At 42.9% G+C, this 72,089-nt stretch overlaps 2 protein-coding genes across 2 annotated transcripts; both read right to left on the bottom strand.

Moving 5' to 3' along the window:
• Window positions 1-16,347: 16,347 nt before the first annotated feature.
• Window positions 16,348-27,934, bottom strand: DNTTIP2 (deoxynucleotidyltransferase terminal interacting protein 2). Its single transcript, XM_080915130.1, has 7 exons — window positions 27,834-27,934; window positions 25,310-26,907; window positions 22,533-22,671; window positions 21,047-21,142; window positions 19,024-19,188; window positions 17,088-17,197; window positions 16,348-16,528 (listed from the first exon to the last, which is right to left on the bottom strand). The coding sequence occupies exons 1-7, from the start codon at window positions 27,891-27,893 to the stop codon at window positions 16,435-16,437; spliced, it is 2,262 nt and encodes a 753-aa protein (XP_080771256.1). The 5' UTR covers window positions 27,894-27,934; the 3' UTR covers window positions 16,348-16,434.
• Window positions 27,935-33,096: 5,162 nt separating this feature from the next.
• On the bottom strand, window positions 33,097-50,534 carry GCLM (glutamate-cysteine ligase modifier subunit). The gene is made up of 7 exons (XM_080916336.1): window positions 50,067-50,534; window positions 43,277-43,342; window positions 39,750-39,834; window positions 37,406-37,465; window positions 36,679-36,881; window positions 34,929-35,043; window positions 33,097-33,796 (listed from the first exon to the last, which is right to left on the bottom strand). The coding sequence occupies exons 1-7, from the start codon at window positions 50,190-50,192 to the stop codon at window positions 33,627-33,629; spliced, it is 825 nt and encodes a 274-aa protein (XP_080772462.1). The 5' UTR covers window positions 50,193-50,534; the 3' UTR covers window positions 33,097-33,626.
• Window positions 50,535-72,089: the final 21,555 nt, after the last annotated feature.

Here is a 72,089-nt window from a genome sequence, read left to right as displayed (position 1 = left end):
CCCTCTATACCTGTGCCTATTTTGGGAACCAGCATCAGCCTCCTTTCTGCCCTTGGTGATCCACATGCTAGATCTGATCTGCGTCCCTGGCCACTGCTACAGTGGTGGTGGTGGTTGGAGGGGCAGGATGTACTGACAGACCAATTTTAGCTTAAGGCTCTAGTCATTTTATAAAACTGAGTAAAGAGAAAACACTCTCTACAACTCTTGAGATGTAGAAGAAGCCCAACAAAGAGAATTGAGTTTGGTGAAGGATGAGGGGAAGGAGGGATGGAGGGCAAGAAGAGGAGAGAGTTGGGAATGAAGTTTCCTCTCTATAAAATGTCCTGTCACCTTAAGGAATCTAGAGCCGAAGACTCTGGAAGCGTCTCAAATAAATAAATAAATAAATAAACAAACAAACAAATAAATAATCCGGTGAATGAGTATTGGGAAGGGAAGAGAGGAAAGGAGTAGCCAGAGTCCTAAGGCTGCCGGGTCCTGCTGCTCCTGGGTACCTAACTCGCCTGTGCTAACTGAGCTCCAGGCCTGGATCCCGAGGCCTCTGCCCACTGTCCTTGCTTCAACTGTTTCTTCGTCCTCGGCTGCTCTTGCTTCTCTACACTTTGCTTTTCCCTACTCCTGCCTTGATACCAGCACGATTTCTCCTGAGAGCTCCTGCCATGGTCCCTTCCCCAGCCCCATGGCCAGGTCCCTTCCTTACCTGTGTATTCGGCTACACACTCTGTCCCCACGGTATTTCCATCCGTACCGCCACAAACCCTTCATTTGTCCTCTATCTGCTTGTGCCCAGGACACTAGGTGCTGATCTGAAAGCGACCGAGACGCTTGGATTCTCACAGTGTCCGGTAGTATTCAGTCCTGTGAGGGAGGAAGACACTCACAAAGGACAGACGTCCTTCAGACAGTGGGTATTTAGAGGAATCAAGATGCTACAGAAATGCATAAGAATGGGAGGGCATGTGGGACTGGGAAGAAGTTTGGGACGGTCTCGCTAGGAAAGGAATGTTGAAGCTGAAGAGTAAAACATGAGGCAACATGTGTGTGTGTGTGTGTGTGTGTGTGTGTGTGTGTCCATGTGCATGTGTGTATATACATATTCCTGTATGTGTATGCCCACATGAACATGCTTGATTGTGTGCATTCATACTTATGTGTATGTATGTTATCCACATGAGCGTGTGCATAAATATGTCTGCGTTGGGAGTAAAGGCAGGAGTCCCTGTTTCAGGGTGGACATGTGTGTGCCCAAAACCTCCACAGGGAAAGAGACAGGAGAAATGATGTGTGACTGGGCAGTGTCCCCAGTGAGAGGCAGTGAGCCAGGAGATCTGGGAACGAATTGATGATAGACCCCAGGGAGGTCTTATAGACTTCCAAAGATGAAATCGTCTCTGAGTTGTGGGGGAAAGACTGCGAGAAAGAGGGATTAGAAAAGACGGGGGATGGTGGGTAAGAGGGAAAGACGGAGAGACCGGGGGAGGGAAGGACATGGTCTTAATTATCTCATGTAGATTCTAAACTAAAGAGCCAGCCATAGACAGGCTGTGCGTGGGACCGCACGTCTCACCCCGCAGCTGGAACCTGGAACAAAACAGTCAAAGTTCAGCTGCTTCCTTGTCACTGTGCTGTCTCCTGGTCTCTCTCCTCGCCTCCTCTCTCACGAGAACTCCTGACTTTTAGCTGGGTGAGGGGTTGCCTGGAGTGACGATTACATTCCCAGGCTGTTGTGTCAGTGGTTAAGTTCTAATCTACAGTCTATAGAGGTCATGGGTAGCCTTGGAGAAGTGAGCTACCAGCGCTGACTCTCAGACCTGGGGTGGTCTGTCCCCTAAGTGACATCCATCAGTGTCTGTAGGCACTTTTGCTTGTTACACTAGGGAAAGTGAAGAGTGTACCAGCATTTGGTGGGTAGAGGCCAGGGCTGCTGTTACGTGTCCTGCAATGTATAGGACGGCCCCTCAAATGGGACAGGACACGCATATATCTTGCTCCTCTGTACGATTAAGTATAGACGTAATGTTTGGATTCTGAGCTGCTATCTTAGACCATAAGGTAAAAGTCACATGTCAGTGATAGATAGAAGTCTAGGTTCCTGATGACCCCGAACTTGCCACACTAGTGATGAATGGCTAATTTCCAGATTATGCCTTAGTCTAGAATAAAGGTCTAGTTCACATACAGGTGACTCTGATACATCATCCTTGCTACTTCTTTGAGACTCCTCAGCTCGAGCCAGTCTCCCCCTACTCCACTCTGGCTGCTGGTCTCTCCTTGCAATACTTCCAGGCTTTGTCCCTGTGTCTATTAAGGAGCTATATTCATTTGTTTCTAGTTTGATCTACTTTGAGTTCTTACTCTTGCCCCAAGATCCATTTTACTGCAACTCCTCATATACTGTGGATGGTGGATACAAGTAAGGGGTTGACACCCCCTCCCCCCTCCGTGTGTGTGTGTGTGTGTGTGTGTGTGTGTGTACGTATGTGGGGTGGGGTGTATGCATGTGGTGTGTGTCTGTATTCCTACTTTCCTGTCAGATAAATCTCTCCAGTAGATACATATAGACCCCTATGGAGAGCTCTATATGGCAAGGAACCGATACCTCCTTTCAATAGCAATGTGAGTCATCTCGGAGGCAGATTCCCATCTTTAAGGAAATCTTCAGATAATTACTATCCCAGACAACTTGAAGAGGCACCCTGAGCCAGAACCTCAGCTAAGCTGCTCCTTGACCCACAGCAACAGAGATGATAGATTTTTTTGTTGTTGTTGTTGTTTTGTTTTAAGCTGCTGAAGTCTGGAATAATCTGTGAATCGACAGTAAAGCACTCTTATCAGGTCTTGTGGGCATGTCAGGGTGTCAGTGTCTCGGCTCCTCCTGACAACTCTGAGAAATAGAAATGATTTTCAGAACCCAGGCAGGGTAACAGAAGCCTGTAATCCCAGTATTTGAGAAACTGGGACTGGAGAATAAGAAGTTCAAAACTAGCTTGGGCTATGTGGTGAAATCCAGGCCAACCTTTGCTATCAAGAAATCTTATCTCAAAAACAACCAGGAACAGGCCAGACAGCAGAGGACAAAGGTGTTTGCTGAGCAAACCTAATGAACTTAGTATGATCCCAGTGGGGGAGAGGCAGGAAGGAAGGACGGCATTTCTCTCTCTTAGAGAGGTGAAAAAAATTAATTTCCCACTGCCATATGGCTGCCTCCAAACTCACCCATCCCATCAATCTGCCTCCTGATCCCTGACCTGAGCCAGGGATGTCTGAGACATTCTCTTCCTCCTTTCCCACCCTCTTCAGAGACCAGCCAGGCTGCCTCGACAGAAGTTGGTCTTAAGTTTAATGATAAGATTATATGATCACAGGGTGGGGAGTGGATGAGGTTGTGAAAACTACACTGCCTGCAAGAAATCCAGTTCTTAAATAACTTGCTAGAACTTGGCAGAGACGAGGCAAAGCAAATGCCGCTTTAACGTGATGGCGAACGGGGGCTGAGGATAGAGCTTAGCTGGTGGAATGCTTGCCTCGCATGTGCACAGCAATGGTTTCATCCTCACTGCTGCATACAAATGGGCTGGGTGCTGCAAGTGCAGGCCTGTAATGTTAGCACTTGAAAGGTGGAGGCAGGAGGATCAAGACCGTCTTTGGCTACCTAGCTAGGGTAAGCCAGCACAGGAAACAATTTCCAACACAAACTGAGAAGTGATTCTTACAAAGCAGTAGCAAATGAAGGAATTTAAAAATAGATGGCATTTCTAGGTAGATTATGAAACCTAGCCAGGTGGTGGTGGGTGTGGTGCATTCCTTTAATCCCTGCACTTGGGAGGCAGAGGCAGGTGAATTTCCAGGTTCAGGGTCAGCCTGGTCTACACAGTGAATTCCAGGACAGCTAGGGCTACACAGAGAAACCCTGTTTCAGAGAGAGAGAGAGAGAGAGAGAGAGAGAGAGAGAGAGAGAGAGAGAGAGAGAAAGCAAGGTGATGACAAAAACTGAGAAAAGGGCTTGCTGGGGTCATCTTGGGTCATCTGTGGGGGTCTGCTGGGGTCATCTGTGGGGGTCTATGATAGAAACATGGCAAAGAGAAACAGTTGAAGCCCTAAAAGAACAGATACTTCTGGCTTCAGGATCTTCTATAACCATTATTTCCAGAGCATGGGTCTGGCTCGTTCTGGAGCTTCTCTACATCCTCTGTATCAGTACACTAATGATGTACTCAAAGGTTCAGATGAACATCGTTGGTGATACGACTTCTCCCTCCTCAGCCTGCACCCTCACCCCAGTGCAACGTAGAAGGCCACAGTTACTCTAAAGCAGGGAGGATAATCAGAATAATTCTGAGACTTGGGAGTGGAATCTTGACATCTGCTTAATATGGATTTAGCTCTAAGAAGCCCTGGTAAAATAATGAGTTTTACCACCTAACCAGAAGCTATTTCCCGAGCTTCTCTGCGCTCTTTTGTCTGACGTTACTAGTTTCCAAGGCTCCCCAGGGAGAACAAGGAGAGTACTTGTCTCCATCAGTGGTCCAGAGGCAGTATTTCATCACCAATGAACTTTATTCCCGGAACAATTATTGCTAATTGAAATCTTGTCCCAGGGACCAGTAGGGCACATGTGCTCTTTGGATTATTTGGGTACGATGCTTGTCTAGTCTGGAAGATCTAGGTCAATGAGGGCCTTTGTCCAACCTCTTGGCAGCAAAAAATGGAGTATTGCGTCTCACTGGCCCTCTGACCATGCCGCTCAGCTTCCCACTGCTATTGCATTGTTATCCAACTCCTCTGCCAAGCCTGGCTGCACTCTTATCTGCCCAGATCCTCCTCCTCCCCTCCCCCATCCCTACTTTCACTAGGATCCATTCACCATCACTTTCTGTGCATGAGTGAGCATGCTCTCTCTCTCTCTCTCTCTCTCTCTCTCTCTCTCTCTCTCTCTCTCGTGTGTGTGTGTGTGGTGTGTCGGGATCAGATGATAACTTTCAGAAGTTGGTTTTCTCCCTCCAGCATGTGGGTCTTGGGGATTGCACTGGGATCCTAAGCTTGGTAACAAGTCAACAGATACCTTTACAAGCTAAGATTTCTCTCTAGCCCAATGTCTACATTTCTTTACCTTTGAAATTTTTATTCTCTTTCCTTTATTCATATCTTGATGTTTAGTATAGCTTGGTTATTTGCCTGGCTGGCTAAAACTCAGCACTTACATAGTTTAGGGAGGAAAGCTCCAAGACTTAAATGTTGCTCCAGATTTTACCTGCCAAGACACTCGTCTTCAAAAGTCCTTTGGGAAGGGGGCTGTTAACACCTCTGTTTGTGGAAATCGTGTAGTTGAACAAATGAAAACTATTAGCAGGTCAAACCTTGAATTTGGACTCGATGTTTCCGGGCGGAAGAGATAAGTGGCTACAGGTGCCGTCCAGTGTAGGGGTAGGGCAGGGAGACAGGGAGTCGCATCAAGGTAAGTCATGCTGTGTCTGAACTTTGTTTCTCCAGGACCTGAGAGTTCTTGCTTTAGTGACAGATGACTGCTAATAATAATATCCAAAGCCAGCTGTCACATTTGCACCGTGCCAGGGCTGAGGTAAATCCTTGCAGGCACCAGTCCTCACAGCACTGTTATGGTTTCTCAGACCAGGAAAAGATGGCTCAGAGAAGTTAGGAAGCGATTCCTGAAGACAAGGGGTGGAGCCGAGACGTGAACATCAGACCATGAGGTTTTTCCCAGACACTGCTTGTTTTCTAAGAATTTATCTTTTGCAGATGTGGAGTGTATTTTACCTCACTATAGAACCTGTACTTATTATGTGGGCGTTCAGGCTAAAGGAAACCCAACTGCAACTTGCTACTTTTCCTGTTACTTTACATATGAAATTTACATTTGTATTATATTTATACTGCTTCGTATCTGTGGGCTACATATCTCTCGGGGAATGTGCAGTGTCCTTGATGATAAATTTATACTCTACCTCTCATAGTAGGCCCGTGCTAGACCAGAATACTCACCAACACTACTACTCTCTAGAGGAAAGCAGAGCTAATATAGATTGCTAACACGGCAGATCTTTAGAGATTCAGGAGCTTCCAAGTGCACCTAGAACAATGGAGCAACTTGAAAATAATCCTGTCAGAACAAACAGGAAAATATTACTGCAGACCCCTAAAGCTATGTACTGAGTTTGAACACCCAAACAAGGTATTGTTGAGTTCAGGTTTGTCTTGGGGGAAACTCTAGGGAAGGGCAGAGTTGGGTTCTATGGAAGGTGATTGTAGCCCATGCTCTGGCTCCCTCTGCTGACAGGAAGAGGCTGCTTTCTGTCCTTACAGGAGTTCTTAGTTTATAAAGAAAACCCCACTATTCTCCTCATATAGCAGCCCAGTACACACCTGCCCCCCCCCCCCGAAGAGACTCCACAAACTGCTTGTCAGCCGAGAAGCACCTCACATCTGACCTGCATCTTGGTGTACTTAACTGTCTTAAATGCTTCCCACAAGCATCGTTCCCCCACAGTCTCCGCTAATGCTGTCTCAGTGTTGCTGTTCATAGATAAGAATGTTTTAAGTCTCAACAAGTGGAAGGAGTCAACTATAATTCTTTGTTATGTTGAAATAATTACTTGCATACCTTTCCTGAACCCATGTTTTTCTCTGTTCCCTTCCTCAGAACTTTTGAGTATGCAATCACTAACCACGTCAATGGCATCTCAGAATTTGAGATTTTTGCACCAATGCCTCCAGGCAAAATTTCTGTGCATGGTTTTTCCGAACAGAGCACTGAGCGTCACCTCTTTCCCTGCTTGAGCTGTGAACAGAGCTAAGAGCCGCTGGAGCACTTAAGATGTCACCAGTGCCCGGTACACTGCAGCCTTCAGTAAATATATTATACTATTTTACTTTATGATTCTATTTTAAGGGATAGTGCCCATTTTAAGAGGCATAACAATGTTTGAGATCCTGCTGGTAAGGAAAGTGTCTTCATAGAATGAGCTAGGCCTGGCATCTGTCAGAACTGTCACTGTTTACAGTCAAGTCCCCGTCAGTGACATTTCATGCTCTTCTTGGGTGTGCCAAGAATGCAAGACTGATCACTTTCTTTGGGCCCCTTTTCAGAGTTGTGTTTGCAAGGAGCAATTTTGAGAGATGAGGTAATGTCTCCCTGTAGAACAAAGAACAGGCTTGCTTACCGCTCACCATAAAACATAGTAGTTTCTGAGCTCAGCAATCCTCTCCTATAATGAAGACCATTTTGTGTGCAAGCATGCATCTGGGGCCCATATGCCTTGTTCCTCAGAGAATCCTCAGAGTTCAGGGAACCAACGTAAACACGCAGACCCTGGCGGCTACTGCTTTTGTTGCCAACAGTCAGCACGCGTTCCGTCAATATAGATAAAGCTGTGAAAGACAATGTATTCAGCCTGCAAGGTAAAATAAAATCTGACTCTTCACAGTTTGCCTCACTAACCATGTGCGTGATTTAACTCACTGTGGCTACGGTTTTCCTTTTTATAAGGAGGGACGCTGATACTAATCTCTTAAAATAAAAATGCCCTCCCCCACTGAGAATTCCCTCTTCCCTTTTAGCGCACGATGCTAGGCAAGGACCCTATCCTCTTGATGCCCGATTCCGCCTGGCAGGGACCACCCCGTGGGCATAGACTGGTGCTGGTTTGGTGCAGAGGTGTCAGCGTCAGGTCGCGCCACGCGAGTCCTGTGCAGGCGGGGCCGGGAGAGCCACACGCTGATTGGAGCCCAATCCTGGGCTTTTGTCTGGCAGCGGCCGTTGCATAGCAACCGGGTTTAATTTAGACAGTTCTCTTCGCTCGGCTTAGGGGTCGCTCTGATGGAGATGGAGTGGGAGGGGGGAGGAAACTGAAGACCCACTGCTTCCCACGCCGCCGCTGGGATTCACGGTGACCCCGCCCTTCTGAGAAAAGAGGTGCGGGGTCCAGCGCTGGCGGTGGGGGGAGTAGGGGGGCCCCCGGCATGGCGCTCGCACTCGCGCGCTCCCCACGCGCGCCGTCCGCCTCCGGAGGCCGCCCACTCGGACGCGCGTGGGGAGCGCGCGGGCATCGGCGGCTGCGCGGCGGCCGCTCCTCGGCGGCGTAGCGGATAAGCTCCCGGGAGGATGCATCGGTGCGGGGCGCGTCGCCCCCCTCAGGCCACCAGAGCCCGGATACCTCAGAAATTCGGCTCTGGGTCTGTGGGGAGCGAAATGCAACCCAAACCCCGTTTCCCCGAAGACCCGCGCAGATAAATCACGCACAAGCACGCACACAGACGTCGTCTCGGCCCGATTTCACAACCGCAGGTCCGGGCGAGAGGGAAGAGCCCGGGGCCCGAGACCGGTCGCCGCCTTCGCCTCGCAGCCCCGGGCGCCGCCGCTCGCCCGCGCCGCTTGCTCGCAGGTGCGACGGAAGTGCCCGGCTTCAGGGGCCCGGCAAGACGGCGCAACGGCCGGTCTGGGCCTGCAGCCTCGGCGGCCCGGGCGCGACGGGAGCGGCCGCCGGACGCAGCTGGTAGGCGGGGTTGCGGGAGGGACAGGCGCTGGCGGCGAGGGACGACGGGCTCCCGCCGAGCTCTCCGGACCCGCGGCTCGCAGCCGCCGCCCTTCAGCAGCGCCGGTTCCCGGGCGGTTGGGCGCCCGCCGGCCTCGCCGTTACCGTTGGAGATGTTTTAGGCGCGGCGGCTGGGCTCCGGCGACGGAGGCGACCGAGATTGTGTGGGTCCGGGCGCCGGGCCTTTGCTTCTGGCTTAATACGGCAGATGCGCGGAAACTCCAACAGGTGGCTCCGTGGCGCAATGGATAGCGCATTGGACTTCTAGAGGCTGAAGGCATTCAAAGGTTCCGGGTTCGAGTCCCGGCGGAGTCGAAACGTTTTCCTTTTATCATCAGGAAATTACCTTTGACTTTTTGTTCTTTTTTTTTTTCTTTAAATCTAAACATCTTAACTCCCGGCACAGCCACAGACCACTCCCGCTGAGTTCCACAACCCTTAGCTGAAGCCGCAAGGGCCTTCATACCCCATTAACCCTGGTCGATCCCAGTCTGGAGAAGACGGAGGCAGTAGAGAATCCAGGCGCTGGACGTGGGCCTAAATGAGAGTGTGGGTTAGGCCTGGGTCTCAGTGACATCCCACGTCTGGAGCTTGACAGTGGCCGCCTGCAGGGTCGAGAAAGCAGGATGCGCATTAGAAGTACACCACCCCACCCCACCTCCGCAATCTCGAGTATCCTGTTGGAAAAAAAAAAAAAAAAAGGTAGATTTCTGTGGTCACTTAGGGATGCGGGCAGGCTTTCTTCCTCGATTGTAGTGCAAAGGTCGGCACGCCCTACCTCCAGGCTAGAGGCACGAGATACTGGTCTTGTCCCCTTCGGACAAGACTTTGCACAGGGTTAATGTTCCACTTCACCAAATGCCAATACACGTAGGAATGAGTGGAGTTTTAAAACATTCACTATACCAGCAAAACCCCTAATTCATGTAAGCCGTTAAAAAAAAAAAAAAAAAAAATCAAAATTGTCGGTAAAGTCCCGAAAGGAGTAGACATCCTTGATATTCCTGTATCTGAAACTTGAGATTCTCCCTACAAGCCAATAGTGAATAATGGCTACTTATAAATGTTCTCAGTTTTCTTTAAAAAATGCAGAAGTTAGTACTTTCTGAACACCACCAACTTAATATATATATATATATATATATATATATATATATATATATATATATATATATATATATATATATATAATATTATACATATATATATATATAATCATATATACTGTGAAACAAACCTTTGCAGTATATTCCATCTATTTCAGTTGATTCAGGTAGAGCCGCACTGTACCATTGTATGTGTTGATTTAATGGCTGCTAATACTTAGACACATACTGTCTTCCCATTGTAGCGCCTGGGCGCACAGCCTGTTCTTTGTGCACAAGTGTATCTTTACATTAGATTCCTGGGAAGTTGTACTTCTGGCTCGAGCTTGTTCCAGCTCCTGTGTGCCTACTTTGATAGGTTTGGCAGCTTTCCTCCATGGTCTCTGCTCACTTTCTTCTCCCCAGCAGTGTGGGAGAGTGAGTGTTTGCTCACACCCTACGTCCCCAAACACACAGACTGCAATCTAGTTCTCACCCACTTTTCCGTACACTGGGTAACTTGTTTTCTTTCCTGTGACTTGTCTGCCCTTTCCTTGAGCATTTCCACACTGTCGATCGCACCCAGTTAGGATGACTTTAATAGGATGTTTCTATTAGTTTGTAGTTCTTTACTTAGGAGAGAAAACAGCCTTATGTTTTAATAAATACTATTTATTTTCCAGTCTGCTTGTGTTATTTCTGAAAACTTTTCATCTCAGAAATTTATATTTTGTAATTTATCAGTGTTTGCTGGCTTTTAACTTTGAAGGCCCTGAGTGTTAATTTCCTCTTCATGATTTTGTTTTTAAACCTTGGCCCCATCTGAAATATCTTTTGTAGTAGGAGTTCTGCCTCAGAGTTACTGGTGTTGACCTCTGCGTCTTCTGTACGGACTTGAAATTCACCTTCATTGTTGTCTAAAGTTCTCTACACGCTTGTTTTTCTGGATTTTCTAGTTTGCTACATTGGTCTGAAATTTTTATGTGCTATTTTAGAGTCTAGTAGGGTCAGGTTTAAAAAAAAATCCCCCTGCACATTCACAAATTATTAATATAATAATAAAGTAGCTTGGTCAATGCTGCACATGCTGTGATTTATAAATTATAAACAAGTTCCACTTGTTTGATAACATGGACTGTGGGAAACTAGCATTCTGACACATTGCTAGTGACTAAAGTGAGTCTGGTCTCTAGTTGAGACATTAGAAATTTTTTTGTCTCTGCCAAAACAAGATAAACAAATTTAAGTTAATTTCGACTCCTGGTTTCAGAGGTCTTAAAAAGGAACTACCAACTCTTTAAGTCCATTGCAGACCTACTCTCAACAGCTTCCTCTTAAAACAGTGCATTAGGCAAAAGGTCAGGGTGTTTACAGACCTAGGAGTTCTTTATGACCTCACCAACTGAGAGCTAGTGGAGACTGAGGAAGTTACACAGCAAGGAATCCAAGGAGAAACTGTTACTAAGGGAAAATCGAGTTCCCTAGGACTTACTGTGCAAGTCTCCAGATCACCTTGGCCATCAACCAACTGGTCAGCAATATCACATTTACTCTTAGTTGACTAACTCTGGGACTGACACAGCCAGGCAGTATATATTAGCTTCCTGTTAGCTTATGAGAGTAGCTGACATGTAGGTTCTGGTAACAGTTGCCTGGATTACCTTGCAGAAACTTGAGTGAATTTTTGCTAAGAGTCTCCTCTGGAGCCTACAATACCTGGTAAGTAAATGTAATAATGACTCAGCGGTTAAGAGCACTGACTGCTCTTCCAGAGGTCCTGAGTTCAACTCTCAACAACCACATGGTGGCTCACGACCATCTGTAATGGGATCCAAGACGCCCTCTTCTGGTGTGTCTGAAGACAGCTACTACAGTGTACTCGGATACATAAAATAAATAACTTGTGGGTTTGTGGGTTTTTTTTTTTTTTTTTTTTTTTTTTTAAAGTAAAATAAAAAGGCTCGACATCAGTCTTCCAGTAGTGCCTGTCCCTTTTGCTGTCTTAACTCCTGGGTCAGCTCTTCATGCAGATAAGTGTTTTATCATTAAAAAATGTTTTGTCCAAAACTAGGATAACTTGGCCTGTGGCCTGTTGGAACTGGTGTTTCTTCTCCCCCACCCTTGTGTTTTCTAGGTAGCTTAGGTATCTCTATACCATGAGACCAGTTTCTGAGCAAAGCTGACCACCAAATTAACTCACCAAATAAAAGGACAGTGTGTGTGTGTGTGTGTGTGTGTGTGTGTGTGTGTGTGTGTGTGCATGTGTACATCAGCATATCTTTTGGAAACATTAGGGACTAATGGACAATGACCAAACTCTAGTCCATCCCAGAAAAGTCAAAATCCTACTCTTTCATTTTGTAAACTAGCACTACAGTCACCTTTTTGGTCAGTGTTATCTTGTTTTATGCTGAAGAGACCTTCCCTGTCCACATTCATACCATATGTGCGGAGCCTGGCTTGAGGGTACAGATTTAGAATCTGAACTACTCTGGAGGCTGAGACAAGAGCTTCACAGGTTCAAGGTCTGTTTGTAAAAAGTCTAAAGAGGCCTAAGGAGGTAGCTCAGAGCCCGTACATTACCCAGAAATGCAAAATATTAAATATTGTGACTTGGTCTCATTCCTGTTCCCAATCTATAAATCCTGCTATCTAATCTCAGTTTAGTCTGCAGTTACTTTGCTTGGATGCTTCTGTGTCCTGTTGAGGCAGAACACCATGACAGGAACTGGTATGGAACAAAGCAAGTGACATCAACAGACAAAGTGGGCAGGGTAGCAGAAGCAAGAGACTAGACTTCTCAAAAGCGTGTTTACAAAATCTGCTCTCAGCAAGGTCCTAAGTTTTCACAATCTAATAGCCCATCAAAGGATTAATCCATAAATAGCTCAGAGACCTCATGATCTAATCTTTTCCCCCAAAGCTCTGCATTTACTTAAGACATGTAACCCAGCCTGAGCTCAAACTGTAGGACAAACTTAAACTTTTGATCCTCTTACCTCTGACTGGTTGGGTTACAAGCATGTATATAACCAGTTCATGTGATGTTAGTGATCAAATCCTGGGCTTTGTGCGTGCTAGGCAAACTACCAGCTGAGCTTCATCCCCAGTCTGCGTTTATTGACTTCTGTATTCAAGCTTCAGTGATTAATGGGCTCTCTGGAAGCCCACCTGTTAATTACTAAGCTACAGGAGCCCGTCTGTTAAGCCCCTGCGGGAACCCCTCTTATTTAGAACTGGGGAAGCAGCTGGGTGTGGTAGGGTACTTTGATGACAGAGTCTGGTGGTTCTGTGAGCTTGAGGCTAACTTAGTCTGTCTAGTGAGTTCCAGGACAGCAATAACTGCATAGTGAGACCCTGTCCAAAACAAACAAACAAACAAACAAAGCCCTTGAACTTTAAGAGTCTAGCCAGGACCATATTCTAAATGTTTCATACATCATTGCCAAGTGTGAATTTACTTTAAAGGCCATGGGAAGATGCTGAATCGTCATTAGCTGGGAAGCCTAATAATGCGTTTGTACCATTCCTCTGCTGCAATGCAGACCATGGGTTGGGGCTCTTAAAGATGTTGAGAGCCGGAGTGAGGGAGGTAGTTGTAAAGATGGCTGAGCATGCAAACTTGAGCCCTTTCCCAGAACAGATGAGCCTTGAACTGAGGTGAGGAGGCAGAAGCAGCAGCTAGCTAGCGTGCCAGAGATGTGCTGTTTCTACTTAGGCTAGTGGGTGAGTGCTGACACATTGAGGCAGAAAATAAAAACACTGTAGTGATCGTGTGAGAATAGTGAGTTCAGACAGTGCATGGGTTGAGCCTGAGGTTTCTGGGACATCCTGGAGATGTTCTGTTGGTACTTAGACATGACAGAACATAATGAATGTCCGCAGAATGGAAGAACATGGCAAAGAAAAGTTGAGGGTGTGAAGAGAAGGAACTGAACGCTAATGAGACAGATGCAGGCTTTGGACTACCTTAACTGATCCACTTCTCCACACTTGGCTGTAGCAGTGTCTGACTGTTAGTCATTAATAATCGAGTGAATCAAGTTTTGAGGACATCACTAAACCAAGACAGATTCACCCATTATTCAAATACAGATGGTCCCTTACAGGTGCGACTTCAACTGATTACAGTGGAGAGGAAGCAACTTGGATTGAGCAGAAACTGCTCTTTGAGTAGTTTTCCTAAGCTAGTAGTGATTCTTGTCAAGCTGGGCATGTCAGTCTGTGCAACTCTCACATGTTCTGAACACTTCAGGGAAACTAGGTAAGGCCTTGGTACATACACTAGATCAAATGTATCTTCAGTTCACACTGCTTTCTACTTAAACTCTGCTTATTAGAACAGAACCCCATCTTAAGTTGACATACGCAAATACTGGTAGTCCAGGATGACAGGAATCAACAGCAGAAGTTTCAGACCGGTGAGATGGGTCAATAGTGAACCAATAGGTAAAGAAGCCTGTGGCCAAGGTTGACGGACTGTTCGATTCCTGGGACCCACATAGTGAAAGAGAAGCAACTCTCACAGTTGTCCTCTGAGCACATCCAAGTACACGTACACACCATCACACATATCCACAAACAGAAGTATAATACACAAAAACAGAAGTTCCTACCTTTGTAACAGGACCCCAGACTTAGCACAGCTGACAGACACTGTAACCAAAGTACCATTCAGGCCTTAAAATCCAGCACATTTGAGCAACACCCGCCAAGAAGAGAATAAAGGCAGAATCCACCCAAGCCTATAGTTTTACAGAGTTCTGAACATACTAACTTTGCTTTTTGACTTCTGTAGTACCTTATCTGGCTGTTCTAGCTGAGGTGTGTCAACCCAAGATGTGCTTTTATGCTTAAAAAGACTCTGAGAAAGGCTCGGGGCTGCACTAGGGTCCCACACACCCAGGGTAGTCACCAACCGACTAATGAAGTTTCTATGGCTTGAACCCGTGCTGGAGCAGGGATCTGTGGATACTTCAACACCGTACAATTACGCTACTAAGACATTATTATTTATGGTTTGGAAGCTTTTTTTGTTATTTGGGACACCATTGCATACAAAACAAACTCTGTAGCTGAAGCTTCCAGTGTCTGATTCTCCTGCCTCTAGCCCCTCAGGGTGCTGGGACTCCAGGCTTATATCACTACTCTATTTCGGAAGATTTAAAATAAGTGTTGAATGTTAATAGGTGACTAAAGATTATTTTTAGGTGATTTCAGTTTATGGTATTATTTTATTAAACATTCCCTACTTTACTACAACTTAAATGAAAAAATAAAGGAACTTTCCATTCTGCACCTAAACCGCTATTAAACTTGAGGGAGGGAAGTTTATTTTGGCTGTTCCATAGGTTGTCATCTGGGACTCATGGCAAGTCCATAACCAGGAAGGAAATGTGTAGAACCAAAGCTAGCCACCTCTTGGCTGTAAAGAAAAGGTGAAGAGGCCACTCTCTTGCAAGGACTTGTCCCCAAGACTTGACTCCAGTAGAGCCCACCTCCTAATGGTCTAACCACTTCACAATAGTACAATATGCTTTTGAGGTACATTTAAGACAGACTACAAGTTGCTTATAAAAAAAGTTTTCAAAAAGTTCAAATAAGTCAATGAAGACAAAGTATTAATGGGAATGTGGTGAGTCAGTACTCAGAAATACTTGTTATTCAGCCTTCTAGCTTTCACAGGACAGAATCTCCACACACCAAGTTTGCCCCAAGAAATGTTTACCCAGTCTCACTTCCTCCCCCTCCTGCCTACAGCTGTCACACAGAGGAAACATTACTTAAATACTTCTGGTTTAATAAAGGGAGCGTAGATGCTAGGTTGCTTGTGACCCCAAATAGTGAAAGTAAAATGTTAAGATTTTAAAGTAACTGAAATAAATAAGGGGTATGATAAATACAAAGGAGCTACAAACAAGAAGCATTAATGTCTCATCAGCACGCTTCCAGCACCAGAAAGCAAGTCAGGCCGGTGCCTCCGAGCCATTGGAAGAGGTAAACTGGGTCATTTGAAATGGCCACTGAAAATCCTACTTAATCCTGTTGTTTAGAACAAAATTAAGGTAATCATTCATCCTGTTCCAGTTGCTAAGAAAAGCTCCAGCTCTCTCGAATATTCTTTTACCCTACAATTTCCTGAGAGGCTTCTGTCATTTCAGGCTTGTTTCAATTTCACTTATTGTTTCTGCAGATTTCATGAGTTTGCTCCAGGAATACTTATAGATAGCTTATACACAGAAGTAGGTATGTACAAGCCATGTCTGCATCCTACACACACACACACACACACACACACACCAGCAGTTTTATAACATTTACACATTTTTTTTTGTAATTTAAAAAGTTTTGTACTTGTTATTTAAATGCAGGAGTGCTCTGTCTGCATGTACAGACAAGCCAGAAGGGAGCATCAGATACCTCTACAAATGGTCATGAGCCACCACGTGGCTGCAGGAAACTGAACTCAGGATCTCTGGAAGAGCTGCCAGTGTTCTTAACCACGGAGCCATCTTAGCAGTCCTCAAAAGTTCTTTACACATAACTGATTTTGTACTGCTTATTTATCTGTTAATTGGACAAACATTAAAATAGTTGACATTCATTTTTCCTTTAACAGTCTAAAACCAGACATATCATCTTATACATACACATTTATTCCAAGGGGCACACAATTAATTTTGTCAGTAATCTTTATTTCCAAATAGAAATCACTATTTATACATATTTATATAAATTATGTGATAACCTTCAGCAAATCAAGATCTTATAAAATACTACAGTTTGCTTTGTTAATTTTAGTTGCGAAATTTCTTCTTTTTCCGGAACTTCTTTCCTTCTGCATTTGCTGCTTTTTCAGCCATGATTTCCGAATACTTTCTTCGATTAAATCTGAAAGAAAAAAAACAAACCTTTATGCTCAAATCTAAAGCATGATGTATTGAGTATATCAGGTATTAGCAGTCAATACAGCTTTAGGGAGGAGGCTGAGGGCAGCCATTGGGTTCTGAGACTATGTTTTGCTATGGCTGGCCTTGAATGTCCTTTACTCGGCTTCCTATGCACTGGAGGTGTAGTGGGCAGGCCGGAGGCAGTTATCTCTGAGCTCCAGGACAGCTGCTTATACAGTGAGACTCCCTATCTCAAAACAAAACAAAAGCTAAAACCTTAAAAAGCAAAGAGCAACGATTTTCAAAGTCTGCTCTCCAGATAACAGGTCTGTTAGAGAAGTGTTCTCACAGACAGTAAGGCACAACTTCCCCTCAGCCTCGTTCCCATGAGGGTGCAAGCGCAGTTAAAAGGGTAAATGGCAGAAAGGAGGCTCTGGCTTCCTCATGCCAAAGACCAAATTACTTTTGTTGTGGTATTCTCATAAAAACGTAGTTACCAAATGTAATCTACAAACTTTTATGTACTTAAATAAAAACACACATTATAAAATGTAAATTACCTCCTGAACTCAGAATCAGCCAGCAGTTCTTCCACAATAGTCTTTTTCCTCTGTTTCTTGGGAATTCTTGAATGGTAAAAGTCGGCTGGATTATCAACGATAGTTCCAACCTAAGAAAAATGGAAGGAAATAAATCATGCAGTACCCGGATATTAAGTTGCCCCACATTCCAGTGTAGATCTAAAGGTTTCTTATAGAAAGGAACAGAAAGCACAACCTATTTTACACATGTACTAAAATTATGCCACTTTATAAAAACAAAAACCTGTTATTAACCAGTACACTGGTACTACTGATGTTTCCCTATTAGAGTGTGCAGTACTTCCAAATTTTATATACTTCAGTGCTAAACAGTAAATTTGTGGTAAATAGCACAATCTAATATAAACTGTGCTTTCTAATTAAGTGATGTACATATAAATTCTACATGCCTACTTGATTTTGGAGGTTATAAACACTGCCTGCCTAGAACCTGTTTTAATAAAAGGTCTACATTTGTTCATCCAGCTGACTGAAGTCATAGGATGATTATGTGCCAGGCACTCTGCTTAGGGGATGGAAAAACAAGGACCAAAGCAGCCTAGTCTGTGCCAGTGAGGGGTCACAATCTTAAGGACAGCCAGACAGAAACTAGAAACATTACAGTACAAATGACATCCATGGAAAAGACAGTGACCTGGTTTACTAAAGGAGTTAAGAATGCTAAACATTTTAACTTGGCTCTATATAGTTCAAAGTCCACCAAGCAAACAAGAGAGAATAAAGTCAAAGAACAGCAGAGACTGGGTAATATAAAACCTGTTTGTCTCCATTTTGAGGACCAGGCCTGATTTTTAAAAAGCCCGTAAGGCACCAGCTTTAGGAATAAACCCTAAGTCCCAGAAACTAGATCATAAAATACCAGCTCTAAGAACAGACCATAAAATCCAGAACAAGATCATAAAACCTTCTCCCAAAGAATAGCCTGGGGGAAACCACAAAAACCAGGGAAAGATCTCAGAATGGGCCATCTATGCTGGACAGCCCCATTTCATTACATGACCGAACGTTGTGACATAGGACTGCAGACCACTGATCGCCTCCCTAGCATCCACCAATGAAATTTTGGAGCTCCCCACTTCCCTATAAGGTGCCTGTATGCCTTTGTCTGGGGTGGCCATTTTGGAGAATGGTTGACCCCTCAAATGCTGGATGTTTCTGCAGAATAAACGGTCTTTGTTTATGCACAGTGAGTCAGCGGTTCAGACCCTTACAGTACAAGTTCCAAGACAGCTGAGTACTGAGTGTGTTGAAGGCTACAATTGGCTTGGTAACAAAATTGGCAGGCTAGTTTGGGTACAGATTATGATGGTCTAATGGAAGTAAAATGGAGTGCCCCAAAAGTCACTAAGAATTACTCAAAGTTTCTCAGAAGTACAGCCTGAAAACAAATATATTTTGAATTTATAATTATAAATAATTTTTTTTGAATATAGACTAGCTACAATGAAGACAGAGGGAAAGACACTTGGAAACTAAAAACCCAAGTGAGCAGAAGAGGGTTGAGAAGAGTGGAAACAGCTCACCAGGAAACACTAACAAGCAACATCTGAATGCCTCTCTACCTTCTACAGGAAGAGGAATGCAACAATAATTTCCCGTCTGCATCCTGAATGAACGTTTGCTCTTAGGTTAGCACTACCCATACATTCAAACACAAAGATACTGTGAATTTAAGAGGAACCCTTGATCCCAGATGCCATGTTTAATGTTACCTCTTTGCATGGAAGACCCATTACAACATGGTAGCTATTCAAGCTGTATTCTAAGACAGTATAGAGCCTAAGCAGGCACTGACCACAGGCTTGGTATGTACGTGTAAATCCTTTATATTAATAGTAAACACAACATTGCTAAGCTACTCTCCACAGAACATAACCACTATTAAGTATCATACCTGGAAGTACTTAGGGAAACCATCTCTGTCATTTTTCTTGTAAAATCTTTTTGGGTCCATGCTTGCTCTCATCTTTAATGCTTTGAGATCATTTTTCAGTTCATCTGTCAGTTCTGGAGCTTTCATGCCAAACCAACCATCACCGGCTGTTTTTTGTCGCTCTTTCTGAAATAGAAGTGTTAAAAAATTAAGAAAAAAAAAGCTTTGTTTCACTTTTATGCTTGTGTCCATGCACAGGTGTGCAGGCACCTGTGGAGATAAAGAGTGTTGGATTTTCTGAGCTGCAGTTATAGGAAATTATGAGATACACGATGTGGATGCTGGGAACCAAAATTTGGTCACCTGTAAGAGCAGCAAGTGTTCTCGACCGAGTCATCTCTCCAGCCCTCCAAATAAGCTCTTAACTTCCTAAGAGTATAGGGACTAATTTCCCCTTAGGCACACTTGCCTACTGTGCTAAAAGGTAACCTCCCCTAAAATCATAAAACAGAAAATTGTATGAATTATTTGGGTGTGCTAGTGTATACCTGTACCCTCAATACTTGGGACAGATTGAGGTTGGATGATTGTGAATTCAAGATACCAACCTGAGCTACCATGGGAATCTGAGAAGGAGAGAATTTACAAGGGCTGAGAATGTAACTCAATTAGTAGAGTTCTTGCCCAGCAAACATGAATGAATCCCTGGACTTAATCTTTAGCACTGCATGAAGGGCATGGAAATGTACACCTGTTTACTGGCTGGTTTTGTGTCATCTTGACACAGCTGGAGTTGTCACAGAGAAAGGAGCCTCTGTTGAGGAAATGCCTTCATGAGATCCAGCTGTAAGGCATTTTCTCAACTAGTGATCAAGGAGGGAAGGGCCCAGCCCATTGTGGGTGGTGCCATCCCTGGGCTGGTAGAGCTGGGTTCTATAAGAAAGCAGGCTGAGCTAGCCAGGGGAAGCAAGCCAGTAAGTGACATCCCTCCATGGCCTCTGCATCAGCTCCTGCTTCCTGACCTGCTTGGGTTCCAGTCCTGACTTCCTTTGGTGATGAACAGCAATGTGGAAGTGTAAGCTGAATAAACCCTTCCCTCCCCAACTTGCTTCTTGGTCATAATGTTTGTGCAGCAGTAAAAATAGGATTAAGATAATCTGTAATCCCAACAGCCAATCTAGGATATGTGAGACACTGTCTCAAACAAAACAAAACCCAAACCCTAACTTTACAGTAAGCATTTACCCCCAGGATACTTAAAAAAAAAAAAAAAAAAGAATTAAGTCAAAAACCAAAAAATCTGCAACACATTCTGGCAGAGCACCAAGCTTTCACTGTGTGTCTCACAGTGCACACAGAGGAAATGTGTGAAATCATTTAGAAGTGGTACATAAGCATTATTTTTTAATCAGTTACTTATCTTAAGGGTCTTAGAAACTACTTAACTCAAGTCCAGAACAAAACAAAATTGCTATTCTTTTGAAAACTCTAACATTTAATTCATTCATCCAAAATGTAGTGCCTGCCACATGCCAGTGTGCTCTGTATCTGTGCCTTTTGTACCCGTTTATTAGTTCAAATACTAAAACATGGTTTGCTTTCCTCTCCCCATGTGCCAGACTAAGTGGATCAGAGCTTTAAGTTGGCCGTATTAACTCTGCATAGAGCTTCTAGCCTACAGTAGTGTATTTAAAAGCCACACAATGAGGATGGTGACCCTGTATGCTGGCTGTCACTGCTTAAGGTAATTTTCAAAAGCTGCATTTGTGGGGCTCAAGGAACAGCTCAGTAACACGTCATATGCTTACATGTGCAAGACCCCAGGGTTCACCTCTGAACACAAACAAAAATACTGTGTTTACATGTGCCATTCGGCTGAAAAACCATACTAAATGTTGATAGAACCCAATTCCTCAGTATCTAAGAACTCTGGTCTAATCTATAATAGACCAATCCACAGATAAAGCTTAAGTGTATAATTGCAGTATTATATAACCAAAGATGAAGCACATAGAAGCAATCTGAATATTAAGTCTCAACTTACCCTGCGCTGTTTCTGCAGTCGATGCTTTGACTCACTATATGGTGGGACACAATAGTTCTTTTCAAAATCAGGTGTAATGACAGCTTTCTGCAGAAGCTACAAAAATACAAAATTATTTTCTCTTTCCTCCCCACTTAAACATAGGCTTTTACATTTTGTATAGGCAAATCCACTGATCTGTTCCTGAATGATTTTTGCACTTTAAAGGCACTCCCTGTCAAACCTCATGGCCTTGCTCCTGATCCCTGGAACCTACCGGGCGAGGACACCTGGCTCTTGCTCTCTCAAACGCTCGCATATAAGAATGTTTTAAAAGAATACAAGAAAACAGGACTCCCTGGATTCATTAAGTGGTGGATGAAAAAAAATAATGCTGATATTTCAACTAGCATCTCTTACAGATAAAATTCATAAATAACTGTTCTAATAAGATGGAAAAAGAGCAGAATGTTGGTCTGGCATGGCCTTAGTAAGGACAGAATAACATGACTTTTACCCCAGAACAGGGCCAGCAGGCATGGACCTCCATGAATGCAGATGGACATAAAGCTTGTTATATAATGTACACTTTACATTCTTCCTTCAAGGAATGACCTGTCCTGTTAATGACTCCATGATAATCAGAGTCCAGGAGGTAAAGGTGTGTTTAATGTCTCATCAAAATGGTAAAAGCTGGGACTTCCAAGATGGCCCTTAAGGCTGTGGAAAAGAACTCTAAAAACATGAGTTTGAAAATATATAGTTTCTCAACCATGCAAAATATAAGATGCAATATGAATTATGAAGGGCTTCACAAATGTAAAGGGACAAAGGCAGCTGTACTCTGAGGCAACCTTCAGAAAGGTACAAAAAAGAAAATCAAGTATTTAGGGAGTGGTAATCCCAGGAGCTTTTTGTTTGGCGGTAGAAGCTTACTAAGGCAGGCAGATTCCTGAGTTCAGGAACAGCCTGGGACAGAGCAAGGTTAGAACAGGAGAGGTGGAAATGGTAATTTCAGGATGGGGTCACACCCAGCTAGTTTATCTTCGGTGCTTAACAGAGGTAGGCAGAACTTTGGCAAAGTTAAAAGGAATGTGTATCTGCTGTTTACTAAAAATTAAGGTGCAGGGGTCAGTGGATGCTGACTCATTAGATAATCAAAAGGAGGTCTAGAGTAAAAGACTGGATTGATATGTAAAATAAAAGACTCTGTTAATAACCAGCCAGAGGAGAGCTATCCCGCGAAGATTTTAGAATAGCAAGAGAAAGCTGTTTAAAGAGAGAAGGCTGTAGATCTCCAGAGAGCGGAACTTAGAGAAAGGAGTCTGGAAGTGGAATATAAGCTGCCAGCTTGACCCACCATTTGACTTTGAGTTGTTTGTTTCCATTACTCCAGACACCTCCCAGAACCCCTCTCCAACTTCCTTGGCAAGAAAAGATGTGGTTTTGCCTTAAGAAAAGTAGTCACTTTCCAAGGGCTGAAGATGGGACAGTTCCTGTAGCTTACCTCGTTTTTCGTTTTCTCCTTGATCTGGGTTAGAGTTTTCTTGTGAGACTGCAGTTTGTCTACATTGAAATTAATATACAAACCACCCAACTGCTTGATGTTCAGTCCAGGGTCTATGCTGCTACTTGTTAATTTCAGACTAAAAGAGAAAAGATCACTTAGATGAATTAAGACAAAATGAAAACAAGATTGCATTTAAAAATCACGAATGGATACAGAGCATCTTATCTTTATACTGTAGTTCCTGAAACACCCAATAAAAGTGTATTCATTAGAAAAGTCTGGGATAAATAATGGATCAACTCTGACAAAGAAGTCCAAACAGACTCCCAAGATCTTCTAAGAGGATTAAGCATGTGACACACCCACTGATTTCACAAAGAATTTGAAGAAAAGCAATTCAGTTCAAGCTCCCACTCAGAAGGACAAAGTTCAGAAAGACCCACAGTATCTCTAAACTCATGACCTTGTCAGTCCCCAGAACTCACAGGGTGGAGACACCTGGATATCTATCACAGGTTGGCCTCTAACAATAAACAAACCTCAGAGCCAGGGCATCTTTTTTTATGCTTTCCAAGACATGTTTTTGTTTGGTATTTGCCACCACTGTAGGGAACCTATTAAGACAGAGTCTTATATGGCTGCCCACATTACTAGTGGCTAATGTTAAATAGGGCCTAATCCTGTTAATTAATCCTAGTTAAGTTTTAGCAAGTTTTAAACAAGACAACTACTAAAGAAAAATCCTCAAACATTAGAGCTTTCAAAAAAATGGATGAAATGACAGGTGACTTATTTTCTTCATACTTTTCTGTATTTCTCAACTCTTCTACAATTAACATAAAAATTATGTTCCTGTTTTTACTCTTTTGTACATTTGTGTTTGTGTTTACATGTATGTGTATGGTGTGCATGCACATACAGGCATCCAGAGTTTGACTTTGGGTATCTTCCCTGATCATTTCCACCTTCTCTATTTAGGCAGGGTCTCTCACTTGCAGCCAGGGCTCACAGACTCAGGTAGTCTAGCTGGTTGGCTTCCTTGGAGATGCCGTTTCTACCTCTGGAGCACATTATAGGCAGGCCCTCATGCCGATCCGTTATTTTGAGTGCTGGGGATCTGAATCCAGTCTTCATACTTGCATGGCAAGCTTTTCACCTCTAAGCCATTTTCCCTGCTCCCACAGATGATTTCTAACAGATTACCAAAGAGCATTGTAGCTATCACTGGTGAGAAAAATACAACTGCCCAAGGTCTCACAAATAAATACAAGGGAGATGTCAGGTGGAACTCTTCCACATTCTGAAATGTATACTAATATACTACTGTTTGTACTTTAATGGCAAATCAACCAATTGACAGATATATCAAAAACGGACTCGTAAACGGATGAAATGAAGATGCTCCTAGAACTGGGAGAGATTCATCTCTAGAAGTTTTGGTCACAGAAGTCCTTGAGACTCTACAAAACATAGGCTAATTACTACGACTCTTGGTTGCCCACCAAGAACAAGATGTTCAGACTCTACTGCTTAAGGTTATCAGAAGCTTTGGTTGCAGAACACAGAAGTCAAGCTGGAAACATCTTTCCTGTTGCAAACTTTTAGTACTAGAAGGTACCATGTAGGATGTCTGCGAAGAAAAGCCATCACTGGTCTTACTCAACCACAGACCTACACATTCCACTATTGACTTGCCAAGAGAAGCTATGCCAGCCTATTCCTGTACTGTTACTGTGGTAACTAACGGCTTTCTAATTGGTTTTGAGGCCCACTTACAGCATTCACACCTGTTATTGTAAAGCCTGTGGTTGGCCCTAGTGTGGAATTTACTATTTTTGCTACACATGCTGAAACCATTAAAAATACTTTCTAAATGTTTAGGTGTATGCTCAGATATGGTGAGACAGGTCCTCCCCCACTTTTTGGGGGGCAGTGGGTAGCAGTTACTATACTACTTACATATATCATATACATTACTCAAACCGGGCCAAAGTGCTGAGAATAACTGGCTCAAAACGGCCATTTTTAAATAGGACATTTCTGTCACCTCTTCCAAAAGAGGGGGCAGAGAGCATGTGAAAGCGGGAGGAAGAAGACAGGGGGCAGTGGTACGGAATACTGTCTTCTAGGTATGACATGGTAGTTGCACCCAGAACTCACAGCAGCTGCTGATTACCTGCACAAGACTAGAACAGTTAGTGTTTTGGATTTGTTTTTAACTTTTTATAGATTCTTTGTGAGCCTCATATCGGGTACAGGGAGATGAGTGGGACCAAGGTGTGAAATGTGAAACTCAGCAGTTCACATTTTGTAATGGACTGTCCAAGAGCTCATGAGGCCCCACCTCTCCCTGAGGATCTGGAGGCAGTTAATGAAGACTGGGAGGGAGAGACATTTTCTTCAATGTTAAGCATTAGTAAGCTTTTCATGAGCCTGTACATAACCCCTAATCCGTAGTCCCAGAAGTATTACACTTACTGGGTCACCTATGCCCCCAGACGACATGGAAGTAGACAGAGGACTAGCCAGGCAAAGGGGCATCAGTAGGGATGCCAGTCCGAGGGGCACTTAAACTTCAACACATTTTATACACACACACACACACACACACACACACACACACAAAACCATCATGAGGCATTATTATATGCTAATAAAAATTACTTTGGGGGTTGAGGTACAGCTCAGTAGTAAAGGGCACGCTTGTCATGCTGCAGTCATAGGCATGCTTCTCAGCGTGACCTCTCCAATTTTCTTTCAAAGGTAGTACTTACAGCTTAGACTTGGTGTTACTGAGTAAGTCTTCCTCATCACTAGACTCATCCTTATTCTTATCACTGTCTGATGAGTCTTCTTCACTATTTTCCTTCTCTTCTTCCTCCTCTTTTTCTTCCTCAATAGCAACTTCACTTGGAGCCTTGTCTTCTAGATAAAAGTTTTTATCAGCACTCAGTCCAGGAGTTTTGTCAATTACAAACAGTGCACCATCACATGCGGTATCTTCCAAGTCCTCAGTTGATGCCTCCTTTTGGCCACTGTTTTTAACAGAACACAAAGTGTCCCTTTCATTCTCACTGCTGTCAGACTGTTGGCTTTCATCACTGCTAAGAAATAATAAAACAGAACTATCTATATCCTGAGACATGCTGAGTTCAGACTTGGATGGTTTGGCATCACATTCAAAAATGACACCACCTTGGCTGTTCTTGTCCTCACTGACACCTACACTTGTGGGCTCATCACCACAATCACTGAAGTGTGCCAAGTCACTCTTTTTTATGCTGCCCCCTCTCTCTTCATTCCATCTTTCTATTTTCACAACTGCAAACTTTCGCTCTAATGATTTTATTAGAGCCTCCCGATCTGGACTTGAAGGCTGGGATGTAGATTTGTTGTCTGGGGTGCTTGAATGATTCTGAGGCACTGACTGCTGAAGGCCGGTGTCTTGAGCTTCAGAAAGACTCAGTGGGGAATCTTTCTCATTAATTACCTTTTTCTCTTTGGGGTCCTCTTCATCCAGACTCTTACAATTCTTCTTTCTGACTTCTTGAAGAGACACATTTCCTTGTTTTTCCTCTTGGCTATGAAAGTTTTGATGGTTTTGGGTTGTCAGTTTTCTTCCTAAATTTTTGTGGATGGAATCATCAAAGTCATTATTATAAGTTTCATTATCAGAAATATTCGGCATATTTATCTGAGAACGTGGTCTTGCTGATGATTGAGAGGCCTGTTTCGCATCCGAGTCCACAGACATACCCACAATTTGCTTTTTATTTCCTGGTGTAATCTTAACATCTTTTTTCTCGGCTTGGGACTGTAATTTCTTCTGCACATTCCTGGCTGTCCTCCTCGGTGCAATCTCTAATGATGAAATGCCAGAGCAGGACGACTCAGCATCAGATACAATTTCCGAATATGATTCTTGGCTTGAAACTCTTTGAGATTTAGCCCTATTTCTGCTGCTTCTTCTTTCTGTGGAAGGTACAGCCATAGAAACTCCTGAAACATGAGACTCTGCTTCAGAAACAACTCCTTCATCAACGGATTCATGGTGAGGGGTTACTTTCTGCTTTTTCCTAACACTGGACTTTGAGGTGGGCGCAACCACAACCTGACGTTTCCTAGTTATTCTTATAATGGGCTCTTGGACCTCTAACACAGAAGAAACCCCAGAAGCATGAGACTCCGTTTCTGAGGCCTCTCCGTCCGAAAGCAGTACAGTGATCTCTGCTGGGCCTGTAGTTCTGCTGTTCCTGCCTCTAGAGAGGACTGAGCTTTGATCCTCAGCAGACTGGGATTCAGCAGTGCTGCCATCAGATCCTGATTTTTTCCTGCTTTCCAGATGTGCCTCAGTACTTTGTGGCACAGACCTCTGAAAACCAAAACAAACACATTATAGTTTAGATAAAGCAGGGACAAGAGCAAAGGTGGCATGGCCCTATTTGCAAGGAGCAAAACTTAAGAAGGTACTACTAAACAAAGCCAAACTCACAATAAAATTATCTATTTTTAACTTCCCTCATCCTAGGCTTCTGAAAGTAGAATTAAAAAGAGAACTTTCTCTACTTCAAGAACAAGGGGGCAAATTTTAAATCATTTATAGAGGCTAAGGGAGCAGGGGAGTTAAATACTAATTGAGCACGTGTTTAGTTAGGAGTGTACCATGTAATCTGCTACTTGTCTGGACTTTTACATACAGGAAAGGGCTGCTCTAAATCCCTTACCACACAATCTAAAGAGCATGGCACCAGAAGACAATCAGAGGCTCTGAGAGAGACCACTGCCAGTCTCCCAGTCTCTTCACGTTAAAACGATGCTCCTTCCCATCCCCAAAACTAGGCTTGGTCGAGTTGGCTGAAATTAACCTTCCCTGGTACTGTCGCAACAGTAAGCTTTTTTTTTTTTTAAAGGGTTTATTTATTTATTACATGTGAGTACATTGTAGCTGTCTTCAGACTCACCAGAAGAGGGCATCAGATCTCATTACAGATGGTTGTGAGCCACCATGTGGTTGCTAGAATTTGAACTCAGGACCTCTGGAAGAACAGTCAGTGCTTTTAACCACTAAGCCATCTCTCCAGCAGTCATCAGTAAACTTAAAAGGCCTCCTCATCTGCGCAAGGCAATCTACTTAAACTTTCGTAAGTGCCCCGAAAGACTCCTGGACCCAACCAAGTTCCGAGCCGGCCCAACGCAGTACCACGCGCCCACGGCTCGGTTCCTCCTCGCTCTCCTCCGCCCCGCCGGGCCGTTCTGCCTAGCGGCGAGGAGACCCGGAGAACCCGGGACCCAGTTCACCTTTTGCTGGGAGCTTCCCTGGAGCCTGGTCCGAGAGAGCCTGGACCTGGTGATCACCATCTTCCCGACTCTGTATTCCGGGCAGCCAGAGCGGCTTCCTCTGTTGCGACGCTCCGGAAATGCGTCAGACCAGGGCTTCGCTTAGGATTCCCCGCGGAAACCAGGGCTCGCGAGAATCGTTCTTTCCAGTTGTTCTAGACAGACATTGCCTTAGGGCTAGAACGGGTGAGCCGAGAGCAAAAGACCCGATCCGCCTCGAGTTCGGAGCGTCTCCGCTGTGCTTTCCGCAGCGGTAGGAGTCTTCCTCGTCGTTTAACGCAAAATGGGAAATCTCATTATTTATTCTACTTTCCATCCGTCTCCCTCTGTGCAGTAATTGTGAGATCTTTGACGAGAGCCTTTACTGAATGAAGCCAAAGGGAGACTTTGGTCTTTTTAGAAAACAGTATTTTAATAATTTAATAAATGAGATTTCAATATTTGGTTAGGATACAAGGATGTATGTTAAATGCACCCAGGTTCTCAGAGAATCATTAGAAAGCTGTGTGATTTAACTAAAATGTCTCGGGATTTGAAGTACGCTTTAAAAAAAAAAGCGAAAGAAATTGTGAAGAAGAATAAAAGTTTTATTGTTTACAATGGAAGGGACTGGCCAGAATCAACCCCCCCTCTCGTTTTGCGGATGAAAGATGGATAACTAGAATATGTTGAGAGGCTACAAAAAGGATTGAGGAGAGGTTAAAGGAATTAGTGTTGGAAGTAAGAAAAGGAATGGTTCATCAAACCCATTTTCCTTCACTTTTAAAGACAAAATAATTTTTCCTAAAAATCCTGTGGATGCATCTATCTTCCTTCCCCTTGCAGCAGGTAGACTACACTAGACTACTCATGCTTACTTGGTAAGGTGGGTTTTCCCCCCTAGAGAATCGTGGTCTGTTTTTCACACAGCCATGGTGTGCCATGAGGAAACAGCCTATCTTTAGCAGTAACATAAAAGTGAAGAACAAGAATATGAGTTACTGCTCATGTGTGGAACTTGAAGACAAAAGTCTTCACACAAAAGTCTTGACACAGGCTAGGCTTAGTGAAAAACCCTATGAGAGGTGAGTGCTGTTACTTTTCAGTTTCGGTTTTAAAGAGTTCTATCTTACTCTCTCTGCCATCTGCGGGAGGGTCAATGCACGATGTGAGGACTGTTTCTGGCCAAATTAGCCAGCGAGAGTCTGAGGTCTTTAGTCTGAAGAACTGCCTTAAAATAGTGGGAGGTACATATACCAAAAACCACATACATACATACATACGTACATATGTGTGTGACATATATATGCTAACAAAATGCATTTTCTGGTAATGGACATACAACCTAACTTTGTGTGTGTGTGTTGGAGGGGGGTGTTGACAAGCTTTAGTCTCTTCTACTGTATTTTTCCAACCTTACCTAACAGTCCATTAAACCTTTTGTATGTATAACTGTTCATGTGCTTGTATGCCCATACATGCACGCACAGACCAGAGTCTTCACTGACTATATTTCTCTAATACACATTGCCATCTTATTTTTGAGATAGAATCTCAGTGAACCTGAAGCTTGCTGACTGGCAGAGCTGCTTCCCACTGTTGGGAATCACTGCCATGCCTGGCTTTTTATGTGGATGGATCCAAACACCCTCATTCTGCAAGGGAGGTATCCATACAGCCATCTCCCCAGCCCCAGAATCAGGTTTTGAAAATATGTTCATTGCACCAATATGTTTACATATAAATTTCTCATCACTTGATAAAATATTTACAAATCAGACAGAGAAATCTCTACCCATAATGCTCAGCACACCTCGTCCCAACCTGACCCTAAAAGTTGATTCCTTTAGAAAAGTCTTGCTCTTAACCCCTCTGCCCACAGCCGTTCTTCCATATCCCCACCCCCAACCTTTTCCTTACTGCTACCATCAACCAACACAGCCTTTTCTGCTCTTAATGCGCTGCTCCCCTGCCCTGTGAATATACTGTGAGCTTTTTAAAGACTGTCCATGCGGAACACTGCTGAGTGAATGGGTGGACTGTTCGTGTCTGTAGGACATACGTAACACACAGCACACTGTTGAGTGAATGGGCAGCTTATGGTTTAGATGTTTTTCAAATAACTCATTTATTTTCAAATCATAGTGTTTGAATTTAAATGGCTCAAAATCACTGTAATTCTTTTAGGATGTTCCCATTAGTCACACAACCCAAATTAAAAACATACAACTCACATTTAAGTAATATAAGCAAAATAAACATTATTTTCAGCAATGCCTTATATTTCGTTCTAGTATACCACTTCAGAACACAGTAGTTAACCATTTCCATTTTCTGCTTCCCTCAATCTGAAAACTATAAAAGTATTGTTACATGTGGGGAGCCGAATGCAGACGCCATTACAAGATGGCGCTGGCTCCCTCGCGGTTTGAGGTAAACAGCTCCATATATAGTAATGCTCTTGTCAGCTAAGGCGCAGCACCCTGCGCATGCGCAGTACATAACCTATCTCCGGCCAATCCCGAGGCCTCTGGTGTCAGCAGACTGGTGACAACCAATCATGGCAAGCCCGTATGCGCTTCTCCCTATATAAGCGGACAGCTAGGGTAGTTCGGGCCCCTTGCTACCTGCTCTCCCCTTCAATCAAGAGGCTTCCACAATAAAGCGTGATCTGAGAAGAATCCTCTGGTGGTGGTCGTCTTTCCGCGCTGGTCGAGGAGCGCGCCACAGTTACATAGTTTTGAAAGATCAAACTCCTAAATGTTCCCTCACCAATTTTATGTTGAAAAGAGAGGGAGTTGATTTTGAAGCACTGGAAATTAGTGTTGGGCAAGTAAGTGTGGAGTCAAAAGCTGGTGTATTTGCGAGTAAGAACACAAATTGCACAAGTGATTTAAATTCTTTAAAAAAACCTTCACAATTCTCTATCTGTTCATTTGGCAGCCAATATACACCAGTGGTCAGCTGCTTACATTTCCAAGATCAAAACACTAGGGAAGCCTAGAAGGAAACACTTAGATAAAGACATAATTAAGATGAGCCTTAGAACTCTTATCTCTGGAAAGCAAGGTCAAATTTTAGTTACTGCTTGGCCCTGATATAGAGTCTTAAGTATTCGTGCAAAGTAGACAAAATAGCTTCATGGTTGGTACAGAAAATCTGAAGTGCCTATGCAACAGAGCTTCAGTTTTCACTTTACATTTATATATTTTTAAGAATAATTTATAATTTAATTTCAAATTATACTGTTTAAATTCAGGTAGTTCAAATTTAATGTGGTGCTTCAGGTCCTAGACATTCCCATCATTGACAGCCGAGTGAAAGCATAAACCACACATGCAGATGACCATTTTTCAGGACGCAACATCTATTAGCTAGTTCTAGTCACGTTCTAGCACTGGTCATCCCTACAGGGTGCTGTATCAGTGTTCTGCCTCCCCTGCCATCAGGGGCAGGGTGTGACGGCACATGCCTTTAATCCCAGCACCAGAGAAGCAGAAGCAGGCAAATCTCTGAGTCCAGCCTGGTCTATACAGCAAGCTCCAGGACAACCAGGACTACAAAAAGGTCTTCAGACTTTACAACACATGGATCCAGCTTGTAAGAGGCCTTGGTCCTTCTGCTGTCTACAGTTTCTTTGGCAGAATTTAAGGTAAGCGTGGAAAGAATCCCAAGCTGTATAAGGTGCCACTCAATTTTGGGAATGATATAAGGTAAAGCCTTCTTTTTAAATGTTTGCTTAGAAATTACCCACAAAATCTTTCTACTTTGGGTCAATGCATTCAAACATATCTTTCATACACTACTGATACCTTAGCTTTTCGTTTTAAAGCAGTTATTTGGGGAGTATTTTTGAAAGATATGGATGGATAGATGGACACTAAAGATATGTAGATGTGTGTTTGTGTGTGTGTGTGTGTGTGTGTGTGTGTGTACCATGTATGTGATTGGTACCACAGAAGAAGACACTGGATCCCACAGAACTGAAGTTACAGAAATTTGTGAGCCTTTATGTTGGTGCTAGAACCTGAACCTAGACACTTTGCAAGAGCAGCAAATGCTCTTAACCACTGAGTCATCTCTTCAGCCTGGAAAAGACTCATTTTTTAAAGGTTATCCAATAATGTAAGGATTTGGAATAAAACAACAATAAAATCACTTTAAAATTCCATATATAAAAAAATTTCTTCTGTATGTGATCCCTTTGCAAAATGAACCCATAACTGGGCTTCCTTCCCTGTTGAGATCTGAAAAGATGTCCACAAACATCTTGATACTTCAGCAAAGGAAGGTTTTGTTTTTTGTTTTCTTACATCCTTAAAATAACCCTTCAAATTTTTTTTGTGTGCATGTGTTGGGTTTTAAAAACAATAAAGGAGATATTAAAGTTCTCCTTCAGAGTAGTTTAGACATTTCACTGCACAGATTTTAAATATAACATATATTTAAAGATATATGCTATATGAAAACACATTTCCAAATTTCACTGTTACCTATATATTTAGCATTATATACAGTCAATATAATTATAGGCTTTTAATTCAAATTATGTAAGTTTTAGTAGGCAAATCAGTTGATTTCACGTAATTCTAACTGAGGAAACCATCCAATCAGTAACCAAAGTCTCACTTAGAAAAAAGATCTACTGTATTGGTTTAACATAGAACTCTAGTTCTTTTCTCTATGTTGAAATTTTCTGAACAAAATTAGTTTTACAGATCCAGGGTTTAAAAATATTGGCATACAAGATACCTTCTAAAGAAAAACTGAACCTGGGCTACAGACACATTTATAGATTAAGACCCTTTAGTATGCTACATGTAAGGATCACAGCTCTTTGCAGTTTTCTGACTTTTAAACTAGTGTGACATTAAAACTAAATGATCCCCCCCCCCCAGCCTTTCCTGGCTTCATTCCCTCCTTGTCAGTAATTCACAGGTACAGACATCAAAAGTTTTACTTGGTTGACTCTTCACTCGTCTCTGCAGAGCCTATGGTGCTAACTAAGTATGTGGTGGTCCAAGCAGCTTGGTGGGTACTCTTGACCAGCACACACTGGGAGTGCATGAAGAGTCTGAAGGAAACAGCAGTGGTTGCTTTTATGAAACTGTCAAACAGTAGTGTGAAGGCATCAAGCCTCCTCAGATACGCCCTGCCTTTGGAGATAAGAGGTGGAAGCAACACGACCCAAAGCCACGGCCAACTCGAGCTGGCTGTAAGCAAAAACACACAGATTACACTTCCATTCATGGATCAAAGAATGAATTTTATTCACATTACTAGTAGATTGCTATAGTTATTCTGATATAGGTTATTTTGCTGATGACAGGGAAAAAAATCTTGTTTTAACAACTGTAATATAATTGCTTAGTTATAGAAGTACAGAATAAGAAGCAATTAATGAATTTTGGAAATAAAAATTATGTATGTACATCACCCTGATGCCTAAGCCAAAATATATCTTAAAACAAATTTTCTTGATTTCTAGTACTCATAAAAATAAAGGAAATATATTGCAAGTATTTTTCTTTATAGACGATTTCAGTTAGAAAACAACAGTTTAATGAAGAGTACGATGGCTCCGTGGGTGTGCTGCTGCAAAGGCAAGTACTCAAAACAACACACTGCCAAACAACTGCATTCACTCCTCGGTGACGCTTCTTGTAGGTGAGAGCTAGATTTGCTTTTTTTTTTTTTTTTTACATATCTCAATTTTATCATAAATTTTTATCTAATGTTCCAGATAAATACAAGGCCAGTGGGCTGTGAGCTCAGTTAAGAACCCCTTCTTTTGGCTTGCAAAATGTAGCCTTTTGACTTGATGATTCCTCTGCTTTTCACAATGACCGAGTACCTCAGCAGCCACAGCGGCACCCACTCCTGGGCTTCAATGTCAGGGATGCTTTCTTGCAGGGCTTCCTGGAAACTTGCCTCAGAGAGCAGTTCTAAAACAACAACCCCAATAGGTTAGGTTTGAGGACAAAAGCTCCTTATTATGTAAGTATGCATTTAACCCCAGCAAAACTGAATCCAGGGCCAGGGATTAGGCAGATAGATTGCCTGCCTGGTGTGCACCTGGTTTTGTTTACCCAGCTCTGATGGCACAGTTGAGAAGGTTGCAGGAAGACCAGAAATAAAGTCATTCTTGGCTACAAAGTGATCTCCAGGCCAGCATGGCTCCAGGAGAGCCTATTTCAATTAACACAACAAAACCAAATGCATGTGTGTCCTCTAACTGAACCACAATCCTAAAACTGACCGGTTCTTTTAAAACTCATCCTTGCACCCGAGACTTTTTAAATTCATAACTTCTAATTATGGAGAATAGAATTTGTACAACCGTGAAATATACAAGAGAGGAAAAAGAAAATAATTTCTAACCCTAGTTTCAGTATTTCTATTACTGGGTATTTCATCTAGACTTTTTTCTGGATGTGTTTATTTATACACATACTTATGAGAGAGACAGACATGTTCTCGCAATATTATACTTAATTACAAGAAAAAAATATTAGTAAGTGCAAAAAGTGTAACTCCAGGACTGAAGTCACACCATTCAACTCCCCCATTAGTATATTAGGTATATATCATAATGTATTATTCATCACTGGCAAAAGGAAATCTACCTTCTTTTTATTACTGTGAACTTTTGCCTTGGTCACAGCACAATACTTAAGTATATTCATCAGAGTATTATGTCCATTGCTTTATTTAAAACAAAACAAAACAAAACCAAAAGGTGCCATCTAAAGAAATGGCTTAGTTCATTCTCGTGCTCTTGCATAGGATCCTGCCAACTGGTTTACAACTCCACCACTGCAGAGACAAAACTAGGACATGTATGTTTAAATTAGCAATAATATTTCCACTGAAGAGCGCTGTACCTTTATCACAGCACCCACTTAAAATTAATTTCAACGTTTGGCATCTTTCTCTTAAAATTTGTCTGTATAATGTTGGGGATCAAACCCAGGCCGTGTGCATGCTAGACAAGTTGGCCTGTACCTCCAGCCAACTAAACAGTTTGTCTTCCAAAAGCTCATGATCAAAGCCTAGAGATGAAACTATTAGCCTTACCTTTTGGGTCATTATGAGTCAGCAGCTGTATGTCAAATTGTTTAGCAAATGCAGTCAAATCTGGTGGCATCACACAGCAGGAGGCAAGATTAACTTGATTACTATTGGGTTTTACCTAAAAGTGGAAATAAAGTGAACTGTATTAAATTATGTCACACATAAAATAGAAATCAGAAAGCATCAAGTTAATATTCACAGTTGCTATAAAATTCAACCAGCCTACAAGTCCATCAACAAAATGGGTAAAGAGATACTGAAAAACAAAATGGAGTCTTAGTTCCATAAAGGGAATGAAACTATGATAATGGCAGGAAGATAAACAGACTGAGAAATTCTTATGTGGATGGAAAAAAGCCAGACTCAGAAAGGCAAGACTGCATGTTTCTCTCACATGTGTCTAAGTCATGAAGCTAGAATGGGGAGAAAGAAATATTGAGGGGTGAAAAGGGAATGGAATGCAATGAGGAGAAAGGAGGAGCCCCACAAGGGGGAGTTGGGAGTTAATTAGAATTTGCCATAGTGACATATTATGAAAATGCTATATTGAAGCCTTATTCTTTGCATGTGTAGTTAGACAATTAACTTTGTACTTTTGTCTGCACGTGTGTGTGTATACTGGTGCATGTGGAAGGCAGACGTTGATATCAGGTGTCTTCCACAATAATTTTCTACCATATTTTGAGACAGGTCTCTCACTGAGCCTGGCACTCACTAATTCAGCTAGACCAGCTGGCCATCTATCAAACCCTGGGGACTCTTCCAGTCTCCGCCTTTTCCAGGTGCTGGTATCACAGGCAGGTGTTGCCTGGCTAAGTATTTTTATGAGTGCTTTCTGGGTGCTAGGAATTAGACTCAGGTCCTCATGTTAATACAAGCATCTTACTCAGCCATTTCCCTAACCCTCACTTTTTAAAGACAAGAGCAATAAATTTTAGAATATAAAACTATGGTTGACAATTCTTCCTTTATAAAATACTTTTGCCTGACTATCTATATTAATATATGCCTTCTTAATCCATGTTAGTGATAACATGGAAAGAAGATCTGGGGTGAGAGAAAGGCCAACAGAGAATTACACTTAACTATTAAGATTCAAAATAAAGCCTACCAGAAACATTAGCAATTTAGTACATCTGCCTCTGAAGCAGCTATTCTAAGGGTAATAATAATGGTTTTAGAAACGGGAATATATGAGAGAAAGGACAATGTTTTCTATGGTTTTCTTGCTTGTCATTGATTCTGAAAAGCCTGAGGAAGCAGCTGAAAATGAAATAAAAGGAATAAATACAAATTACAGAATGTAAAGATTAATGTGCTGGAAACCTCCCTCATAATTTTGTAGGTTCTTAGAGCAAGAATCAGGGAACAATGGTTTTGATACCTTCTCCTTATCAGGTTCTATAAACTACGTCTAATCATTTTTACATAACAGAAAATTATGTTACATATATTTCCTTACCATACACATACCATAATACACAAAGTGTAATATGTTCATCACATGCAAACTGAATGAATGGCTTTAGTTCACTAGCTCTGGAAACTCAGTACTTAAAGTGTTTTCTTCATTCATTTTAGTGGGTGAATACTTAGTTAATTAAGCATATTAAACACAGAATGCTAAGCTCCCGATGCTTTAGATAGATCCTGTCTCAAAGCTCCCACATTTACAAGTCACCCCACATGAACATGCAGGAGATGCAGAAGCTCCCCGGCTATAGCAAATGCTCTGACCCATCCGGCATTTTACCTGCGCCCACTGATACAGCTGCTCCAACTGCGTTTTGTCTAGATCAGAGGTGCCTATAGCAACAATTTTCTTGCTCTGAACTAAGTTTTCTAATTCCTCCCAGTAAGGCTGCAAATGCTCCAAGGAAAGATTAACTCCATCTTCAATTGGAGGGGAAGCCATGATCACAGAGTCCAGCTGTGCAACTCCAAGGACTGAGCATGCTGGAGGAAAGACACAAAAGGCCAAGTGTATGTTACAAACTAAAAACAATTACTGTCTTCAACATGGCCCATGAATTCTGTTACCAAGCACTTCTGACAATAGATGTCTGCAGAATTTGTCATTTAGGACATGTCTTCAAGTGCCCACCCAACCATTTCTCTGCAGCAAACCAGTAGCTTTCTGACCTGCCCTCTTCTTTTATTTTTAACCAGCTGCTGAAAATGATTCCAAAGTATTTGTATGTTGCTGTCTCTGATTCTAGTGTTTCATCTATAGTATAGTATTTAAAGGGCTATTAATAAAGAGAAATTCTATCCTCAGACAGATAACACTAAACACATCTTTTATATTTCTATCAAAATATCACTGTATGTAACTGAAGACTTTTTTACTCAAGTCTTAAAAAATTAGTCTAGAACTTTAGACAGTAAAATTGAAATCAGCCTATTTATCTACATTGGTTATAACTAATTCACTTAAGATAATTAAAATTCCATTATTTATGAACTAAATTTTTGCTTACCCATGTCAACTGCACTTCTAGTTGATGATGAAGAATTTGATCCTACGATGAACAGCTTTGCTGGAAAACAAAAAGACCGATTACCGAATGAGAATTCAGACCTTGTGTGTCTACATTGGACTGTGCAGGTCACCACGACAGGAACTGGCTTTCCTTTCCTATTTCTGACACAAGTACTTTAACTGTAAATTTTTAATTACATGCTAGCTGTCAACATAAAGAATAAAACTAATTCATGTATTACAGGGCAGAGTAGATAAACAGGACTTGAAATTACTTTTAATGTCTATTTTTAATAAGCTAAACATAATGGAGCATTTTTTAAAAGATTTACTTATTTTATGTATGTGAATACACTGTCCTATTGCTGTCTTCAGACACCCCAGAAAACATCCCATTATGAATGGTTGTGAGCCACCATGTGGTTGCTGGAAATTTAACTCTGGACCTTTGGAAGAATAGTCAGTGTTCTTAACTGCTGAGCCCTAGTCATCTCTGCAGCCCCATAATGGAGCATTTTACATGCCTTCTACAATGAGCCAAATCTAAGAGGGCCTCAAAGTGTGTGATGAGAAGAAAACTGAAGAAAAAAGTCCACAATATAAAGCATTAAAAAAAAGTTTTTAAAGCTGCAGTTGGTTTATCTTTTAAAATGACACACATGTGTGCAAGTGCACAGGAGTGCAGGTGTCCTCAGAGGCATCCAACTCCAGTCCTGTGTAAGGACTCTGTGCCCTTCACTGCCGAGCCATCTCTCTAGCCCCACTTGGTTTATCTTTGTGTATTAAACATATGTTGTATGTGTTTCTATACAGTAATCATCTTAAAATTTTCTTAGTAATAATGTGCTAATTACACAAATGGGGAAGATTAATAAAAAAAAAAAGAAAGACTAAAAAGGCAGCAAGCAGTCCCATTGCTCCACACTTTTATGTAGTCATCTCTTGGTTACCCTTCAGTGCTACGAACAAACTCATGTATGGATGCAAATACAACCCTGGGTGACGGAGCATTTGCCTTACATGTGTGAGGCCCTGAGTCTGATGCTCCTCCCCTCTCCACAAATAAAGTCTTGTCACTACTAATTCCTGGTCCCTAAATTTTGCCATCTGAAATAGCCTTTTATCCCTCTCTGAGAGATGGGGTACTCTGAGATTGAAAGAGAAAGGCTTCTTAGGGTTGAGAACTTTATTCCTACGAAAACTCTCTAATGGTGCAGGAATGGCGGGTAACTTGGAGGACCAGAAGATGACGAATCTCCATCAGGCACCCAAGAAGGTTGGCTTTACTTCCTTTCCTACACAAGCATCGATGTGAAGTTAACAAAAGAATCAGGTTTTGAAGTCAGGCACACCTTCATAGCCTGCTGGTACATCAATGCACTGGCTGAGGGAAAGCCTTCTCTTCTCTTCCTCTTACCTGGTGGAGTCTCAGGCTGCCAGGCCAGGTGAACCTTCTGACCTCCCCTTCTCAGCCTCCCAAGTAGCTGAAACTACTGCTGTGCACCACCCAGGTCTGTGCCAAATTTCACATTACTTAACACCCTGGGGTGGTTTGTTTTGATGACTATATGATGAAATATAATCGTAAGGGACCATTCAGTGCTTCACATAAAGATGGTGTTATGACTAGAGTGGACATGTCCATCTCAGAATGTTAATGAATAATCGCTCTCTATCATTACTGTGGCCAGTGCTGCCCTAGCCATGTGCCTCTTTTGTTATTTCATCCATATTACAAAGATGCCTATAAAATAACTGTACCCACTCTATAGATAAACAAATTGAGGCTCAGAGAGGTTGAATACTTCTAACCCTAGATTATTTTAGTAATATACACATGCAGAAACCTAAATCTAGGCAAGCTCAAAATTTAAAAGACTCTGCTATGCTATATAAGCTGAGGGCAGAAACTCAATTTTCACCGAGACTTCTGAAACGTAGCAGTCACTGACGTACACGATGCATACAGTGCTGATACACACTGTCTCTTTCCACATGGCTGATTGCCCAGACAACCTTCTGTACTTCCAGGCAGCACCAGCCACCGCAAACCAGTATCCTAGGAAGACTTAACGTTTGCTTTACATAGACACTGCTCGACTGTTCCCTTTATCTTCTGTTCCCACTTTAACCATTCTATTACTGAGTACACACAGGTCACACAAAAACAGTGAGTCAGAGGTTCATCCTGACTGCATGGCACTCCGTACTGACGTCCTGTAACTCCCTCTTAAGACCTGACACTATGTTACTGGAGAGTCTGTTTTCCACCCTGGTGACTGAGTCGTTCACTGTCAGAGGAAGGAAGTACAGGAGAGTGTACTGTAAAAGGCGAAGCTTACCAGACACTTTCATTTCTTCTCTTTCATCAGGGTTTATCTTCTCCACGGCGTGGGACACGGTGCATTCTAAAACATCTGGAAACTCCTTCAAGAAACACAACATACAATGGACATAAAATTAGCACTGTTAATTGTAAAGTTCCTTATTTTCCCAAGTACTTCAGAAGAAAAGAACAGCAAGATTCTTTGTGACATCTAATAGACTTCCCAGGCACAGTACAGACATAAAGGTTAAATATGTTATGTATGTTTCTGTTCTTTGGAGTAAAAAGGTCTCATTTTGCCCAGTTATTTAGAAGTATTAATGACCAAAAATACCACTAATGAACAAGTGGAAGAGCATAAAGCTATATGAGGGTCAGAATCACTGGTACAGAAGTGGGTTTACTTTAAAATTAATCAGTGAAAATCATCTGTTTTGAATAATGACATGTTAAAGTCTTTTTTAAACCTTCTATATTAATTACCAACTGTCTTAGCTATTGTTCTATTGCTGTGAAGAGAGACCATACCCAAGGCAATTTTTTTATAAGAGAAAACATTTAACTGGGGGCTTGCTTACATTTAGGGGTAATCCATGCTTCTGATGGCAATGAGCAGTAATGAGAGCTTTGCATCCTGATTCACAGGCATCAGGCAGAGAGACACAGACTGTAGCTGGCATAGGTTTTTTGCAACTTCCACACCCGTGTGTGTGTGTGTGTGTGTGTGTGTGTGTGTGTGTGTGTGTGTGTGGAGATGGGAAATAAATCCAACAAAAATTCAGGGGCCTTCTATCTCAGTGAAATTCTTAGAACTCCACTGGTGTGGGGCATGCAGAGATATTCCTTCTAATGTAAAGGATAAGTTATTGCACCCGGCTCTCCCATTAGTAGGCCTACGTGGATTCTGGGGACAGCAGATGACTAATTTTGAATGTGCGACTTTGGCCCATATAAGTGACAAGGAAAGCTGCTAACTTTGTCTGGGAGAAGGCTCTTCAACAGGCCCAGGCTGCTTTACCACTTGGATCATGATCCACAGACCCAACAGTATTGAGGTGTCAGTGGCAGATAGATAGGGATGCTACCTGGAGACTTTGGCAGACCCCCACAGGTGAACAACAGAGGAGATCCTTAGGATTTTGGAGCAAGGCTCTACCATCATCTGCAGACAACTTTTCTCCCTTAGAGAGACAGCTCTTAGCCTGCTTTGAACCTTAGTAGTAACTGAATGTTTTACAACGGGTCACGGGTTACCACGAGATCTGAGTTGCCCATCACGAACTTAGTATTATCTGACCCACCAACCATAAAGTAGGACATGCACAGTAGCAATCCATTATCAGATGTACGTGGTATACTCACAATCAGACCTGAACGGCTCCTGATGCCATAATCAATTTACATGAAGAAGTTGCCCAAATGTCTATGGTTTCTACTTCTGTTATAATAACTTCTGTTCCCAAACATGAACCCTTAGGCTAATAGGGTGAGCCCTATGATAAATTTATAGAGACACCAGACATGGGCTTTTAAACCTCAAAGCCCACTCTCCAGTGACACCTCATCCAACAAGCCCGAATCTCTTAATCCTTCCCAATAAACATATGAGCCCATGGGGGCTATTCTATTCAAACCACCACAGTAATTAAAACAAACAAACAGACAGACAGACAGAACATCTTATCATTCTTTGCTATTTTAAGGTCATCAAGTTTTGACCTACTAAGGTAACATAGCTGCTTTTTCCTCAGTATATCTTTTTTTTTTTTTTAAGAACACTGTAGGGTCACAGCAATACGGAGCAGGAAGAACAGTGAGTTCCCATTCACCTCTGCTCCCACACATACTTTGCCTCCCCCATATCAACATCACCATCATCAGTGCTTCCCCATAATCATTTAGAATGCTCCCTCTCCAGACTGACTTCTTTCACTTAGCAATATGCATTTCAGCTTCCTTCAAGTCTTTTCTGGCCTGATAGCTCATTGCTTTTCAGGACTCAGTAATATTTCATTGCCTAGATACACCACAGTTTTTGTGTCCATTGCTCTACTGAGGAACATCTAAGTTACTTCAAACTGCTGTCGGTTATTAAGAAAGCTAGCAGAAACACCCATGTAGAGGATTTATGTATGCATAAATACTCAATTCCTTTGGGCAGATACCAATGCACAAGACTCCTGTATGACAATAGTATATTCAGTTTTGTAATTGCAAATATTTTCATTTAAAAATTTATTTTCTGGAGTATAATTTTTTAAAAGGCAGAGGCCATCCCACTGAATGATCTACTAGCATAATGATAAAAGTGCAAACAGCATAGCATAGAAACAGACTGCCTGAGACTTAACAAGGCAACAATGTCTTCATTGTGGTTCCTGCACACATTACAATTCTGTCAATACAAAGTCAGGCACAGAAAAGAGATGATTATATTACATAAACAACCAATTTCTGTTCAGCAGCTATATGGTTAAAAACACATATACCCATAGAAACCTGTATTTCTAGCTGTACTTGCTGGTTCTGTGTGTTAACTTTACACAATTAGTTATCAGAAAAGAAGGAGCCTCAGTTGTGAAAATACCTCTAAGAGAGCCAGCTGTAAATTATTTTCTCTATTAGTGATCAATAAAGGAGGGCCCAGCCTATTGTGGATGTTTCTATACCCCAGCTGGTAGTCCTGGGTTCTATAAGCAGGTTGAGCAAGCTATAGGAAGCAAGCCAGCAAGCAGCCCCCCGCCCCATGATTTCTGCATCAGCTCCTGCCTCCAGGTTCCAGCCCTGCTTGAGTTCCTGTCCTGCCTTCCTTTGGTGATGAAAAGCAATGTGGAAGTAATAAGCCAAATAAATCTTTTCTTCCCAACCTGCTTTTTCATCAAGATCTTTCACTAAAGCAATAAAAACTCTACCTAAGACTCAAGAATATATTATTTGTTTGAAACAGGGTCATACTATGTAGCCAAGGCTACTCTGGAACTTTTGTTGTAGCCCAGGCTGGCTTCAAATTCAATCCTCTAGCCTCGAGCTTCCTAAAGGCTGGGAGTACAGACACGTACCATGATGCCTGGTTGTTCTCCATACTTCTAAAGTAGTATATAACTAAGGACAAGCAGCTGCAGATAGTTATTGTGTCTGTTAACTTTTTTGAAAATAGCCATGTACTGACATTTAATGAAGTATAGCTCCTTTCTGTTTCATGAGAAACTGACACTTGAAAAATTGTTCCTAGCTATGTTATTGGGGTGATATTCAACAACCAAGGCTGATAATCATGCTTATTCTAGACCAAACAGTAAGTGGAACAAAACACTGATGGGTGAGGGAACTATAATGGGAACTAAGCAGGATAAACTAGGTACGGAATGGACTAGAGACCAGGTATCCTGCTTTATGCTTAACCCTACTAGACCTGACCGCCAACTCAGCAAAAGAGCCACAGAGTTTTAAGGCCAACCATCTGCTGGGCCTTACTCAGCAAACTGGAAATTAACTTCCCATCTGCTTAGGCCTGCAGGATTTCTGCATTCACATTCCACTTACCCTGACCAAATCAGGGCTGATTTGGGAACTCCATTCATTCAAGGTCTTTTGGATACAGTCTCGAAGCTGCAAAAAGAAGCATTTTCAAAGTCAATCAACAGCTCTTCACACCTAGTACTTCAGTAAAGATGCATTAGTAAGTGGAGGTAGTAATAGAAAAACCAAACAAGCCCATGTTTATTAGGACTTTTTGTTTCCTACAGTATAAATTCAAACCTTGTTTTATTTTATTCTTAAACCTGTTTTTTGTTTGTTAAGACAGAGTCTCTCTACATAGCCCTTGTTGTCCCAAATTCACTCTGTAGAGCAGGCTGGCTTCAAACTAACAGATATCCATCCACCTGCCTCTCCCTCCTGAATGCTACATTAAGGCATGCATCACCATACCTGACCCTTAACTCATTCTTGGCTGAATGTGGTAGTCTAATTATTTTGACAGTGATTTTTGTACAAGTGATACTTTAAGACATTAAAGTATTCATAATTTATTATTATATACATCATTATATACAATATATCATATACAATTATTTCAAAGATATTGTTATAGAAGGACCTGGACCAGGCTTTAATGGCTCCAAGCTATAATTCCAATATCCAGAAGGGAGGAGCAGGAGTACCACTAAATCACTGAGAACTTAGATCTGAGCATGGTGTCTGAACAGAACTCACAGAGATCACTTTGTCATTATGCTACAAGTAACAGGTTGCAGAAAAGGCTCAGCAGTGTAGATTGTCCTGAAGCTGTTTGTATTTTAACGTTAATTCCACTTCCCTAAGGAGGGCCAACTTGACACCAACTGAACCTTCCCATTTTAATTAGTAAATAAAGGAAAGTCAGTGACTGGGCGGGGTGAGGGAAGTTGAGAGGGTGGAAAGCTCCGAGGAGGTCAGAGGACAAGGAGAGGTTGTGGGAACATGAAGCTTCCCAAGGACCAGCTGGACCCAGGTGGAATTTATTGGTGTTAAAAAACTATGAACATTAAGGATTTTCCAGGTCTAATATCTCATATAGAAGGGCAGTTTATATCTTTGTCTATTTGATGCAATCTTGTTGTGTAGAGGATTTGTGGATTGAGAGTTGAATATATAAACCTGTATGAAAAGCTATCGGGCTTTAGAGTTGTGTTTGTATGGTATTTTGGGGTACAGAAATACCCCAGGACAGAGGCGGAGAACAGGCGGTAGGAAACCACCAAGGGAAGGGAGTTTTGTGCGGATGAGTTGGGCTGTGCTGGCAGCTCACACTGGGCTCCAGAGGTGCGTGGGGCTCCGTATCAAGGTCGGGCCTGAGGAGTGAGACCTTAGGGCCAGTAAAGAGATAAACATTTTTTATTTTTTTAATATTTACTGCAACACAGCAGTTAAGAGTACTTGTAGCTCCTACAAAGGCCCCAGGTTCAATCCCCAGCACCTATATCAGGCAGCTCACAACTAGCAGCAACGCTAGTACCAGGGCACCCAATACCTGTTTCTAGCCTGGGCAATTGCATGCATGTGGTGCACATAAGACACGCAGCAACACACACGTGTTATACATAAATAAAAATAAAAATTTAAAAAGCAGCAAAGAATAAGTATGGCTAGAGGAACTTCTATAGACTCACCTGTGTTATATTATTAAAAATTCAAACCTAGGCCTGAAGAGATGACTCAGTGGCTAAGAGCTCTGGCTATTCTTCAGAGGACTGAGGCTCAATTCCCAGGACCCACAATCAGCTCACAACTGTATGTTAAACCAGTTTCAGATGATCCAGCACCCTCTTCTGGCTTCCATGGATACCAGGCATGCAAGTGGTGCCCTGACATATAAGCAGGTAAAACACACATACAAGTTTTTTTTTAAAATCAATCTTGGTTCAGGGATATAGCTCAGAATCAGTAGTTGCCCAGCCTTCCTGAGGCCAGCTTTGGTTCAGCCCCCAGCACACACAACTCAGCATTCAAACTCCTGTCCAATCAGAGATCTGCCAAGCACTCTCTTAAGAACAGCCAGAACTTTGGTTCTAACATTCCAAGTAACTGCCACAGTTACTTGGATTTCTACAGTCTGAAAACCACCAGCATGGACCAGCCTGCAGCACTGACAACCCACAAGTTATTTCCTAACACACAGGATACACGTCTTACCTTAACTTCAGTGTTTTTTATACATTTTTTAAAAAGATTTATTTTTATATATAAGTACACTGTAGCTGTCTTCAGACACACCAGAAGAGAGCATCAGATTCCATTACAGATGGTTGTGAGCCATCATGTGGTTGCCGGGATTTGAACTCAGGACCTCTGGAAGAGCAGTCAGTTCTCTTAACCACTAAGCCATCTCTCCAGAGAAAAAATATAATATTTTTATTCTAACATCATTGCATGTTATAAAACACACATTTGAATTTATCTTAATGCCATCGATAGTCTCATATAAGATGCATGTTTACTTAATAAAGACCTAGATGTACATAACAAAAAATATAAAATGCTATTTATCACTATACACTAAGCATCCTAGGAACTACTATTTTATTAGGGAAAATATACCACTTTATTATTCACTAAGCTTTATTCTAAACTTCTTATTAGATTTATTTTTTTGATTTTATGTTTTGCCTCAGTGCATGCATGTACACCATGTATGTGTTGGTGCTCACAGAGATCAGAATAGGTGCTGGAATCCCTGGAACTAGAGTTACAAATGGTTGTGAACCACCAAGTGGGTGTTGGAAATGAAACCCAGTCCTCTGCGAGAGCAATGGTGCTCTGGACTGCTGAGCCATCTAACTCCTCACTAAACTAAAAAACAAGACTAACAATAAAAACAAAAATGAGGGAGCAGACAACAGACAGCTTTTAAGAGTCAAATCTCTACTACCACATAGGTCTTAGGGATCAAGCTCAAGTTCTCCTGCCTGGAGGCAAGTGCCTGCTTTAGCTATTTTGATACCCTGACCTTAAACTTATTTTTGATCACTAATTGACCGGCACAACCAGTGACTAACAACCAATCAAATGCTTTAAAGATAGCCAAGGGCACAGTGGTTCACAGTCTGTGAGCAATCAATGACAAAAGAAAACGAGTGACTAAAAGCTCAAGCTGCAAACAAACTTTCTTTCTTTTTTTGTGTGTGTGTGTGTCTTTTTTTCCTCTTACAAGTTTATTTTGATTTTTAAAGGCATTTTGGCATAACACTATATGAATTTATTTTTGTCAGTACTTAATTCTTTTAGAGGTTTGATAGCATGCATTGAAATCTACTAGTTACCTTAAGCTTACCAAGTGACTGGCTGTCTCACTCTGACTGCTTAGGATATGATAAAGACTGACACAACACGTGCCTTATCACTTCTTGTTCTGATAGTTACAAGGGACACGAGGGTACCCACTCAAGGTAACAGCCACGTATGTCAAGTTCTGCCATCTACAATAAACTTTATGTGCTAATCACAACTTAGCTGGATTCATGTCACAAGATCTGCATTTCTATGCAGAGCATAATTAAGTTAAACTGAAGTCAGAGAAAAATTACAAGTCAATATATTCTTTTGTTGCTTATTTTTTTTAAGTTTTGGAGGTTTTTTGTTTTTTGCTTACAAAGTATTGAGTTTCATTATTGTGTTTTTGGAAACAAAATCTGTCTCTAGTGTTTCTCTCCTCCTTGTTCCCAATCCCTTTCCCTCCACCCTCAGCTCCTCTCCAGTGGTTCTCATACCCATGGCTTTTGTCCTTCCCCATCATGGCCATCTAGTTCAGTCTTTATCCATCCTCACAGCTCCTACTTGTGTGTGTGTGTGTGTGTGTGTGTGTGTGTAAGTCAGGATTCTCTCACGAACTAGCAGATGCTGAAAGCAGCAGGACTGAGTAGAGCCTAACAATTCTACAGGCAGTATTCGGCTCTAATCTTGGAAACAGTCTAAGGTGGTTTTCCCCGGTAAGATGAATGAGTGGTTTACATATGAGGGCTCTGCTGATAAATTCTCCAATCCAAGTTAGCTTATCTTCAAAGTGGTGGCCCCTTTTCTGAAACCACTTCTTTAATCAATCTTGGATTCTGAACAAATTACAGAAAATTTCCAAAGACATTAAGACATTCATTAGCTTTACCATAAAAGTAATGATTTTTAATCTTATAAATTACATATTATCTATAGCACCTTGTATATTTTTCATTTTCTATTCTCTCTATTCTTATGATACTCATACAATATTAATAAAGATAAATATCACCACAACTCAGCCAGTCATTAGATCTGCAATTATGTAACAACTTTTAAAAACTACCATATGCAAACGCCTTTAATCTCAGCACACAGGAGGCAGAGGCAGGCGGTAGATCTCTGAGGCCAGCCTGTCTAAAAGTTAGTTCCAGGACAGCCAGGCCTACATGAGGGTTTGTTTGAAACCCTGTCTCAAACAAATGACAACAAAACTATCACACAGTTTGATTGGTCAAATACCCACCATGCATGTCCTTCAGGGGGTGGAGGAGTTATTGAGTCTGATCTAGCCCCAGGCTGACTGACACCTGCTTCTACTTCCCAAGAACACTGATTATTGATAAGCACCACCGAGCCCAGTTTCCCTGTCCAACTTTTGAAATTGCAACACTACAATGCTGTCACTTACAAAAGTCAGGCTCTAGAATCATATAACAGAGTTACAAGTAAATGTTTTGAGTAAATATACAGTTATGTTTTGGGTCATATATGTTTAGGGAGCTGGAGGGATGGTTCATTGTTGAGAGCACTGGTTGTTCTTCTAGAGGACCAGGGTTCGATTCCCAGTGCCCACATAGCAGCTCACAACCATCTGTAACTCCAGTCTCAGGAGTTAGACTCTCTTTTGGCCTCCATGGGCACCAGGCATACAAGGTAGCTCCCAACCACCTGTAATTCTGGTTCCAAGGAGATCTTGCAAGCCCACATGAGCACGCGCGCGCACACACACAATAAAAAAGTCAATTATGCTTTTATTATATGTCCTGGAACTTGCTCTTTAGACCAGGCTGGCCTCAAACTCAGAGACTCACCTTCCTTTGGAGGGAGGCCTGGCCACCATACCCAGCTTAAAAAGCCAATTTTTACAAAGTGCAACAGGATAGAAAAAAATATCTCCCACATAGCATGCTAGAGTTAGTAATATCCCTTCAATTCAACTTATTTCTAGTCTGTTGATACACACACAGAAACAGAAGCATATAAATGAGTAAAATGCATTATTTTCAGTCAAAAAACAAAGTTGAAAGCCTCTCTGATGCTGACTGCTGAAATATGCACTAAAAATTTCAAAGAATAAAAACATAAAAAAAAAAAAACCAAAAACAACTTTGAAGGCCACGACAGTGTGCTGTGGTGAGATAAGGCACACTCATACGAATGGCAAATGCTATGTTGAACTCAGCGCTGAAACTATGGCTCTCTATACTCTCTATAGCAAAATGCAGAGACATCTTTGAGAGAAATGGGCAAAGTGGGCAGTTCAAACAAAAGGTACCGACTTAGCTGGAGCCTGAACACAGACTAGGCTGGGGAGTTAGGTTCTTAAATCTGACCAGAGCAGGCTCTCAACTTACAACCAGAAGGATTCCAAGCGCTGTTGTATAGCCTGCCTAGTTAAAAGAACAGAAGCTTGTCTCTAACCACAGACACAAATGTTACAGGATGACATAACTGAGGAAATGTATTCTTTAATCAGGATTTGTCTACCTTTCTGATGATCCAGTTGATAAAAAGTATTTTCACACACCATATTTTACTTACCTCAACGACTTGATGACAGGTTATTTATTACTCAAGGTTAAGGTTATTGTGTTTTGTTTTTTACTTTGCACAAGAACCCCACCCCCATCCCCAACCGATCCTTTTTCTTACAGTGTGTTTCCAGGAAAACAGTCTCAGAGTCGTATAGCTCCTAAGTGTAAATGTTTCTTTTTAAAATTATTTCTATTGATCTTATTTTTTGAGACTGGATCTCACATTGTAGCCCAGGCTGGCCTCAAATTCTACATCCTATTGCCTTAACCCATTGAGTCTGGGTATTAGGAGTCCACCATCATACCCAGTTTATTTCCAACACATAATAATTGCACATCTTTTTTTTTTTTTTTTTTTTTTTTTTTTTAAGTAGTAAACCAAATATGCCTCTGCAATTAGTTGTACGGTTCATGGAGAACTACTGGCTCAGGAATGGGCCATTAACACAATGTAACACATTTTAATTCTAGATTAATTTCTGTCACTTCCAACTGGTGATTAGGATTGGGGGAGGGAGTTGAGAGTGGGGGGTTGAGACAGGGTAGCCCTGGCTGTCCTGGAGTTCACCATACAGACCAGGCTGACCTCGAACTCAGAAGTCCTACTACCATTGCCTCCCCGGGGCTGGGATTAAAGGCGTGTGCCACCATTCTCCTCTAAAATGGTTAGTTTTGAAGCAAATAAAATGTTAACTTCCAGTATTTGTCCCAAATCCAAATTCAGCCCAATAGATAAAACAATGTCAATATCAAAGTTAAGCTTATTGCTAGTTCATCTACCAAGCACTAAACTATTTACCTGGCTAAGGGAGAGGGAAGGAAGATGAGGACACGGTGCTTCAGTGGCTCTGTCCAGCAAGGCAGGGGACCCCGTGAACCTCAAGAGTTGTGCGATCAACTCAGACCCGCGGAGGCGCCCCTCGCCCCGCAGTTGCACCTGCCAAGCCGGGATGGCACCCAGCTCACCGCGGTACCTCTGGGCATAGCCCCGGCGCGTCCTGCTTGTCCCCACCGCGAGGAGACCCCTCGGCTCCCACCGTGCTCACCTCCTCGCTGTGCGTGGACGGACACTTTTTCCGCAGGCGGCCCCAGTTGAGCAGGTTCCCGGTCTGCAGGTGCAGGGTGCTGGCCCGCGCCAGAAGTGCCCCGGCCGCGCGGCTGTCGGTGCCCATAGCAGCCGCGGCCCGAGGGGACCAGGCAGCGCCGGGGCCGCGGAGGGAGAGCGAGCGGGAAGACGGCTGCCTCGCAGGGCGCGGCGGTGTCCCCAGGCCCCAGAGGCGAGCGCGAGGCTGCCGACTCCGCGCGGCCACAGCCCGGTGTGCGCTCGGGCCCGAGGAGGCCGGGCGGCGAAGGAGAGGCGGTCCCGGAGGGAGGGAGGGAGGGAGGCGCCGGCGCGGACGGCCGCTGCGGCTTCTGCGGCCACCGCCGAAACGAGGGAGCTGTTTCCTGGAAGACAATGACTAAGCAGAAACCGCACCCGAGAAAGTGCTTCGTAACCGTTACTCGTCCCGCGGCGGGCCAGGGGCGGGGCGCGGAGGGCTGGCCGGGCGCAGGCCCGCGGGTGACTGGCCCTCGGCCTGCGGCGGGCGTGGCGCCGGGCGGCCGGGCGCGGGCGGAGCCGCGGGGAGAGCAGCGCGGCGTCGGGCGCCCCCTGCCGGCCAGAGCGCGGCGCGCGTCCTACGCCGCCGGCGCCCCGTAAGAGTCGACAGCGCCGGGAGAGCCGCTCAGCCAATGGGCGCCGCGCTGAGGCTCTGGACACGCCCTCTTCGAAAGGACAGCTAGAGATCCATCCTCAGAGGCTTTGAAAGCTTGCCTGCTTCTGTATCTCAGGAGATGTGGAAGTGTGAGTACCCCCTACCCCGCACCCTACTATTTTTTGTTTTTAGGTTTTTTTTTTTTTTTTTTTTTTTTTTTTTGCTTTGCTTTGCACAAAAGTCCCCTCCGCCCCCGCCATACTGATCATTTTTCTTCCAGCGTGTTGATTTACCCTATTTACTGGTACCGTACGAAATCAGAGACTACAACTTTAATTTTTTTTTTCCTTTTCAGAAGCCTAATTCTTTGAAAGAAAGTCCTAAGCCCATGAAACATTAAACACTAAGAATACCACAGGGCAGTTAGTTTCCAGGTAAGTTAAGCATGAGGAACAGATGGTGACAGAACACTTTATGACTCACACTTCTACAAGCTGTGGTTCTTCCCCATTCCCTCTGGGGTTGGCTGGGTATAATAGCAAACTGGCCATTTATTAAGTTTTATACAGGAAACTCAAACTTTTGTTGAAACGAGTCTGGTATGTTAGAGCCAAATGAGATTTTCATTATAAAGGGGCAAAAATCTTTTCAAAAGAAAAATTAATCTGAGTTGGTAAACTAATAAGAAATAGGAAAGGCTAGAAGACCCAGAAAAAGAATAAGGTTAATGTTGAGTATATATGTGCACATCCAATGAACAAGAGCCCATGTATGAGAAGAGGTTTCCCAGAAGCTGCCCCTCACATGGATTTCCTAAATATAAACAACTGATTCTTTTGCTGAATTTTTTTTGTGGTCATTGTTAGACTTTTGATTATATTCTCTAAGGCCATGTAAATATTTGGTTAAAACTTGGTGGTCATAGTTCCTAAACTTATTTCTCCCCTTTAATCCCAGCACTTGAGAGGCAGAGATATGTGAAACTGTGAACTGATGGCCAGCCTGGTCTACATAGGGAGTCTCAGGACAGCTAGAGCTATGTAGAGAGACTCTGTCGCAAAACAAACATATAAAAGTATTGTTTATTTATGTGTATGTATGTTTTCCTCCATGAGTTTATGGGCACCGTCTATGTTCAGGGTCCCTGGAGGCCACAGGACATGAGATCTTCCATTGGGTAGGTAGTTGTGATGACTACGAGAAGGTAAGGTGAGTTCTTAGTTCAGTACTTGGCGTATAATAAATGCTCATAAGTGGGAATTATTATTCGTGGTGCTGGGGTCAAAAGCTTACACATGCATTCTGACAGTGAATATCTCTAGCCCTCAAAACTGTTGTCCTGTTCTACTCTCTCCTGTTACAACCTAGCTACCACAGGTTGGCAAGCTCATAATAGAAACGCCCAGCAGGCTTCACATTATGATTCTGAGATTTACACATGTAGACCCTTTGAGACCACATGTGGTAGCACACACTTACAATTCCTCCACTCAGCAGGCTGAGGCAAGGAGGCTCAGGAATCCAATGTTGGCCCGGGCTATGCAATGAGAAACCTACTTCAGAACAAACACAGACAGGCAGAGGAACCTAAGTGCTTTATTTATTCTTTACTGGTTCATAGCATGGGTCATTTAAATTCTTTAATGTGTCTGTGCATGATTTATATGTTTTCAGTGCCTTACACATTTTGCTTGATGATACTGTTGCCGTAACGCCATGACTTCATGGTGAAGAGAAAAGTAATCTACATTTCTTCTGCATGCGAAAGAAAGGAACACAAGCCAGAAGAACTTGATTGCAAAGTCATTGTGAGTCTCCTCTTTGTCTCCAGGAGAGTGTGCCAGGCTTCCTCCTTAGCTACACTGTGAACTTTGTTCGGGAGCCTTAGCACTCTTCTGTGTAGATAGGAGGAGTCACTGACACCCAGGCCCTTCAGTTCTTTTCATTTCCCTTGACATCGCAGGATCTCATAGCACTGTTTGCTTTCCTTTCAAACCTATTCCTCTCGCCTGACTGGTAACAAGCTCTGCCATTCTGAAAGGCTAACCACCTTACGTGTTCTAAGTATTTGGATCAAGGACTCAAGAAAACAAATCCATGGCGAATTCATTGCTGAAGAAAGATAACACTTTCCACCCAGTTTTCATTTGTTTTTGTTTGGGGATTTTTGTTTTTGTTTCGTTTTTGCTACATGTGAGAACAAACAGCATCTGAGGATTTAAATTCCTATTGTCGATTTAGTGCAAAAAAACATATCAAATAGGAGTCTTTTCTGCCTGGCAAACACTCTGATCCTTCTCACGCAATGAAATCTTTGTTTGAGCAAAGGCCCGCTGCTCTGTCCCAGGAATTTGCTGGCAGTGAACCCTTTCACTTTCTCCATTTCCTATGTCCAGACTGGCCCAGTAAGATTGTGAAGTCTGATCCCAGCCAATGGGGAAAACACAGTCACCGCCTTCCTCAGAATAAAAACGAGGTGAACTTCCTGCCCAGAGGTGTTCTCTCTTCCCAAGCACACTCTATTAGATCAAGAGTAAAAGGTTGTCCAGATACTTCAGTGGAAATAATAATTTTAATTTGTGTGTGTGTGTGTGTGTGTGTGTGTGACCCAAACTTATTCTAGCATTAGGAGGCTACCGTCAATTACCGTGGTTTTGTTTCATGCTTTGGAGTCACTAAGTGACATCATCTGAAGGATCTAGTCTGTGACAGAGCTAAGCAAGTGCCAAGAAATGGGTTTGGACTGATGACAGGAGAGAGGCCCGTTGCTTGAGCAGTGGCACCCTTCATCCTCATGAACACTAGTCTGAGGAAGGACCAAAAGGAAGCTTTCGGTTTGCTCTCTGAGGCTCAAGTGTGAGTGTGAGGCACTACCTTACATTTGCATGAGGCAGAATTGAAAGAACAGAGAAACTTTCAAAACATCTTAAAATGTCACTCAGGAGAGATTTCTCAAGTATCCAGGATTTGTCAGTTTGAGGCAAATTCCCAGTAAGTGCACACTGCTCCCTGTTCTGTCATGACTAGCAGTCCAGTGGGGGAGGGGATGCCAGTCACAGAACAGAAGAAGCAAGGCAAATTATCCTGTGGTTGTTGTTGTAAAGTTACAGTAGGAAATGACTTGATCTGGAGTCCTGCAGGAAGACGTTGGGCATTATCTAGCCTGGCTTAACGAGAGACACAGTGAATAAAGGTAAGGAGATGTGTGGAAACAGTGTGTGTGAGCCTTCATCTTGCCTTAGAAAGGAGACAAAAACACATCCATGACAGTGCTAACAAGCCCTAGTACCAAGCAACCCCACCCCCCAAAAAAAGATAGACTTTCACCAGAATTGGAGGCTGAAACAGAGACTGGTGCCGCAGGGCAATGTGAGGGTTGAGACTGAAAAGGGAAATTTGTTAGTAACCCCACATGTTTGAGTCTAACAAAACTGACACCATTAATGAACCCGTTGTCTCGTGTGGTCACGTAAGATTGGCTGGAGAGCTGCTCTGTTATAATATTTGCCAGTATTAAGATGGTAGGTGATTGAGGAAGATAATAAATGTATCACGTTTGTTTAGGCTGCACCGATGGATATTTTGGCTCCGAGATAACACTTTGCTTAAAGTTGAGGTGATCATATTGTTATATATGGAAGCACAGTCTTGGTTCTTCCATAATTTCTTGTCCCGTTAATTAGGAATTTTAAGCTTCTATTACTGGCTTAGCAGTGGAATGTTTAGTTTAAGTTATATTTATAGTACATAAATCTTCAAATAATTTGAGCATCAAGTGAAAGGAGGTAGATGTGTGACGATGAAAGTATTGTCTAGTGTGAAGGATGCCTTGATATTATTAAAGCAGCATGTGAATAGTCTTTATGATGTGACTAGAATGTACACATATAGGGTCATATCTAGTATAGTAAGTCCTACTAGGATAACAGTGAGATGAGAAAGGTAATCTGTAATAGACAAACTGATAGTAGAGTTTTGGCTTTGTTCATCCCTTGAGTTTGCGAGCAGAGCATGAGAGCTGTGACTGTGGGCTCTCAGGACAGTGGCACCGTCAAACTTAATGATGTTTGGCTAAGAATGACTGTAGTTAGCTGTATATGACTTAAACTCAGGAAGGGTGGTTTCAAGTCTGTTTTGTTTAAACAAGTAGCGCTTGGTATTTGTAGAGCCTGATGATCTCTCACTGGGATAATGTAAGAAATGATAGGCTATCTGTTCTGTCACTGTTTGGAAGTACAGTAGTTTTTCTTATTCTATAGCAGTGGTTCTCAGCCTATAACTTAAGACCCCCTTAGGGTTCCATATCAGACATCCACATTATGATTCATGACAGTAGGAAAATTACAGTTATGAAGTAGCAACAAAAAGAATATTATGGGGACTGGAGAGATGGCTCAGTGGTTAAGAGCATTGACTCCTCTTCTAGAGGTCCTGAGTTCAAATCCCAGCAACCACATGGCAGCTCACAACCATCTGTAATGAAATCTGATGCCCTGGTGTGTCTGAAGACAGCTTCAGTGTACTTACATAATACATAGATTTAAAAAAAAAAAGAATGTTATGGTCGGGGTCGCTGCAGGAGAGACTATATTGAGGGGTGGCAGCGTTAGGAAGGTCAAGAGCACTGCTCTAGAGCCTCCTGTTTTATTAGTGATGCAGTTGCAAGGAGTGCAGCTAGCAGTTGGAGCTTACACGGTGCTTTTCATAAGCATAGCTGACGGGCATTTTTACCGTGAAGGCACTTGTACTTTCTGATCACAGGAAACTATTAGAAGAGAAACTTGGAAACTCAGGAGTAGCTTATCAAACAATATAAGTTCAATATAGATTAAATCTGTGAGTAGTCAATCAGTATACAAAACAGAAAATGAAAGTCCCCAGTGTTCAGTTTGGTTTCTTCAGTTGGTGATAATAATTAAATTGGAATTATGTTACCTCAAAGAAAATATAGAACACTTAGTTTTTTTTTTTTTTTTTGACACTAAATGCCCCGATTTAAAATATCCATACAAACTGGATGTGGTGGCTCATAACTGAATTCTAGCATTTAGAGACATGAAAATGAGGCATTCAAGGCCATCTTTGGCTATGTAGATAGTTTAACTCCACACTGGACTACATGAGATTCAATTTCAAAACACAAACAAGCCAGACATGGAGACCCATGCCTTTAATCCCAGCACTCAGGAGGCAGAATTTTAGGCTAACCTGGTCTACAGATCTAGCTCCTCGAAAGCAAGGGCTACCCAGAGAAACCCTGTCTGAAAACACAAACAAACAAATACAAATGATACTCATTAAAGCAACTAATAATTGCAGACTAATTGATACTGTGTATTTGTCTTTTATTGCTGTACAAAATGCCTAAAGTAAAGAAGAAGAATTTCTGGGCATGGTGGCTCATCCATTTAACCTTAGCACTAGAGAGATGGAAGCAATCAGATCTTTGAATTCAAGGCCTGCCTGGTCTACATAGTGAGTTCTAGGCTAGCCAAAGATACACAATAGAGGTGTGTGTGTGGGGGGGGGGTGGATTATTACCATCAACTGTATTCAAACTCGGTAAAGAAATAGGGAAATTTGGACTCTAAAAGAGCTGACCCTGAATAGGGCTTCACCCCATGATGAACACAAAATCAGAAAATATATTTGCCATTAAATAAAGAATCGTTATCATTCACCGGAGAGAAACACAGGCTACAGGAACCAGAATCCAGAGTCGTAGCTGGAGCAGAGATGGGCATTGCAGAGGGACCTCGGGCACTCCAGGCTTTGTAATAATTTCTTAAAGCATAGTTAGTGAAGCCAGCTGCAGGAAGATGTTGCTGGGTGATAGATAACTTGACTACTACCTGCTGACAATTTTAAGCCTCCAACTTTCCTATGATAAAATGAATGTCTGTCCACCATAGAAAAGATGGAAATGCAGACAAGAAAAAGAAAGCAAAGGACAGAATTCTGCCGTCAGAGACAGGATCTCTCACTGGGACCTGGGCTTGCTCATTAGGCTGGTTGGCCAGTGAACCTCAAAGATCCTCCTGTGTCTGTCTCCCCTGCACTGAGTGACAATCACGTGACTGTACCTGGCTCTTTACATGGATGTTCAGGACTGAACTCACTCCTGGCTTGCACCATGAGCCTTTTACTAGGTGAACCATATCCTCCCCATCCTTGAGTTCTTAGTAGATTAAATTAGGGTTAGAGGGGCAACCTGACCGTGCCAGAGAAGCTGGTATTTTTATTTGTTTACACATCTCTGTAATGATTTAAACAAAGGGTTCCTCAGACAAAACTTGTTTGAAAATCATTGATTCAGATAAATTATAAAATCCCTTTCATCCCATTTGTTGGGATTCTGTAAATTCTGCCCCTCAGTTACCTGGCAGTAGCTCCAGGCTTCAGTGACCTGACACTATAAAAGGGGCTGCTTGACCTCTCCTCTCTCTCTTGCTCTTGGCTCTCTTGCCTCTCTTGCTCTCCTGCCCCTACCTCTCCTCTTCCCCTTCCCTTCTCCCCCCCCCCCCGTCTCTCCACGTGCTCATAACCTGCCTCTACTCCTCTCTCTCTCTGTCTCTGTCTCTCTGTCTCTGTCTCTCTCTGTCTCTCTCTGTCTCTCTCTCTCTCTCTCTCTCTCTCTCTCTCTCTGTCTCTCTCTCTGTCTCTCTCTCTCTCTCTCTCTCTCTCTGCCTCTACCACCCTCTTAACTCTCCCATGACCTGAATAAACTCTATTCTGTACTATACTGTTGTGTGCCTGGTCCCTCGGGGGAAGGGATTCCCAACATGGGCCCCTCAGAGGCATCTCTCTTGGCACCAGGCCTCGCCGTACTTCCCTGGGTCATATGCCCCCCACTCTCTTCATCCTTCTCCTAACGTTGGTGCCGAAACCCGGGACGTCATCTTCTAACAACATTGGTGCCCCGTGACTTTTCTTTATACCATTATCCCTGGATAAAAATTCCCATGTATTTTTTTTTTTTTTTTTTTTTTTTTTTTTATTTAACTAAGAAGTTTTATTGGCCTTCTAAGAAAATTATTACTTTCTGGGGAAAATTTCCCCTGTAGTTTCTTTAAAATTTGACATTTAATCACAGATCAAGCTGGTTCCCTGGGATCACTGGATGCAGACTCTTTTTGTGAACAGTCCACTTTGCTTATTGTCCTTCTGATGTTTACTCTATTAGAGCTGAGATTTGCTGGCTGGTCCTACAACATAGCTCTGTGGTGGTTTCATCTTGAAGACAAGCAGACTGTTGTAGGTTGGAGCCAGGCCCAAACTTGCCTTTTGTGAGTTAAATGGAGAAAGAAACAGTGTGGGTTGGCAGAATTATTCTTTAAAAAAAATAAAAATTACCCAGTAGACTAAAACTTAGCAAGTTATCGGGCAGTTTTTATGTGTAATGCATTTTGCTGGGGGCTCAGGGTAAAAAACATCAACCATGCTGTGTCCCAGGGAGCCTGTAGCAAAACTTGTCCAAGAAAACAGTAGATTAATCTACTGCTTGGGGAAGCTTGCATGCTTATGAGAGAGAGCCCTGACTTGGAACTTTCTACCATGCCTTAGGGAAGGTCCCTGAGTCTCTTCCCTGCCCAGACAATTATCCAGCCACCTAGAGACATGGAAGGCCCCTGAATCCCCCCTCTCTGCTTAGCCAATGAATGTAAAGGTCACCAGCACCACCAGTCACTAAGTACCTAGTTGCTGTTGCTATAATCTGCCCTCAAAAAATGTATAAAAAGCTTATGAAAGAAAGAGAAGGGGCTGCCTGTCCTCTCAGTTCAGGACAACCCCAGCTCACTGGAACAGTAAACATTTTGCCTTTGCATCAAACTGGGTTTTTGAATCTCATTTGGGGTAGCTAAGACTCACTTTGAGTCTTACAATTGTTTGCCACTGAAGAAAAAAAAAATATTCGAGCTATTTTGACCTTGTTGGAGATGAATGTAGTTTAGACTTGACCTTTGACTTCTGAGTCTGAATTCTCTGGAATTATACATTAATGTCCCAGTGGATACAGCATTATGGTTAAAATATCAAATGTTTTTCACAGACTTGTGTTCTGAATGCTTGGTCTCCATCTGGGAGTGCTGTTTTAGAAGGTTGTAGTCATTTGGGGAGGTAGGGGTTAGCGGGAGGAAGTAGGTGGCCAGGGAGCAGGCCTTTGTTGGTATCTTGTTCCTTTGGACTGAACCTTCTGAAATCATAAAATAAATCTTGCCCCCTTTTAAGTTATTTTTTAAGGCGTTTTAGTCACAATACCAAGCAAACAAAAACAGTTATGGTTCATCGTGACTGGCGTTTTGTACGGACACATCATAGAAGCAAGCATTCTTTCTTCTGTGTCTTTGCAAGCCACCTGGGACATGTTTTTCTCCCTATCATTACATTCTGTTCCTATTATTAACTGATTTTTAAAACCCTCATTTAGGATGTGAATCTTGGGAAACCACCTAGGTTACACATGCCTTTGTGTTTTCCTAAAACAGCCTGTATTTACTGTTAGGAGAAGTGCTTATTCTTTGTTGGATCAGTCCTGCTCATTCCTGCTGACTTGTGTTGTGTTGAGAAGACCCTACAAGTGACTTAGACACGGAACTCAGCGCTAGCTGTAACCACTGATGTGCTCTACATCTGCGAGCTTAGGTGATTCTTGCCGAGGTCCCACCCCACAGGGTCAGAACCTGAAGGAGGATCTGTGGAACAGGAGTAAAAAGACTTTGGCCAAGTGGTGCAGTTCCCACACTCTGGCACTGAGACAACTCCGGCTATCTTTACTTATGCATCGATTTTTCACAGCTGAAAAGATTTCACATTCACTTTCTCATTTTCTCACGTACAATCTCTTAAGAACTTCCTACGTTTGACGATAATGTACACACTGTGCTTTCTCCCTTCCATCTTCTCCTCAAGCTCTGGTTTCCTGTAACCCATGGACTGTATGAAGAAAGAGGAAACACAGCTTCAACAAGCAGTTAATATCTAACTCAGCACATTGGTGTATAACCAAGTAACCATTGTTAACATTGTGGTTACAGTATAGAGAAATGAGAGACTACATACCAAGGAAATTCTGATTTAATTGTTGGCATCTAGCATCTCCCATACCATAATCAAGAGGTCTAGTTTTTCTAATGCCTAGTGGTCTCAGGAAATTAGGAACCCAAATCAGTTGCTCATCCTTGCTTGGCTCATGTCTGAATGTTCCTATTAGGTCTTGGAGCCAATGATGCAGCAAGATCTTTCTAACTTTTTGATAACCATCTAACATTTTTTGGGGAAACAGGTTAGTGGGCAAATTGTTGTTAGAACTAAGTTTCCACTGGAAGACAGTATGTTAGCTGATGCACCCAGACCAAGGGCCTTGTGTTGACTCAGGCACATCACCATCGTTAACAAAGGAGTAGTGTGATCTGTTCTGTTTCCACAATCCTCAGAGACAAACAAGATGGATCGTAGTCTAAACTTTCTTTTTCTGATTCTGGGAAATTGTCTGTCACAGACAAAGCAAAAGTAAAGTTTTCTAACAGCAAATCCAAGAATGTAAATACAAGGCAAAAGCAAACCAACGTTCCCTTGGGAAAGGCCAGGAGATTCTGCATGAATATCCCCACAGGTCCGTGCCATGTGGGGACCCAACTTCTCAGGCCTTGCTGTAAGGAGATCCATCTGCCTAACACTTTTTCCAACAGAGGCTGGGCTACCTCCAGGTTTTCATCACTTCAAGAAAGGTACTGCTGCCCAAGCTACAGGATGATATTCCCAGGGCCCTATATTTAACAAGATGGGACTCTGATCCATGTAATGTCCCCAGAGTCTGTAGTGTCAGATCAGATGCCTTTTTATCAAAGAGCGTTCATAGAGCTTACAACCCCAGTGGGGAGATTTGCTTGACACTTAGCAGGCATTCACACATATTCCCTGGAAGAGTAGATGGAGCACAGGCCATCTTAGGAGAATATGGGCCTATCACAGAGACAGGATAGGAAACCAGGTCCAGATTGTAGAAGGACAGTTTCTGGGCTGAGGTCCTGGGAGAAACAGAGAGTCCTGCTGTCTGAATGTGTGGGTTTTATGTCCAACCACAGGTTCTAGCTTCATGGTCAGAATATTTGGTTGTAACTGAACCACTTGGGATTTGTCTTTTTTGAATCTTGAACAAGTCACTCAAAACACAGTACTTTTAAGAGAAAATATATTTGATTTGTAAAAGAAGCTTGTTTAAAAAAAATTCTCTGTAAGAATAACAAAATAAAATTTGCAGCATCACCCAAACAAAATGCTCAAAGCACAAGGAAAGATCAGATTCTTGTTTTGAAAGGATTTGGGGTCTAAAGAGCTTTCATAGCAGAAGTATAACGAACTGGCCCAATTTTCCACGCCCCAGATATCAGATAGCATGTCTACAAAGGCCAGCCAAGCAGAACTGTATGGGGGACCAGCTGCCTGCCGTGCTGCTCTCCCTGAGTGCTGGGACCTGGCTGTAGTTCACAGCACACATCACAGATGCTCCAATCGATCTCAACACACAGGTTAGGTATCTTGCAGTTTTCCTGCCCATAAGTTTCTGCCTTCTTACTTTCCCATGGCCCCTTTACATCCTTCTCCTTGGTCATTGAGCTTTACAAAAAACCCCACGTCTCACTGATCTCTCTGTGGGAAAATGCTGTAGCCTTTGTGATCTGTACTCAGTCTCTGACATCAGGTCATGGGACTTGGCACCTCTGCTTCAGCCAATTTGCTTTTACTTGTTTGTTTTGTTTTTTGGAGGGTGTGTGTGTGTGTGTGTGTGTGTGTGTGTGTGTGTGTGTGTTTGTGTATGTTTTGTTTGGGGTGGTTTGTTTGTTTGTTTGTTTGGTTGGTTGGTTGGGTTGGGTTGGTTTTAGAGACATGATTTCTCTGTGTATCCCTGGCTGTCATGGAACTCTTTAGACCAGACTGGCCTCAAACTCAGAAATCAGCCTGTCTCTGCCTCCTGAGTGCTGGCATTATAGGCGTGCACCACCATGCCCGGCTTCAATTTACTTTCATTTCCATGTTTCTGAGCTATAAGTTCCCTGTATGCTGCTGAGGTCACAAACAGCAATTTTGTGGTGTGGGGTTGTCATGAGAGTAAAGAAATGTATGTAAGGCAATGGGCATGGGGGTGGGCACAGTGGCAGAGCTCCAGAAGCCTTCCTTTGCCTCTGAGTCTCCATGGTATTCCCTTGGTGACCCTGGATGGGGTTGACAGTGGCCTTGCCATGCCCTCTACAGAGCCGACACAACCACAGTGAGGTCGGACAGAGACTGGAGGTACTAATCTCGTCTTTGTGTCTGCTGGCAATAAGGAAAATTCTTTCTGGGCTACAGGACAGAATGTGCTAGAGTAGCTTAGTTACTGGCTTATTTATTAACCAAATCAGGGAAACGTTAGCTGAGGACCCTAACTTAACATCTGGGTCGTTAATCTCCACTTTCCCTGATGCCTGCTCCCTCTAGATCCTTTAGGTTTTTCAAAACAAAAAAACCGAAGCCAATCCAAACATCGATAAAGTTTTTTGGCCCTAGTGCTGGCATAGACAATGGAGGACCTGCCTCTTCATTCCAGATGCCACCCTTAGTCACATGCCTAGATACTGCTCCCAGCTTCCTGATATTTCTGTCCTCACCCCTAGGCTACAGGTATTTTTTTTTTTTTTAATGAGATTAAAATGTAACTATTGCAAAGGTTCTAGCTATGAGCAAGCAAAAGTTTGCCAAAGCTGAGAGCTTCTGCCAACTTAAACCCAGGGCCTGGGATGAGGATCACCTGGTCACTAAGCTGGTGCTGTCAAGGTGGAAAGACACCACAGGGTGGGCTGTAGGGGACCTTGAGCTTTGTGCTGTCTCTGTGGTCAGGGGATTGGGCTGCTTTTGCAGAGGGCTCTGTATTACCTTTCTTGTCATTGAACTCCTCATTGTCTAGTCAGAGGCAGCGAGAACCCTAAAGTGGTTGGTAGAGAGTGCCATGAGCTGTGCTTTGTGACCAGGAATTGTTCTTTATAAAAACTGGGGACAGTATGTGAGAAAATCCTTGTGAAAGTAGATGCTCCCTATTCTCAGAACCTCAGGATATTGGGGTGGAGCAGTGTGCAGTCAAGAAGAAAATGAGCGGCAGAGGTCATATGAATAATTAGCACACAAGAAACGGTAGCACATGTCCTCTCCTTCCCTCGCTGAAAGATGCCCGAGTTAATGAATGCGTTTGCTGTCACAGGGGCTTGGACTCTAGGCCACTGACATATCCCAGTACCGTGGGGCTGGCTACTGTTTGCTATTGGAAGAAACATGCTCAAATAAAGCCCAAACTTGGACCAATGGAACCATGGCTCCTTCATGTCAGAGGAAAGTGTTCCTATCCAGTCTAGAATTGCTTGTTTATAAAAAGCATCAACTGTGGGGACCTTTGTGAACGTTTGCCCTGTAACACAGGATGTGACTGTATGTATGTGTATTTGTGTGTGTGTGTGTGTGTGTGTGTGTGTGTGAATGTGTGTGTGTATACCATTTGTATGAACAGTGTCCATGAAGGCATGAAAAGGACACTGGGCCTCCAGGAATCGGAGTTGCAGGCAGTGTGAGCAGTTGTGAGCTGCCTGATATGAGTGCTGGGAACCAAACCAGATCCTTAGCAGAGCCGCAAATGCTCTTAACCATGGAACCATCACTTTCTAAACACTTCACAGAATTCTTCTTTATACTCATGCTTAAAAAGATTTGTTGGGGTTAGTCTTGCATGTTGTGTATTCAGAAGCTGAGTTCTATGCCCCTCTCCAGACTGCAGCCTGATCTCAGAGCACTGTCTGACCTATGGTGTAATGCTCCCCAATAGTTCCTGATTGCTCAGCAAATGGCTGGGACTTGTGACTGGGCAGAAAGGAAAGAAAAGTGAGACTTAAAACTAAGAGAGGGGTCTTCAGAGAGACCACCCATGAGAAGACAGACGGAGGAGTAGGCTGCCATCAGACAGGATGAACCAGAAGCATGTGGCCAGGAGAAATTCTGCCTGTAGTCACACATGAAGCTGAGCTACCCCGTAAGACTCAAACAGCAATAATCCTACTTTTGATGATGGTTCTTAAATGCTTTAATCTCTTTTCTAGCCCACCACCCTCCAAAGGTGGTAGAAAAGAAAGATTATCATGGGGGAAGTGGACCTGTTTAGAAATTGTTCTTTGGAGCAACTCCCATGTGTGTTTTCAGGAAATCAGCACTTCAGTTCACAGGAGTTAGCAGTGGCAGCTCGATCCATTTGAAAATATGTCACGAATATACCAGTAGTCCGGGTCGGTAGTGTCAGGGCAGCAAACGCGAACCAGCAGTGGCGGCACAACCTAGCAAAACAACCAGGCCTCAGCCGAATTAGCAGGAGTCAAAAGGAGGAACCAGGACCACCAGGGACGCCAGGGATTCTTTGCTCCCCCATGGCATTGACATTTGTCTTCCATGAACTTTTCCAAGACCTGGACATAGCAAAGTAGAGTCAAACTCGGGAGAAGGACAGAGAAGTTGCCCCACAGCGTTACAGCCAAGGATTAGACATGTGGTTACATGTAAACCCTGCTTTAGGGTCCTTCCAGAGTGGCAAGAATGATGCCATAGAAGATGACTGGACATACAGACTGGGATTGGTTTGGTGACCACTGTGAGGTGTCATGATGGGCTATTATCCCTAGCTGAGCCAAGTCCACAAGTGACTCAGTTTCTTACTCATGTGTGCTTAGGTTAGGAGAGATGGAATAAATCTTATGCCCCAGCTGCTGTCATGAAAACAACAGAGACTCACATGATCTGTTCCCACTTTGCTCCCTCTCCCCTGGTCCCTTTCAGCTCTCCAGACAGCCACTAAATTAGGTGTAATCATTTTGTAATCTGGAGCTCCTTGGTCCACATTTAACCTGTGACTCATTCCCCCACTACCTCCATGTCACTGCCCTTTGCAGAGTCCTCCTTGAGCACCCTGAGTTAAACACCCTCAGCTCTGTTCCTGGAACACACCGGGGTCATCCTAGGAAGTTCCTTGACTGCTTACAGTGACCCCTACCATACTGTTGGCTTGCTGTTGGCCAGGGCTGTCGTATTTACCAAGGTTGCCTCTGCTTTTGGGCAAAAGGCTCAGTGAGTAAAGTGTTGGCCTGGCATTGTCAAGTCAGGCACAGGGCATTGTGTTACACTTCCCTCCTCCCTGCCTCTTCCCCTAGAAGTGCACTTGTTCAAATGTCTTCTTCTGAAGACTTACCTGCCCATGGGAAGCACGGAATGCTGGCTGTGGTCCCAGAAACTGTAGACTCCCAGCACAAAATTCTCAGAGTCAGTCAACTAGGGATGAATAAGGGTTGTAAGACCCATCTAAATAGGCTCAAGGACTGAGGTTCTTGTCTGTGACTATAAAAATCCTGATACTTTGCAAGCCTGAATGTCCCCAGAGTTAAATACAGGACTGTCTCTCTCTCTCTCCCCCCACCCCCCCCTCTCTCTCACACACACATACACACATACACACACATACACACACACACACACACACACACACACACACACACACGCACGTAGGTAGAGAGAGGGTCTCTCTGTATAACCCTGGTCATTCTGTAACGTACAATGCACACTAGAATAAACATCACCTTACCTTCTGTGCTACCAGTTAGTGCCCAGTACCTGGCTTTCTGACCAGTGGAATGATCAGGTTACAAGAAGGCTAAGTTTGTAAAACTCTAACTCCATGTATAGGCATGTCTGTACTGTGGCCCATGTACTACATGAAGCCACAGATAGCTATAAATATAGCCAAACACAAAATTGTAACTTACTTAAAACATTATGGGTTTTTGTTTTGTTTCTTTGCCTTCTATTTTGCAACTTGATCACATGGTTCTCTAGTGTGAAATTCAAAGTTGATAAGTGGATGAGGCAAAGGGTTGAAGAGTCCTGGTATGCAGTTTTGGAAAGTGGGTGTACAGGCTTGGTTGAAAAGCCATTATTGTGGCCAACACAAAATATTTATCAGTGTACTTAATCATGGACTGCAAAAAACTAGGCTACGTTCATCCAGGTGGGTTCGGCTCTCTAACTCTATATAATTGGTCTTTCTGGCCTGCACCCAAATACCCCCTGGACTTGTGTTAAGAAGTGCAGATTCTGTCCTGCTAAGAACTCCTGCAGCTCAGACTAGATGGAATAGGGATCCATCCACTCCAGGCTCTGTGCTTCCGGACAGACAGACCATCCTCCAGAATTCAGACTTCCCTCCAGAGTATTCACAGCCAACTACCTTCACTGCATACACATTACGTTTATATCTGGCATATAAAAGAACCAAAGTATAGTTCAAGACCTCTCAGACGTGCTCTTGGTAGCAGATTTACTTTCAGAGCCAGTCCTAAGCTTTGCAGCCCCTGAGCCACAAAGGGTTATAGGAGGATTATCAAAGGATTAGGGCCTCTTGCTGAGTGAGCAGGTACCAGGGAACTTTCTGCCAGAGTGACTTTTCTGAAACAGATCCAATCATGCTACCTACAGCTGTGTTTGGAAATATTGGCCCAGCCAATCTTCCGCCTCACCCTGAGAAGGGAGGGGTGGTGAGAAATTCAGATTCCTGACTTATTCTCTGACCTGTTGAATCTGAACTTCTTCATGCTTAGTTTGGGAATCTGCTGTTAACACAACCTCCCCTTCTTGTTCTTCCATTCCATACAGTTTAAGAAGTAATTACACTGTAGGACAGAGACCAGCTGCAGAACACAATAGTCAAAGCCCAGCAGGATGTGGTTCTGTTTGTCACAATCTCCTGTTTGCTGCAGGAACTCCTGAAACCCACATCTCTACGTCTAGCCACACTATGCAACCCCAGAAAACTTGTCCGAGCATCTTTCTTACTCTTGTGGTTTAAAATAGCTTCCATACCATCAGTCAATCCCCTCCCTCTTGTTATTCTTTTGTTCTTAATAACTGACTTAGCTGGCCATTTCCTCTAGATTAGGTGTGTCTTCTCCACTTACTTCTTACACACACATGGAATCATAACCATTTGGTCCGTCTGTCTGTCTGTCTGTCTGTCTTTCCTTCTCTGGCTGGACTGTACGCCCCACAGAATGAAAACTATGTCTTATACTTGGCTGCTTCTTGGCCCTGAGTAAGAGTTTGGAGACAGCTGGGAATGAATCAAGATCTTGTTAGAGGCCCTAGAGCTTTGTGATCTCAAACTCTGGTCTCTAAAAGACAAGGCACTAATAAACAAGAAATAAAGAGAAGCTATCAGAAAAACTACATACAGTTTACTAGAGATGAATCTGGGCATAATGTATGGGATAAATTACAAATGTAGGTGTTATTAGCAATAAAGCCATACTCAGAACCAGTGTTTCAGCGGTAGAGATGATGGACAGAAAACAGGGGTCTGAGTCAACACTGGTTAAAAAAAAAAAAAAAAAAAAAAAAGCTAAGAATGTCATCAGGGGCCCTCTGCAACCTATGACAGTTTCCCTGCCTGCTGTACCCCACCCAGCCAGCCACCCAGAGCCCCACTCATGTATTCCAAAAGTCCTTTGACTTATGGCTTTGATCTGTAATGAATAACATCTCTCAAGAAACCTCTTCCACCGTGAAACACGGTAACTGGGGAAACCTGAACCCTTGGCCATGATCACTTTTATTTGGCTGCCGAATCAAATGTTTTATTCCCTTCAAGGTGAGAGCTAGGAGTCTTTGTTTTCTTTGGTTTGTTGCTTTGGGGGAGAGTGTTTTTTGTTTTTGTTTTGTTTTGGGTTTTTTTGTTTGTTTGTTTTTGTTTTCACAACAGTGCCAAGGGGCAGTGTTCCTAAGACCATAAATCACATCAAGTCCTGAAGCAGTAAGAGGTCCATGGTTACATAAAACACCATCACCAAGAGTGAGGATCAGACAAAATTTGGGCGGAGAACAGTGAAGAAATAAACAAGGCAGGGCAAGCACTGCTCTGCAGGGCTCCTGGGCCAACTTAGCAGAACTCATAATGAGGTTTTATAATGAAGGTCTTGTTTGGGGCTGTCAATTAACAGGAAGATCTGGGTGAGTGTTCCTGGCAACATATACCTATGGGTGGGAAGGCATGGGGGTTAAGAATCTCTTGAAAAAAGCCATCCCATCCTCCTCTCTCTGACCTGCTATTGGTCATTTACAAAATGGCCACCACCCTTGCTGCTCTGACTGACCATAAATGACCCTTTCTGTTGCGTTCTTAAAATGAAATCAGATCATGTAACGGCAGGCCAGTGAGTTTGCTTGTGTAAGGCTATAAGCCTCTCTGGTGTCTACAAGAGCTTTAGAGAGCAAACATCTCTCTGACCTCCTCCAAATACCACATCCTGTTTTATTTCAATCTTAGCTGGACAAAGAGCCTATGCCTGGCCATTCTGAGTTGGCCGAATCCACTCCCAGAGGCATAGGCGTTCTTAGTTGATTCCAAATGTCTCACTTCTCTTAAAGCTTTTGTAGATGGTTTTGTCTTGTTCTTCCATCTTAGCCTGTATCTACAGGTCTTTTCACCTCATGCAAAGGTCCATCGAAACAATGCCTGCTCCTTGGATTCCTTGTGGAATTTTGATGTCAAGGGATCCCAGGAAAGATGTGGTCTGGTCCCTCACCTCCTCTCAGGTTTCCTGGAGGCCCCTTTAGCATTCTTTCAGCTTTGCTGTCCATCCTACCCTACCCAGCCAGTCCCAGCATTTGTTTCTTCCCAGCTTTGTAAGCACTGCCACCGCTCCAGCTCCCCTTTTGCTGCTGTGGGAACTCCGTGCTCTCGTGCAGAACCTGACGAGTAAACACATGCAGTGTTGGCTCTTGTTCAGTTACTGCCTCTTTCTGCCATTCTTTCTCATTAAAGGGGAGCAAAGTGTGAATGTGGGCTAGAGACAGGACTGGGGCTGTTAGGACCTGAGTCTGACCATGGCTTTGGCATTAAGTTTTCTGTTGCCCTCAGGTTAGCTCTGCGTGTGTGTATGTGTGTGTGTGTGTGTGTGTGTGTGTGTGTGTGTGTGTGTTTACTGGTTCTAATTAGTAACTTAAATTGATTCTTAAGAACATATTAATATTACTGAAAATGTTAACTATTGTAAATATCTTAACCATATAGATAGGCTCTTTGGCAACTTCCAAATTCTTTTGTCTTTTATTTGGCTTTGCAACAGTCAGGGCCAGATACCTCCATTTACATTTGTCTGAGCACCTTCAACTAGCCAATTCACTTTTCTATAGCAAATAGGATGATCAGGCATGGACATTCATTTATTGTAGCTGTTTTAAAAAATCACAAGCTAATCCAAGAATGTGGTTATGAAAGCCAAGGCCTGTTGCCAAAGGATGCTTGTGTCTGTGTGAGCTGCTGATAGGTCATGTGCTATGTTATGCAACATCTGACCATTGGTCCCTGGACGCCATCCAAAGAGTAGCTGAATGCACAGGGAGCTGCTTATAGTCTTGGTGGGCACTAGATGAGTCTTTTGAGTTTCAATTCTGTTTGCAAACAGTCTTTCTGCTGATATATCTGACAAGGCCCTGGTCTCCAGGCCTGGTAACCTTGTTTACAGTGCCCAGGGAAAGTTCACTGAATGGGCCAGTGAGGAGCCAGCTCCAAGCTTACACTAACTCTGGATGTCCCCAAGATCTCCATGGTATGCTATAGGGTAGGATGTTTTCAATGCAGTAACTTCAGCTTGCTCTGCTTGTCTTCAACAAGTTAGGTAGCTCATTAAGAAGAAAAAGCTTAGGCACATTACATTTAATAGCATCACTTTGAGCTGAACAAAAAATCCATTTATTATCAGATCTCCCTCGGGAAAAAGGCAGTTTGGAGAGTTCTACTCAACAATTTGGTGGAAAACAGAAATGACATATAGAAAGAGCTTGGCTACAGGTCAGCAGTTGCTTTATAGGGCATGCTTTATTGGTTTGTAGTCTATGATTGACTAAATGCTCATCTGCTATGATTGGCAAAGACTCAGCTACTTGTTAAAGGATGTATTCTCAAGTTAGGTTACAGTTGAATGTCTGGATGTTCCTAAGTTATGTTTTGCTACATAAAAAAAACAGCTTTGGGATAAATGGAATGTGTCATTTGCTCCTCAGTTTTGAGAGACTGATCAAACACCGTGTACCAAGGCCAGTTTCTCTCACTGTCAGAATGGACTCGTTTGGTTTCAGGGAGGAGTATGCATGAGTCTATAATACCGAATTACTTGAATGATTCTGTATGTTTCCTTTACATTTTTACTATTTTTGTTTTTTTCAAGATAGAGATTCTCTGTGTAGTCCTGGCTCTCCTGAAACGCACACACACACACACACACACACACACACACACCCTCTTCCTCTCCTTCTTCCTCCCTCCCACCTTCTCTCCCTCCCCCCCCCCCGTGTGTGTGTGTGTGTGTGTGTGTGTGTGTGTGTGTGTGTGTAGACCAGGCTGGCCTCGAACTCACAGAGATTACAAAGACTTCCTCTGCCTCCCAAGTGCTGGGATTAAAGGCATGCATGCATTACCATGCCAGGTCATATTTTTATCATCCTAATCATACAGAATATCATTGAACAAAGAATGGTGGCATAAAAACCTTAAAGATTCTCAAGCTTGAATATAACATATCAGGGAGGTTGAGACAGGAGGATTGCCTCAAGGTTGAGGCCAGCTGGGGTTATATAGTGGGTTTCAGAATAACCTAAGCTACATAGTAAAGTTCTATCTCAAAAGCAAACAAACTAAAATAAAGTTAAAAAGGAAGATTATTCCCCACTGCAGATGTCTAACACACCTTCTCTTTCAAGGTTTTGACTATGGGCAGCTGTGGGCTCTGGGTATGGGAAGCACAGTCAGACCCCACATACGTGTCAGTCAATGATAGGCCATGTACATGATGGTCCGGGAAGAGCAGACTGGAGCTGGAAAATTCTCGGCACCCAGTGATCTCATAGTTATTCTAAGACGGCAGCAGAAAACATTTCTTACATATTTGTGGTGATGCTGGTCCGAACACCTCAACTCTGAGCCCATCAAATAAAAATAGAGAACCACAATATGTAAGGTACTAATACTTGACAGTGATAATAAATGACTGTGCTACTGTTTCATGCATTTGGGATAATTCCCTTTTTTATGGTTGTTTCTGCAGGTGCTGTTCTACACTGGGAAGAAAGCTTCCTGTAAACAGTAGGCTATGTTGTCTCAGCAGCAGCCTTGCGTGTTTCCTCTCACTGCTGCGTCTCTGTCATGGCAACAGTTCCCACCATGCTCGATTTCATCGTGTCTTATTCGCCAGAACCTCAAAGCCTGCGGCTAACTTCACCATCAGGAGACCAAGAGGAATGACAGACCTGGAAATGGAACTAGAAGCAGTAAGGACTACGGAGGTGGGAAGTCAGAAATAGTTACTGAGTACCAGTCAATCACTTCCCATTTGATCAAAGTTGTCATCTTGATGGAAAAAAAAAAAAGAGCAATGGAAACTGTTAAATAATCTGCTTCACAGAAGGCAACACGACTAAGAAAAATCCCACTTGGCCTCTATCATTTAAGGAGGAGCTCTCAGTGATCTGAACTAAATTCCAGGCACAGAAGCATATTCCTGTCAGCACCATGTGGGTCATAACCAAAGCACAAAGCATGAGCTCAGCATTGAAAGGGAAGGCCAGATCCAGTAATTATGCTGGGTTTACTATTAACACTGGGTGAATTATATGGTTTAAAAAAAAAAGGAATTATTCACTATGTAATGTGTTCAGAATGCCAAGTCTCTAAATAAAACATAAAGACAGTTGAAAAAATTGGGAAACTCTGGGCTAGATGACTTCAGGGAAAAATTATTTACTAGAGCAAATGTTTAATGTAAATAAAAATCCTCTGTTTGGGAAATGAATGCCTGGCAGGACTTTCACCTTTAGGAAGGCACATCAATGCTGGGTTTAAGCTTCCAAAAACAGATTACAGCCTGGCTTCAGGGTACTGATTCAGGCTACATGTTGAAACCCTTTGTGATCTGGCAGAGTGAATTTCCCCCCAAGGTTTCTGAGCATGCCACTGCCCCTACATTGCCAGTGTGCGGCAGGATAGCAAGTCATGTTAACTCATCTCTTCTCCCATGACGCTCTCTTGAATGGCCATGCCAGTAAAGTAGAGAAGCGTTGCTTGGAGAAAGATCTCTTAAGGGTTTTTCTGATGTTAATAGTGTCCCCACACACTGTCCCTTTACTGGCACTTATATCACAATATTAAAGCTATCTCCCCCCAGGCTCTGTCCCCCTCACCCCCACTCCCACATAACATAACTCTCTGTTTGGCCCAAGCCATCGCTGCACCTTAAAGACACAGATGCATTCTTGGGGGATTAA

This window comes from Micromys minutus (assembly GCF_963924665.1).
Source record: "Micromys minutus genome assembly, chromosome: 4".
Lineage (NCBI taxonomy): Eukaryota > Metazoa > Chordata > Mammalia > Rodentia > Muridae > Micromys > Micromys minutus.
Note: the sequence above shows the minus strand (reverse complement) of the source record. Positions and strands in the feature narration are given on the sequence as shown.

Bases quoted from the DNA above. Each gene is read 5' to 3' on its own strand.
- DNTTIP2 (XM_080915130.1), bottom strand. From the start codon at position 27,893: ATGGTGATCACCAGGTCCAGGCTCTCTCGGACCAGGCTCCAGGGAAGC. The intron at 19,189-21,046 runs GTAAGTTGAGAC...CTTCTATTTCAG, and splicing joins GACTGCAGAAACAGCGCAGG to AAAGAGCGACAAAAAACAGC. The intron at 17,198-19,023 runs GTATGATACTTA...CATTTTTCTTAG, and splicing joins GTTTCCCTAAGTACTTCCAG to GTTGGAACTATCGTTGATAA.
- GCLM (XM_080916336.1), bottom strand. From the start codon at position 50,192: ATGGGCACCGACAGCCGCGCGGCCGGGGCACTTCTGGCGCGGGCCAGC. The intron at 43,343-50,066 runs GTGAGCACGGTG...TTCTTTTTGCAG, and splicing joins CGTCCACGCACAGCGAGGAG to CTTCGAGACTGTATCCAAAA. The intron at 39,835-43,276 runs GTAAGTGGAATG...TGTTTCTTGAAG, and splicing joins TCAGCCCTGATTTGGTCAGG to GAGTTTCCAGATGTTTTAGA.